This window comes from Tenrec ecaudatus, chromosome 9, assembly GCF_050624435.1.
Source record: "Tenrec ecaudatus isolate mTenEca1 chromosome 9, mTenEca1.hap1, whole genome shotgun sequence".
NCBI lineage: Eukaryota > Metazoa > Chordata > Mammalia > Afrosoricida > Tenrecidae > Tenrec > Tenrec ecaudatus.
The window spans coordinates 112,334,827-112,406,915 of NC_134538.1; the positions used below are offsets into that span (position 1 = coordinate 112,334,827).

Sequence of the window (72,089 nt, forward strand, 5' to 3'; positions counted from 1 at the left end):
GTGGGAGTAGAAACTCTGGGATCTTCATTTGCTCCTGGGGTTCAGCTCAAGGTGAGATGAAACAGCTGCAAAAGTATAATCAATAGAATTGGGAATATACAAATAACAAATGCAGGAAAATCAGAAACTGAAGATAAGAAATGATATGGATAAAGATCGATATGCTAGGTATCAATAATCTGAAATCGATTGGCATTAGCCATTTTGAATCAGAGAATCATATGGTTTACCAAGCCAGGAATCACACTATCAAGAGGTATGGGATTGTATTCATTGTCCTAAAGGACATTTCAAGATCTGTTTTGAATTTCAATGCTGTGATAGGATTATATCTATTCATTTTCAATGAAATCAACCAATACAGCTATTATTCAAAATAATGCACCAGCCACAAAAACTAGTGATGAAGAAATTTAAGAATTCTACCATCTTGGGTCAGAAATTGATCAATTATACAATCAAAATATATCACTAATTATTGGTGATTGGAATTCAAAAATTGGAAACAAAGAGAAAGGTAGAGTAGTTGGAAAATGAGGTCTTGAAGGCAGACAAAAACTGGAGATTGCATGATAGATTTTAGAGAGACCAAGGACTTGTTCATAACAAATACATTTTTCTAGTATCACAAAAGGCAAATAAATATGCACATGGACTTTTCCAGATGGAATGCACAGTAATTAAATTGATTATCTCTGTGGGGAAAGATGATCTGGAAGTTCAATATCAGTTGCTAAAAAGAGCCAGAGGCTGAATATGGAACAAAATATCAATTGCTCATAAATAAGTTCAAATTAGAGTTGAAGAAAATAAAACCAGCCCAGGAGAGCCAAGATATGACCTCAAGTCTATCCCACCTGAATTTTGAAAACGTCTTAAGAACCGCTTTGATTCATTGAGCACCAGTGACAGAAGACCTGAAGAGCTGTGGGAGGACATCAAGAACATTCATGAAGAAAGCAAAAGGTCACTAAAGAGACAAGAAAATAAGAAAAGATCAAAGTGGATGTCAGAAGAGACTCTAGAACTTGATCTCATCAAGTAGCTAAGACACAATGAAGAAATGATGAAGTGAAAGAGCTAAAGAGAAAATTTCAAAGGGCACCATGAAAGGACCAAGTAAAATATAATGAAATGTGCAAAGACCTAGAGTTAGAAAGCCAAAGAGGAAGAACATGTTCAGCATATCTTAAACTGAAGAAATTAAGAAATAAATAAAGCCTTGAATTGTAATATTGAAAGATTCTATGGGCAAAATATTTAATGATGCATGAAGCATCAAAAGAAGATGGAAATAATACATATAGTTAGTGTACCAAAAAGAACTTGTGTACATTCAGTCATTTCAAGAGGTGGCATAGGGCAAGAACCAATGGTACTGAGGGAAGAAGTTCAAATTGCACTAAAGCATTAGCCAAAACCAAGACTCCAGGATTTGACGGAAGTCAATTGAAATGTTGCTACAGGGTGATGAAACGACTAGAAGCTCTTATTCATGTATGCCAGGAAATTTGGAAGACAGCTACTTGGCCAACTGACTGGAAGAGATCCATATTTTTACCAAGTCCAAAGAAAGGTTACCCACCAGAATGTTCAAATTACAGCACAATATTATTAATGTGATAGTGCATGTGTTCATGCAACTAAAAGTTTGCTAAAACTCAACCAACAATGGTTGTAGCAGAACATTGACAGGAAGCTAGCAGAGGTTCAGGTCAGATTCAGAAAAGGCCATGGAGCATGAGATGTCATTTCTGATGTCAGATGGATCTTGGCTGAGAGCAGAGCATCCTTGAAAGATAGGTATTTGGTTTTATTAACTATGCTAAGACATTGGACTTTGTGGATTATCACAAACTATGGATGACCTGGAGAAGAATGGGGATTCAAGAACACTTCATTTTGCTCATGAGGCTTTGTACATGAATCAATGGGCAGAGCAGAACAAGGGACAGCACGTAGTTTAAAATCAGGAAAGGTACGCAACAGGGTTCTATGCTCTCACCACACTTATCTGATCTGTGTGTTGAGCAAATAATCAGAGAAGCTGGATTGTATGAAGAAGAATGTGGCATCAGGATTGGAGGAAGTCTTACTAGCAACTTGTGATGTGAGATTAAAGGACATATTGCATTGGGTAAATCTGGTGCACTGGATCTTTAGAGCATTGAAAGTTAAAGATGTTACTTTAAGGACTAAGGTATGCCCACCCTGGGCCACGGAATTTTCCGTTGCCTGCCATGCATGTGAAAGTTGGACACCGAGTAAGGAAGACTGATGAAGAAGAAATGCATTCCAAGTGTGGTGCTGGTGACGAGGAGTGAAAGTCGCAGGAACTGCCAGAAGGACAAACATATTTGTTTCGGAAGAAGTACAGCCAGAGCGCTCCTTAGAAGCAAGGATGGCAAGACTTCATCATGCATGGTTTCTTCCTACCATCAGGAGAGACCAGTCCTGGGAGGAGGACAGCATGCTTGGTGAAGGAGAGGGCAGCAGAACAAAGGAAGACCGTAAAGGAGATGGACTGACACCGTGGCTGCCACAATGTGCTCAGGCATAAGACCACCGGTGACAATGGTATGGGACATTTCATTCTGTTGCTGTTCTGCCCAAAGTCTCGGCCAGCAGGTGTTGGGATCCAGCAAAGCTGGGTTCCTCAGTGCCTGGAGACCCTCCAGTCACAAACCCGCCTCCAACCTCGAGACTTTCAGCTTTCCTTGCTCCGTGGGCCAACAGCTCAACTGCAATTATGATTGAATTATTAGACAAAAACAGAGTAATGGTTAAAAAGATTTTGATAGCAGTTATATGATGAATATAGCATTAAAAGTGCTTTAAATCTCTTAAAATATAATATGATTATGTCTTAGTACATATGCCATGGTTGCGTAGCCACGTTGATATAATTTCAATAAAATTATGTTCTTTAAAAATTTAGAATTAGTTCATTTAAGCTGTTTTTGCCTTAAAGATTCATAAAACACAAACCCCAAACAAACAACCCCAGTCAACGCTAAGAGCTTCTAGGAACGACTGGAATCCCAGGAACGTGCATGAAAGACCCTGTGATGGCAGACACAAAGCCAATGTTTGAAATGAAGACGGCCAGGTGACAGGAGTTGGCACTTAGACACACCTCTGAGGATGTATGATCATTCCACAAATGACTCAGCAAGCGATATTGTCTTTTAACGTCTAAGGATATAAATGTATTTTCTGCTAAAAGGGTATCAGAATCTATCAAAGTTTAAAAAGGACTTACTTCAGAACTATAAATTTGTTCTAGTTTTTAATATATGTTGCTTTTTATGGAGTTTTTGTTTTACTTTGTTATTGTTGTTGTTTATGTGGTGGTATTTTTCTGTATATCAAATGTAGGAAAGGTACATCTATATGGACAGTAACCAGATTAATGGTTCCTTGGGGGTGTCCCTGGGGAGATTGGAGAGAAATGCGGAGCTAATAACTATGAGTTCAAGAACCAAGTAAATGATTGTGATAATTATTGTAAAACTGTCTTGGTGTGATTGAACTGTTGAATTGTATGATATGTAAATTGTATGCCAGTAAAACTGTTAAAACAAAACTGTTGTTTTATTTCAAAGTCAACGTTTAAATCATAGAATGGATATTATTTTGTGGAGAAATTCTGTAACAGCAAAGAGCCTTTTTTCTCGGAATAGGAATATAGTGTCTATGCTGTTCCACACGCCACAGATCCGACAGACTGCAGACGGAAAAGACTCAGGAATTAGAAATGCTGTTCAGTGGCCAAAGCAATCCATCAAAGGCGAAGGGGAAGTGTAAAGTGCTATTTTCATTTATATTATATTAGATATTATAAATAATTTAGCAATGATTTAAAATATACAGGGAATATCTATATGTTGTATGCAAACAGCATGCCATTTTATATAAGGGAATTGAGCAAATAGTACGCCTTCTTATATAAAGGGCTGACGCATCTGCAGACTGTGGTATGGACAGGGTCGTGGAACTAATATAGCTCCACTCCTACCACAAAACATCAGGAGGACTATTATCTTGAATGTGTATTTAGTCTTCTGAATGATTTATGATATTTAATTTGCAGATTAGTAAATTGAGGCAGAGGGGCTAGGCTCCTTTCTTGAGAGCATTCATCTGGTAAAGTAGAACTAGGATTTCAAGCCTACACCCTCCGGTTTCCTACTTGCTGTTGTAATTGCTGTACCCTGCACCTCTCCTGAGTCCAGTCACTTTTGAAAGCAGTTTGTAGTGTTTTCTCTCAAAATTTTCTTTTTTCTGGTAAAAATAGTATTGAATTTAGGCCTGCTCTTTCTTATTTTTCATTACTCAAAGACATGATAGCATCTCATTTGTGAAGCCAAAGAAAAGTTTTGGTTTCTCCGGCCCCTTCAAAAATCTAGAATCGTTATCTTCAGCTACTACGGAGATAGCACGCAGCAACAGCCAGTGCTCCCGCCTCTATCCAGTGGCTTCGTAGCGTGCATTCACCAGGCTGTGAAAGCTGTAATAGCAATTTATGATCCCCTGTGTATTTCCTTTTTCTGACCCTGAGTTTTGTTTGAAGGGATTTTTACCGTATGTAATATTAGTATTCACTTTTACACAAGTCCATTTAAAGAAAAAAAAAAAAAAAGGAGTCTCAATTTGTTCGGCTTCCCGGGCCTCCTTTTAGCGTGATTTTTCTGGCAAGAATTTGTCACAATCATTCTTTGTTTCATTATTTTCCGATTTTTAACAAATTTCCATTCCTCATTGTCATCTCAGAACATCATTCGTTTCTCTTTTATTTTATGCTACTCTCTCTAACGCGTCCCCGTTCTCCTATTCTGAAAACATCCCCCTAATTCAGTAGCGCATGGTAGATGGGTTTTCCATAATTTCTAAATGTTTAACTTTTCTCTCTCCCTCGTGCTCTCTCTGCTCGCTCTCTCATTTTACTCCTGCTTGGTTTTTCCATCTCGCTTCCTCTTTCCTTTGCTTTACCTGTTACATCTCCGTCAACATTTTATTCCTCATAACTATTCATGTCATCCTATTTCCTTTTGGCTGAATCAAGGAAAAACTACCTAGCAAATTTAATCATATCACAGCAGTATGCCTTAAGAATAAAAGACATGAAAAGTAAGCTCTTTAAAAGAAATACTTATAATTTTTATTTACATATCAGGATATTTAAAGAAAATATTTATAAGTTACTATTTACGTATTAGTATACGATTGGGAACATATTATTTGGAACTAGGATTCTTTGTATCTTACTTTCTCCGTTGCCTGAGACTTTAGGATCATCATGCCTTCCAGCAGGGGTCTTGTCTGCTGTGTGTCTGTGGGGCAAAGTCAGTGATCGCGTTTTGTTAACATAAGGATTTAATTGTTTTAACATAATGTAAAAATTCATTAGTTGTTAGTTGAGGCTGGGTCATATCTTTTAATGTGTAATGGAACTTTTGTTCTGATAACATGTGAGTGAGGACTGGTTCTCCACCGATTTTAACCCTTTCAAAGCTACCCTAAGTGCTGTGAAGGAGAAAGCCAGAGCTTTGTGTTTTTTCTTTTGTCATTAGCAATCTTTACTGCTTGGATCTCAGACACTTAATAATATGTGTACCTCATACCTTTGCATTTCCTTTACATCTACTGCATTTACTGGAAATAGAGTTGTGCTTCTTAATCATAAATAAAAACAATATAAACCTACAGTGAAATTGTCATCTTCTTTGGAAGCGTGAGAGGAGTGGGCCGAGTAGGATGCCTGCTATTTTTTAGATAGAATGTGAACCAAAAACCTAACAATAAAACTGATAACAACAACAATAATAATGATAAAACTCACATGGAATATATTTTATTAACTACATTTTGTGCTATGGACCAAATAGTAATACAATAATAGTAATAACAAAAGCTAACATGTAGCAAGTACCTACTATTAACTAGATTTTATGTTGTTTGCCTCTATTAACTTTTAGAAAAATCTTATGGTGTTTATGTGAAAAAAATTACTTACAGCTAAATAATTTGACTAAATACACATACCAATATAAATATACAGAGCAGGTATTTGAGCTAAATTTTATACTCAGGCCTATTATATTCCAGGTGCTAAATTCCTTAACAATATTTTGTAAACATTATTGCAATCTACATGTTAAACATTTTTAGATAGCTTCTTCTTTTCCTAAGAGTGTGGGGTGTAAGGAATCTCAACTTTCCCAGGAGTCTCATCATTGCACAAGACAACTCTATGGCTCATACGAGGGAAAAGGAAACTGAATATTACAAATAATGAGCAAGCGGTTTAAGCAATACTCTCATTTTGCTCGCCCTCTGCAGATACGCACGGCAATTAGAGGCACCTGGTTTTTCTGTTTATTTGGAATTTAATTAATGTAGAGTACTTTTCTCTAGAAAAAGTTACCATGCTCTATCATGAGTAAGAAAGTAATTGCTATGGGTTAAAACAAGTTAGAGAATTATATAGAAGCAATGTAATGGTCCCATAGAGCATGAAGAAAACCAACAAATCAGGAAAGGATAATCAATTTTCCCTACCACGAAACGCTAATGCTATTCCAATAAGTAAGCATTTCTTTCTATTGCTTTGCATGCTGTTAGTACTCCGACTTATTTGGTATGCTTTGGTTGTTCATGCTGAAGCAGCATTGCCAAAAGAACCCGTGCTACCCAATGATGGTGTCAAGTTCATTTTTATAAAGTGATTAAAGTTCAGCACTTCTTGTTGATACCACAAGCCGAACAGTGACTAGAAGAAAAAGGCCATGAAAACAAACTTTTAATTTAAAATATTATGAAATTAGTATCTTCTGAACCAAGGGATTACTCAGGTGAAATACATGAAATTAATTATGCTTAAATAAAGGGAAACTAAGAGGCAGGATGTATTAGTCTGGGTACTTTAGGGAAACAAATCCACAGAGAGAGTTTTATATAAAGATTAAGTGCACATCAAGAAAACATTCCAACCCAGTGCTGCCCACGACCCCAAGTCCACCATTAGCCCCCATGTCCGACAGCAATCCACAGAGTCCTCCTCCATCTCACAAAGCACACGCAATGATGCCGACTGCAGGAGGATGGCCGAGTCAGTGAGTGTGTAAGCATCTCAGTGCTGGCAGGGTTCTCCACACGGCCGCTCCAGCACCCAGGGCTGCATCGGGGTAGGTCCATGTGAACCTTGCCAGCCAAAACAGGGAACTGGCTAAGGCAGCTACAACAGGCACATTTTACTAAGTTAATCTAGCTAACCGACTTTAGCGGTGTACAACTTATATGTATCAGCCTAGGAAAATGAAAAGTTCTGAAATTGTGGACTGTCTCACCTTGCTGAACACAATATAGGTACAGTGAATGTGGGCCAAAAATGTACAGTAAATATGACCAGTGTCTTTGAGAGTTGTTTTGATGTCTCTACATGAAATGAAAGGACAATAGGGAAAGGTAGCTACCTGGTGTATAATTTTCCATAAGAGGTATAACCTGTTTCTATGTGAATCTATAACTTTTGTCAGCTAGAAAGGCATATTCCGATGGATCTTGGGTCAGAGGCTTTGGTGAAGGCACAGCACTGGTGCATGTAGTTTGCTACATGATGAGTCTTCTATTTGCCCTTAGGATATTCCAGTGAAAGCTTGACATGGGTTGACTGAGTTCACATGGCACTTATTGGCAATTCATGAAAACTTTTATATCACTTCAAGGATGAATTTATGGAAACCAATGAATTCTTTTGTTTGCTCTGGAGTCTATTCTGGCTCATAGTGACACTATGAAGACATAGTTTAGCTGTCTTGTACATTTTCCAGGCTGCAGCTTGCTGTATCTGTCTGCCATGTAGTTGCTGGTAGGTTCAAATCATTGACATTCCGTTTGTATTTGAGTACTTAATCACTAGGCTACCAGGGTTGCTTCAAACTCTGTAAATCCACATCCCCAAAACCAAGTTCGCTGCCATCGAGTCAATGCTGACTCACAGAGACCCCTGTGGGTTTCCAAGACTGTAACTTTTTATGGGAGTAAAAAGCCCAGTCTATGTCCTGCTTAATACATAGACATACTTATATATATTCACACTGATTAAATATTTACATTGAAAGACTTACCCTAAAATTCTATGCCTCATTTAGCCTTTGGAAACTAAGTAATGTTTTATAAATTTTCTCTTGGCTAACTTCACACACATATGAAGACACACTACATAATCTTCTTTTTAAAGATACAGTGACTTAAAGAATTGCATGAGGCTACTTCTATTTTAATTACTAGCAGGTAGTGTTTGTCGATGAATTCCATTTATAAACCTCAAAGGTACATAGAATGGCGCTTTACATACACATAGAGAAATATTTTTCTGTCAAGTACTTGAGCAAGATTCTGTATATGATTGCTTGAAATACATATATTTATTTAAATTTTGTGATTTATTCAATTTCAAGACACTATTCTAAGAAGGTACTTTCATACAATTTTAAAAATTAATTTTAAGCATGTTTTTTTGTGAAGAGTTTACAAAAGTTTAAAGTAGAAAACAGGGCATAACTATTAAGGTATGCATCTCTTTCCAAGCAAAACTATTGTATGAGCTTGTTTTAAATTATTTAACTTTAAAAATTTCTTTGTAAAGAATTTACAAAGGTTTTAAGTAGAACAATGTTTTACAACTTCTAAGTGGTGTGCTTGCAAGGGCAGTGAATTATTTAATTTGATGCTTCTTGTCAAAGTCTCTATAACGGCCACCAAGTGGCCTGTTCCTGAATAGATCTGGGTAAGAAAGAAGACACTGACAGATGCACTGTGACTGCCATCCTGAGGGTAAAAAAACGAGGCCTCTGAGAAGTAGGGGGAGGGAATCTCACCACCAGCAAGGTCCAGGATAGAGCGCATCCTCTGGACCTCATAGTCCCTGCAGAAGGAACCTCCTGGATCCAGAAGAGAGCTGTGACTTCAGAAAAGGGTCTGCAGAGGCCAGAGCATGCGGCAGTGTCGTGGACTTTCCAGCCTGAGTGCTTCGGTGCAGCGGTAGAGCTGTGTTCAGGCTGAGGTTTATAAATTTGGGGAGCTGGGTTTGCTAATCCATAGAATTTGAGCTGAATGCCTTCTGGTTGGGGAGTATAGAGCAATGGAATGCCCACTGGGGACTCATTAACAAGCCTGCAGGAACTCTGTCATGTGACTGAACTTTATACCCTGAGCATTTCTCACCTGCATTGGAACCCATTCACTTCTTTTAATAATCTCTTTAATCAAGTTTATTGTCTCTGTTTGGTGTGCCCATTGCAAAGGATTATAAAACCTAGATATAAATGTAGAGAGTGTTGTGAGAGAGAGAACACAATGCATTTTCTGGGAAGCCTATAGATAAACCCAGGGAAATGAAAGTTTTAGTTAACTATATATAGAGAAATGAATGTGTCCGATGTAATCATTCAATCTCACAAAGGCATAGCTTCTTTAATATTTTCTTGCTGTAGCCAGGATTTCCTTTTTATTTCTGCTCAGTGGCTCAAATAGTTTTGAAGACATGTGATGTTCAGCTTTATTCTTTTGAGAAGGGTGAGAGGAGAGAGGTACTGATAGACTTATGGAGTAAACGGCCCAGAGGACACACCTTCTCTCCTCCCTCTTCACATCTGACTCTGCATCAACCCAAGGTCAGTTGCCGCAAAGCCGAGGTTATACATGCCGCCACCTTCCATCGTTCTTTGATCCTATTGGATACCAACATTCCTCCCACAACACTCTCTTTGTGTGCTGTGTTCGATAGTGCTTTGCGATGGCCACACAGAACTCACAGGCAATCTCGCTATGTAGGGGGTATGGAGTGGTTATTAGGGAATTTAATAGGTTGCCACAAGCCAGGTTCAGAGAACATTAAGGATTTGGCCCGTGGCACAGCTGCACCTCTCCTCAGCCAGCAGCCAAGGGTCTCAGCCGCTAGTCTGGGTCCTTGGGCCATGAAGCCCCCTGCCTCGTTTCACAGTCTTGGCTCTGCTTTTCTGCTGTCTCCTGACTCCTTGCATTGGCCTCTGGTCTTCACCTGGCATGGATTTGGTGTCTCTGTTCTCAGCCACTGCTCCTTTAGATGGAGACTTGGATTGTGCCCCATGAATTGTTCTCTCTTACGGCCCTGAGATCTCTCTTTCGCTCTCTGATTCTCAGCTGGCTCTTATATACCTAGGAATGGCTTTGATGAAGAGGTGGTTTCTGTCTTTCTGCAGACCATAGTCCTAAGGAAACATAGAGTGGTGAGAGTGGGGACTTGGTTCAGACCCTCTAGTAAGGTGGAAAGTTAGAATATATCCCACCTAATTCCTGTCCATTAGCATAGCTGAGAACACCTTTCAAAATGGAACTAGAACTACAGCCAAGGGGCTGGAATTTATAATACAAGACATAAGGAATGATTTCTAGAAAGGCCATATTAAATAACTGATCATTTCCCACTTACTTATAATAAAGACCAAAATGTACTATATCAAACCATTAAGAGTAGTTTTGAGTTGAAAAAATAAGAAAGCATAATTTAAATGTTTCCAATTTTTCTTTCCTGGATTTTTCTAAAATTTCTACAATGAATGTGATTTAAAAAAAAAAACTTACTAAAACCAAAGCTTTTTGAAACTTAGAGTTATATTTAAATCATCCTTTATCTGGAGATTAAGGTAAGTTATAAACCAGAAATTATCTCCAAAAATATGAGATGCACATATAATTTTACATTTTCTAGTAGCCACATTGAAAAAGTAAATAGGAACAGGCCAAATGACTTTTAAGAATATGACTTATTCAACCTGATGTATTCCAATTTTAATATCAAATTTATAATTAATATAGAACTATTAATAAGATATTTTACATTTCTTTATAGGTCTTTGCAATCTAATACAAATTTCACACAGGTAGCAAGCATATATAAATTCAAATAGTATATTTTCATCAGAAACATACATTTTATTTCATAAGTTTTAAAATTGAAAAGGTAGATTATCCTGCCCAAGTTTTTCAAAATATATTTTAAAGTTTGCATAAAACTGAATCAAGTACCAAAATAGTTTTACTTTAATATTCATATTCATATTAACAATACTGATTCATCATCTTTAGAGTTGATTTGACTTTGAAGAAAAAGCATGTTACTAAAAAAGTGTATCTTTCCAACTTAGTTATACTTACTTTTGTGTTAACTCAGAATTACTACTTCAAAAAGTATTGCATAATTTTACATGGTAACTCTAAATTTATCAATATCAACAAAACTTTTTTCAGATTTTTCTTACAATTTTTTAATGGATAATGCTATAGATTACCATGGAAAGTTCTGAACAGTGATTCATGTTAGAAAACTAGGCAAAATAATTATTTATATTATAGGAATTTTCCCTTTTAAGATAAACTGTGTCATTCTCTCAGCTACAAATAAATTTGGAACTTCAAATTTAATTTTATTTGCAGTGTATTATCTATGAGAAAATTATATTATACTTTAATTTTGGGGGGCTTTTTACACTGTAACTTTTGTTTTCCATGATTAAATATCTGGTAAACATTCTTTGTTTTATGAAATCTTGACTTAAAATTAACAAAGGGATAAATCTTTGTAAATCCCAACCCAAAGTCAACCAAGTGCATTATATTCTATACCTTTTCTGTATATACAGTTATTTATAGTACTTGAACACATACACATACTGAATGACTTTACCAACTGTATCAGAACTTTTTTTTAATGGAATTTTCATTAGCTAAGTGAGCACAAATATTTCCAGTAGTCATCGTGGAGTAGCATAAAGCAACATGAAATCATTAGTTTTTTGTTTTGGAATTCTAATAAATTTAGATTTGTCCTAAGAGATACTAACATTTTCCTATTAGCTATTATTTTTCTTTGACAGATCTTAAAATAAATTAACTGTGATGGCTGAAGTACAGCCAACGTGCTCCTTGGAAGTCTGCTATATGCTGGGTCTGATGTCAGGATAAAGCAGTCTCTGTAATAGAATATTATGTAGAAGGTAAAATGAGGTCAGCGAATAAGAGGAAGTCTCTCAATGAGATACAAAAGGACTTCAACATGGGCTGAAACATAACGACACCCATGAGGCTGGCCCAGGAACAGTGTATCTTTCTGCTGGATACGGTGTCACCATGAGTTAGTGGCTGGAGCCCTCGTGGCATAGCTCATTACAAGTTGCACTGCTAACTGCAAGGTCAGCATTTGGGAACCACCAGCCACTCCTTGGGAAAGATGAGTCTTTCTACTCCTGTAAAGGTTTGCAGGCTCAGACATCCACAGGAGCAGTTCTTCCCTGCCTTACAGGGATGCCATGACTTAGAATTGACCCCATGGCACTTAGCGAATGGTGGGTTGGGACCAACCGAGTGGCACATAACAAGAACCATATAGGCGGTGGAGGATGACTTTTCCCCCCATTGTAAACCCTCTTTTATCCTTTGAGATAACCTCTCCTAAATGATGAATCAGACAGTGTATCTTATATTGCATGTCTCATCTGAAACAAATAAAATACTTATGATTTTTGTATTTTATGTAAATTGATCTAAAAGATAATGATCTGGTGACTAAATTGAATATAATTTACTTTTATAAAATACATTAGTTAGCTTTAAAATGTTCTTTAAAATAATTTATTGTATCAGTGAATATTATTGAAATGAAATTAATCTATTGACACCAATTAACTCAGTGATGAGGGGGGAACACATGTTTCCATCATGGAACCAGAATACAACAGTAATCTTCTCCAAAACACCAAACTCACTGCCCTGGAATCAATAAGGACTCATAGTGACACCCTGCCTCTGAGTTCCTGTGACTGTACTTGTTAAGGGGAGTAGAAAGCCTCATATTTCTCCTAATGTTCTCGCTACAGTGATAGGATCTCCTAACAAAATACTTTGGTGTTTCATATTATTTTTTAGAAAATTCAACAGCCACATATAATTAGTGGCTCTGTTTATAATTTAATTTTCCCCCCAAACTGAGGTTTATTTATTTAAATGTTTTAATTCATAAATTTAAATGTATTGCACAGAAGCCTACCTTCTTCACTCTTTTATATATGCATGTATATGTGTATGTATATATGTATATGTACTGTGTCTATGCCATTGTGCACACAATCATTTCGTATTATATTGTCAAAGTATGTGGGTTAAGTTTATTCTTTGTTTTATGCGAATTCAAGTAACCATTTGGTTTAGGATGTATTTTCCATCTATTAAATGGGGATTACAATATTAATATCTGTCTCATTGAGTAAGATGACATAAAACCTCCTAGAATTGTGCCTAACCCATAGGAAATATCACATGAACACTTAAATTTCAGTTGCTATTATCATTATTAATTTTTAGCACCCCAAAGTGCTTAATGTCATTAATTTTTAGTGTAATTATATCTAATAAAAACTTTTGTTCTATCTTCTGTTTCTATTTTTCTGAAGAAGTATAAACAATCTTCATGTAATTACTATCTATAAGTAATATTATATAACTGAGCTAAATTTCTAGATTTGTTTTATGATTAAATAACATGCTTAGAAAAATGTTTGGCTCATCATTCAGTTTTAAATATCTTTTCACATATCTGAGGTTACTTGATAATTGACTTTTAGATAGGTAATAATTCTGGTATTCAAGCATAGTTAATTAATGGAATGTTTTCTATTCAAGAATATTCACATGCTTGTCATATATAAAATTAGAAGCATCTAAAACATCCAATGAAAGAATTGATTAAATAAATACCAATGCAACTAATGCATAAAGTTCACCTACTGAGGTACCCAGAGGGAATTAATATGCTTTAGATTTATATTTGTTGACAGAAGATGTACACGATATATTATTTGGTGAAAGAAGCAGATTAAAAATAATATATACAGTATGATCTAATTTGTAATGTAGATATATTATATGTGAGGAAATTCAGAAAGGCTATCTACCAAAGTGTCAGCAGTAGTTATTTCTGGATTATGGAATTAGAGATGATTTTTCTTATTTCTAATTTTCATTCAATAGCCATATATTGCTTGTGTAACGACATAATACATTATTGAAGAGGATATCTACAGAAAAAAGTTAAAAAATTCTCTTTGTTTTTTCTTACCTTCTAGAGTTTTCCTTTAGAGTTAGATCACCTAAAAATGATGTAGCACTAATTCAGAATGTAAATTAAAATTCAGGAGAATATTTTTTTTGAGACTTGAACAACACCAGGTCAATAATGCCTTGTATGTGTAGGCAGTTTAGATTTGTATTTGGAGCGATTTTTCTTTTTTAAGTGCAAAGGTATTACTATTGTTGACCTTTTATTTTATTGGGTCACATATTCAATTTTAGGGTTTTTTTCTGGATTAATACACTCAAGCAAATTTGCTCTTAATGCTAGTAGATATAAAAAATGCAGTTTGAGAAAATTCCCACAAGGCTTAAAAAATACAGAGCAATGGCTTTTTAAAATGTTAAATATCATTTCCAAGATGAATCTTTATTTAAATATATGAGATGACTAGCTGCTAATGGATGTCATTTCAAGCTTCCTGAATGGTTCTCTGCCCCCCAGATTTTCTGGGCGATGCTTTCCCTTCAGCAGAGAGCAGAGCATTTCATGCCAACTTAAAAGTTTTCAAATTAAGCTTAAACTAAGTGGCAAACACCTGACAGTGGACTTTTCTAAGAGCAGGTTTTAACTGCAGAGAGGATAGAGAAACGTATTCAACGTGGCAACACTCGGGCCCAGAGGAAGGTTTGGTGGTGGCAGGTAGGAGGCTGCCAAAGCTAAAAGCACTTCATCCCTCACGTCCCTTTGGAGGGTCCATGGTTTTTCCCATCTGGGCCAAAAAAAAGAGGTCTCAGGACAATGACCCACTGTAGTTTTTCATTAACCTTCCGTTTTGGCATAAAGGTTAGCAAACTAAGAACTATTTTCCTACAAACGCTACATAATGCCCTTGGTAAGTGCTTGTAGTTGAGTATTTGTAAGTAGAGAACAGGTTTGTTCTACATCTCTAGGGCATACTCCATATTGAAGTCTTGGTGTATCATGGTAAATCAGTTTTTCTGACTTCCTTTGCTATGTGTAATTTTGAGTAATAAAAATATTTTTGATCGGGAATAGTAAAACACTCTTGGGAAGTGTCGAGATTGAGGTGTGGTAAAATGTGGACTAAATGGGTCGTTTGGGAAATGGAATGTACCAGTCTACGACTTTGAATGGAGCCCTGAGGGTAGGCTTCCTGGAGGCGTGGCAGTTATGCTTTGGGCTGTCAACCTCAAGGTAGACAGTTTGAAACCACCAGCTGCACCGCAGGGGAAAGACAAGGCTTTCTACTCCCTGGGAGAAAGACAGAGTGCGGTTCAGAAACCTACAGGGGCAGTTCTCCCTGTTCTGTAGGATCGCTATGACTTGGCATCAGTTTGATGAGAGTAAATTTGGTTTGGGTTTGGAGTGGTATAAGGAGACTAGGTGGCATAGTGGTTACACGTTGAGCTGCTAACGGGAAGGTCACAGTCGGTCCAAGGAGAAAGGGGAGGCTTTATACTCCCTTAAAATCTGAGTTACACTGAGAAACCCAGGTGGCAGCTGTAGTCTGTCCTGTAGTCTTGCTATGAGCTGACTTCAACTCCACGGCAGGGAGTGAGAGTGAATGGTGTAGGCGGTGTAGTTAAGCATCAGGCTGGATAGTTCAACCCCCACAGCAGCTCCATGAAGAAACTAGGAGGCTGTCTGCTCCCTTCACGTTCTCGGGGCTCACTGTGTTGGAACTGACTAGACATCAACAAACAGCAGCAGCCATGACCGAAAGGCATGAGCTATACATTGAGCACTGTTAGATAACAATTTTATAATGTTTTTCTTGCCAAGAATGTTCTCATTTAAAATCGAACGCTGTATTGCTACATAACTGTATCGTTGGTATCCTCTCGTTCCGAGCAAAATAAGTGTGAAGCCAGGCCTCTGGTTGGGGACTTCAAGTTGGGTGAAACTTGAGAATGAAACACGCTTACTTCAGGCAGCAATGCCTGGCTTTGAGGCAGAGATGGGGAACATGCTTCTATGGAATCTGCAGTCCAAGATGAGGCCAACCTGCTGGCCAAGAAAGGCATAAATCCAAAGAGCTACGCAGTATGGTCAAAAGGAGAGAAGTGGAGACAAAACACTGCAGGGAAGAGGTAGGGAAAAGGAAATGTATCTTTTGGGCAGACATTTTCTGGGTTTTGAAACCTAGGCAAAAAAAAAAGTATGTTTATAGTTGACCTATGTCTTCTGTGTGGCCAACAGACTTGCAATTATGGGTCTTATTAATCCTTTTTAGATAACTTGTCCTTCTGTTCAGCTACACTCTCTTTCTCTGCAGCCTTTTCGGATTGTCTTCCTCACCTTCCCCATCACCACCATTTCTTTGCTTGGACTAATTTTTGTTTGTGTGAATTTCATTTTCCAGTTTGCTTACAGATGGATCTTTTCTGTGGGGATTTTTGATTCTATGGTCAGATGTTAGTTTCTATTTATTCATTGTATTGCCAAATCATGTTTGAGCATTATTGCTTCGTGGGAGTAATCCGAAGTGGAGGTGGTGGTTGTGAGAAGGAAACGCGGCAAAGGAAACAAAGGCTGGGCAAGAATCAGGAGCAGAGAGAGTTCCCGGCGCATTTGGAAACCTGAGCTGAGTTCACTATCTATTATTGGAACTTAATTGGTGAAGGGGTGGAGGTGAAGTTGGTGAGAAAATGAGACTGGTGAGGTTAATAAGGGTCATTTAATAATGGTCTATAAATATCTGCTGAAGAAAGAATGAATCATAAAGGGCCTTATTTAGACATACTATGCGATTTTTTTCTGAACCACAGTCAGTTAATGGAAGAGTCAGTATTCAAATTTAGTTTACGTATTATTTCAAAGTCCAAGTTATTTATCTCTATGTGATTTGGCATCTTGAAATAATCTCTTAGTTGGAATGAGGAAAAGGTATTGTCTTTGTTATACACTGGGTAAAACAAAAGCAAAAAAATGGAGAAAGTGAGGGAGGGACAAAGGGAAGGAGGGAGGTAGGGAAAAGGAGAAGGAGAGACAGAAGGTGATGGGGGGGGGGGAGAGAGACAGAGACAGAGACAGAGAGAGAGAGAGAGAGAGACAGAGAGACAGAGAGAGAATGAATATGCATTGTTAAAGAATGGGTGTGCTTTCAGTTTTTCAACTAGAGTGCATTTGGCCAGGGAAACTTCTTTAGAAATGCAGTTTGATTGAAATTATAACTAAATGAGAAGTTTGAACAATTACAGTTGGAGAAAATGAGAATAGTCTGTAATATTTGTTAAAATTCCAAATGGAAGAAGATGACATTTGCAAGAGTCTTGAATAAGGAGGAAGGCAAAAACGCAGCAAACCAGATGAGGCAGGACAGTACTTATCCTTAAAACGAGAACCAGTAAGTAGGTAGCAGACAAGTTGGGAAAATTTCATGGACAAATGAAGTTGTCTAGAAAAGGAACATGATTAAGAGCTGGACTAAGAGGATAATGTGCATTTTGATAAGAAAAGGGAAGCTAATTGTTTAGTACAATGGCAATAGGTCTTAAACTTCTGGGTAGATCGTTTGGGTCGCTTTCCCTTAATCCCAAAGAACCTCCTCTGATTATGCGAATGGGGACTATCAGACCCACATGGCAGAAACTGCCAAGCTGTACGAAAGCCCTGTCCCAGGCCCCTCTGTGGTGCTGTCCCCTTTTCACCGGCCTGCACAGACCATAAAAGGGAAGCAGCAACAGCAGTACTTCCCAAATTAACCAATGTTCAATGGGTCTCAAGGTTATCTTCAGCCGATGGAGACAGAATCTGCTTGGGCCATTGTGCCAATCTGCATTTTAAACACATATTCCTTTCTCACCTGACACCCAGGGCTCCCAGTGACTTGTCAAAATCCAAATCCAAACTCACTGCCATTAAGTCAATTCTGACTCATAGTGACCCCAAATTCCAAAGTAAAAAAAGACAAACAAGCAAATGAACGAACCAAACGTGTTGCCAGTCAGTTGATTTCCACGCTTGGAGACGCCATGTGTGCCAGCACAACTGTGCCCCACTGCGTTTTCAAAGATTGATTTGCTAGGTCATAACTTGCCAAGACTTATTCCTGGCTCTGGCCTACTGAAACCTCAAACTTTTATTGTTAGCAGCTGGCTGCTTAGTCATTTAAGCTAGAAATCTTGTTATCTAGAGAACCATATACAAGTAAAGGAAGGAAGATGAATTGGAGTTAGAGCAGAACATTATGATGTTTCCATAGTTCATGTGATCTAACAGGTTCTTTATCTTGCAAAACAGTTTTCCCTTTCTCAATGATCTGGCAATTTATTTCATAATAAACACAAAATGAGCAGGTGATCTCTTACATGATTAGTTTTGGTCCCAGGTTCTGATTATCATAAGCAAAGGGCAACTCTTAATGGCCTTGAAATCGGCGCTTAAGGCGGCATGAACAATACACGGTAAGGCTTTTTGGAACAAGAGTGACAGCTAAGTGAATTAGCTTTGAGAGCCCCTACATATCCAGACAGCATTTTACATCTTTCTGGTTCTGTGTAAATTTCGTAGTTTCCTGTAAAGATGAGAGAGCTTGATTGTTTGCCTTGGACTTAGTGGTGTGGGCATGAGTTGCAAAGTGTACCCTCCAGTTCTACTATGAATTAAATCTACCAACCAAAGCTTAAGTCAATAATGTTTTACAAATGCAACTACAGTGAAAATAATGCAATTTTGTGAGTATCAAGAAGACCCAGAATTTTTGATATTAGTGCAAGTGGGTGTGTGTTAGAAGAAAGAGGCACTTTCTTTTTAAAAGAAACCATAGTTTCAAATTCTTTGATCATTTTTTCATATGATCGACATATTTTTCCATTGCTATTGAACTTTCTTCACCTAAAGAGCTCTTTGGGCATTCACCTATGTTCATCATGCTTGTCAACCATTACCCTTCCCCAAAGCTCCTCCCTCACACCAAATCTACTGCCACTGAGCTGGCTCTGGCTTCCAGCAGTCTTAAATCGAGTCCGAGAAGCTAAAACAGGAGCAGAGAGCCTTATTTGTCTCCCCCTGGTCATTCGTTGTTGCGAACACCCATCTTGGGGTAACAGTGCAGTGCCTAGCCCACAGTGGCACCAAGACTCCATAGGGAAAGGCCACTGCCCCTGAACATTGAGTGCCCCTTCCTCTTCCTTCTTGCTTGTCTCTGGTCTGACTGTCATCTAGAGCATTCGGACTCGTCGCCACCCAATAGGACAGTGCAGAACTGCGCCTGTGGATTTCTGAGACTGTAACTCTTTACGGGACCAGAAACCTCAACTTGTTACCTTGCAGTGACTGAAAGGTAACCTTGCTCAATGCATAACTCACTACTACTGCACCAGGGCTAGTTCCTAATAAATTTTGGTCTCTGTAAACTTGTGTATTCTAGGTATTTTACACAAGTGAGACTCAGATGATATTTTCACTTTTATAACTCAGCACAGTGCTTCAAAGGTCCATCCTTGCTGCAGCATGTAGTTCCTTTTGGCAGCGATTAGACATGCTGGTTATGCCATGGGACTGGGGCCTTGTTTAGCTCTTACTTTCTACTCTCTAGACGATGCTTTTTAAAGTTTGTGCTGCATAAGCTATAACAAATAGCCAGTCAGTCAAGGGCTATTTTCTAAGAACCTCTCCAGGGTGTCTAAACCTGAATTATAGAAAATTAATAGCATTAGACCTTCAAGCTTTTATGCTGGCTCTGAAATACAGAGATACTTGACACCTATTTTCTCGAGGAATATTTGTGCCTCTTTTAAATGTGTATTAGTTGAAGAAGAAAAAAATGACCTGCTTATTAACAAGTGTTCAATGTCTGATGCATTTTTTGAAGTCAGATCTATTGAGGTATAATTTACATATTGTAATATTCTATGTGTACAATGTAATGTACTCTAATAAATATATATAATCATGTTACCGCACTACAAGGTATAAAATAGTTTCATCACTCCAAACATCCATCCTTTTGTAGACAACCCTGTCCCTCGCACCCAGCACTTGATATCCTATAATTTGGCCCTAATATAAATGAAGCAGGCATTATATAGCTTTTAAGATAGCTTCTCTTAGTTAATACATTTGTAATTGTATAATGTGAATCAATAGTTTTGTTTCTTTAAATTATTGAACAATATTTTTATTGAACAATATCTTTCATCATTTTAAAGATATTTGGTGTTTCCAATTTTTGTATTTTGAATAAAACCCAAAAGAAGAAGATTAGGTGGTCTGCTGTAGTTTAGATTTACACAGCTTCAGAAACTGTACATATGGGTTTTATGAGCCAAAATTGACTCCAGACTAGTGGGTTTTGGAAGTACTGGTTGGGCTGTTAACAACTAGGTGAGCAGTTCAAAACCACCAACCACTCCAAGGAAGAAAGATGAGGCATTCTACTCCTGAAATCAGTTGCAGTCTCAGAAACCCAGAGGGTAAATTCTATTCTGCCTTCTAGGGTAGCTATGAATTAGAATCTACTCAATGGCAGTGAATAGTTCTAGTTATAATGATGCTTAGCACATTTTAATAAGTTTGCTACCTATATTTCTTTCTAGATGCATATTCACATTTGTCCAGTTAGTTTTACTGTTTTAAATCTTACTATTCAGTTATAAAATTAAAAAGATAAATATTCTGGATACAAGCCCTTCATCAGATAAAACATGACTAAGACTTGTATCTTCATTTTCTGAGAAGAACTTTTTGAAGAGTTTAAAAATTTTTTAATTGTGTATAAATAAAGTTTTGTTTATGCTCACTCGTTTTTTGCCCTGTCTAAAAATATTTGTCTAATCCAAGGCAAAAAAATCTACATGTTGTATATTTTTTGACTTTACATTAAATACTACAACCCTTTTCAAATTGATTATTTTTAGAGAAAAAAATTTAATGTTTTTTTATTTATTTAATACTTGATGGATTTATTTTTTCTTTTTAAAATAATTTTATTGGTGGCTCATAAAACTCTTATAATCCATATATAGATCAATTGTATAAAGCACATTTGTACTCGTTTCTACAGCCTTAAACTGCCGCTTGCAGTCAGCATCGACTCAATGAAAGTGCGTCATGGATGAAATAACAGAGAATCAGTTCCCTAACTTCATTCAATCTCTAGATTGTTTTGACCAGTCCAGTTCTGTTGCTTGTACATGTAATTTTAATATAAACATCAATGTCAACATAGCCTTTTGTTGGATATTTGATTAGACTTGTCTTGAATCTATAGATCAAGTTGAGGAGAAGAAGCATCTTAACAATTTTGAGAGCTCCAATACCTTATATTTTAATATATAAATATCATTTAGTTTCTCTCATTAATATTTTCTAGTTTACAACAGAAGAAATCAACTTATTCTTATATTTATATTTAAGCAGTTTATTTCTGATACTCTGGAAATCGTACTATTTAAAATATAAAATGTCCTGTTGTTTCTTGCTAATAGATAAGAATGTAATTGAATTGTTATGTTAACCTTGCTCTCTTCAGCCTGGCTTGCATCACTCATTAGCTATCATAACCATTGTAGATTAATGGGGATTTTCAATGTAGACAGTTGTGTCCTCTGAGAATAATGACAGTTTTATTGCTTCTTTATTAATGTGATTTTTTTTTGCTCTGACTTTTTCCACTGCTTTGAAATTCCAGTATTATGATATAATTGGTGGGACTAGATATCCATATTTTGGTTTTGATCTTAGTATAAAAAATTCAGGGTTTTTCTAATTAGGAACTCTGAGTTATTTATTAGTTGTGAATTTTCTTTAGGTGCCCATTATCAGGCTGAAAGGAAGCCTTTCTAGTCTTTGTTTGGCACAATATTTTATCATGAATGTATGTTACATTTTGTCAAGTACTTCTGTAATGTTATTGAGATATTATGAATTTTTAAAAAAATTATTGCATGCAAATTCATAATCTTACTTCCTGGGTAAATTCTACTTAGTTATGATACATTACTTTTTTTAGATATAATGTTGAATTCAACTTGCTTGAGTTTTTTGTGTCTAGGTTTATAAGGAATTTCATCTTAATTTCCTTTCATTGCCCTTTTGTTATGAAGGAAATATTAGGTCTACAAATTTTGGCAGTTTGCAAAGCTTTCAAATTCTGTTTCTTTAATTGCTATATTATTACTCAACATACCTATTTTTTCTAAGGTGAGATTTGATTGTTTTTTTCAAGAAATTTGTTCATTCAAATATGTTATCAGCTTTATGGATATGAAATGTAATATTTTTAAAGTTTTAAGATAAAAAGTGATGAACCTTACTTTTTTCCCATCATTGATAATTTGTGTCTTCCATCTTTTTCCTTGAACACTCTGGCTAGAGGTCAGTCAATTATTCTGGTAATTTCAAAGGCACATCCTTGAATTTCATTGAACTTATTTTCAGTGATTAGTAGAATAAAGAGGACACCTAAGAGCAGGAGAAGGAAATGGTTTGCAAGTCTCACTCCCTCCACGCACGACTGTCTGATTTGTCCTGAGACGAGATGAAATTAATAGTGTTTACTGAATACCAGTTACAGGTTGTTTGGTCAAAGACCTCTGAGATGAATTCTGATCAGAACGACATAAAATTAACATGGAAATGATTGGATCTCTTGAAATTACAGGATCACCCAAATCCATTTTCCTGAAATAATATTTCATTCTTAAATCAAAACTGTCTCCGGAACTATCTCTAAATTAAAAAACGGCTTATCTTAATTAATAAAGAATGTTGGCATTGAACATTTTACTTAATATACAAGTTGACAATAGTAACTGTAAGGTAATTTTGGTGTCAGAAAGAAAGAAAAAGCACAAAGGCAGAAAAGAGTTCTAAAGGTTTATTTCCGAATTCCCGGGAGAGATCCACGGGCCCCTAGTTGGGGCCTGACAAGTGAAGAGTTCATAGCCCACCTCTTGGGGAGGGGACAGACTGCTGGGGAATTTTCCATTGTGATTTGGCTGCCTGCAAAGCCGGGACTAAGCACTATGTTCAATGTTATCTGCAACGTTAGCTTCCTGTATCTGTGTTTGGAAGGTCACCGAAGGGGGGGGGTAAGGGGGGAAGGAGCTTGCTTTTTTTTTTTTTGCTTCGTCCTTGGAGTGTTTTTTACTTGCCCAGGGCGTTTTCTGCTTACTTGCCCCATCAAGTCCCATTTCTGACTAACAGTAACTATGAAGCACAACTGAGAACTTTTAGGAGAGTGAAGAGTAAAACGAAGTGGTGAAACAATGCAGCTAGAGATACTGAGCAGGGGGATACCATGTCAAGTATGTAAACAATAGCATTGATCTGTGCATGTAGAAATCATTGTGCAGGCATGTGTCTTGTTGTGTATATTAAACATATATAAAAATCCATAAATAATTAGAGAAATAGTCATGTTGATTAGCCGTACTGTTGGAAAGAAACTAGATGAGAAAATTCATACATAATAAACAGATAAAATATATTATTACTTAAAAGGGATGTATTGTTTAATTTCCCAAACTTGGAAAATTTCTATATTTTTCTATTTTTTTCTTATTTTCAGTTTCACTTCATGATTTTCATAGAATAATCTTTACATGGCAGTTTTTACATATTTTATCTGCATATTTTTCAATTTGTTAAGATTTTGCTAATGATCAAAAATGGCCCATGTTGTGCAGAATAATTCTACACAATAATTTGCTAACTATTTTAAAATTTGGCTGATTTCTTCTAATCCACTTTTATAGCCATCCCTCTGTGTTTTGGTTTGCCAAGGGTCAGGTAGTTGTTCTCGTGTGCCCCATCTTTCCTCAGAGGGACTTACAACTTTCTAGAGTCATTCTACTTAGTTTGTTTGCAACCTTAGCTGTCTTGTCATATGTTCAAGAAATGTCATTGTTGTGCCAATTGTACTTTTCCTCATTATTAAGATGGGAGAAATGTGTCTTTTGCTGCATCCTACGTGGAAATGAAACACCATACAGACCTTATAATTTTGTGATAAAAATCTTGAACAGAAACCTGGTTATAAGAATCCTATTAAGGATAATCAAAATTTCTTCAAGGGTCAACTTATTAACAGTTGTCAGCTAAGCTAGTTGACAATTGAAGCTAAGCTAGTTGACAATGATAGCAACATGATAAATTGTGCCACAAATCGATTTGAAATTTGAACTAGCTGTGTTTTTAGTTAGAAATTTGGCAGGGAAATGTAGGAGTGGGGAAAATGAGAGCGAGAGAGAGAGCAAACCCTTCTTTCTACAATTGTGGTCTCTTCTCATATTGAGGTATTACATTTGTAAAATTCTAATCTAGGGTAATGTCAACACAATGAAATGGTTTAAATATATCAAAAAGAGCTGTCCAGTGATCACCATCATTAATTTTAGAACATTGTTTTCATTCTTGAACCCATTATTATTAGCTTCCCATTTCTTCCCGATTTCCTCTGCTTCAACCCTAAGGAATCTAGGTACTGATTTCATGTTAAAAAAAATCATATGAAAAAACCTCAAGAATGACAACAAAACAAAACAGAAAAATTATAATTCAAAATATATCACAAGATAGTACAAATCAGAACAAATTAAAAATGAGTCAAAGGGGGAAACAAATGGTATGTTAAATTTTAACTACCTATGTTTGCAGTAACCTACAATACACTGTCTGAAGGCAAGACTATTTACATCCTTAGTCAACAGTTTGAGGAATTTCAATGGAGGTTTAATCAGAGTCAGGGTCTGCAAATGGATTTTGGGGTTTCAGTGTCATCCATAGCCTTCTGCAAACCAAGTGATCAGAATTTAAGCTCTATTAATTCCCTCCTTTGAGCTTGGATTTTATTATTTAAGATCCTCGGATACATGGGTTGCTGTGCTCCTTCCTTGTTGGCATGCCTCTGAGTTGGCAGCTCATTTTAAGACAAGCTTTCAAGATGATAAATCAATTTAATTTACCAGATAAATGTATACAAAGAACCTACAACAAAGAGGATTTGGGACATAAAGAGAGATAAAATATATGTCTGACCTTCGAGTGACTTATAGCTTCTTAAAGAGGTAGAACATAAGCTAATAAATTAAGAAAGTTCTAAGATCTACCCTAGAAGAATCCTTTTCCCAGTCAGTACTCAAAAGTAGGAATAGACCCATCGTGCTTGGGCAACGTGGGTTCAGAGGAGACCTTATAGTGGACCTAATGTTTGATTTGGGCCCTAAAGAGGAACCTGTCTGTGCTCAATAGTCTGCAAAGCCGGCGATAAGGAAGAACAAGGTTCTTCCAAGGAAATTCTCAGTGTGAGTGAAAACATGGAAGTAAAGTTTACTCTACGGATGGCTTAGAGCAGATTAGTTTGTTAGCATAGGTCTCATGCCCTGAGGAAATGGGAGGCGAGGCAGAGTTGCTTTTGATGCCCTATAGCGCGCAGTGAGATAGAACAGATGTCTCTGACATTGTGCATGGAAAAGAACCCTTCATTGAGCAAAATAATTTTGAGTAAAGGTGAAAATATGAGAGCAAATTTTCTGGTGAGTCTTATAAAATACTGAAAGTACTAATTTAATTGTGGAAATGGCACATTCACCTGAATGAGTGGTCACTGTGAGGATCATTAAGGAGCCCTGGTGGGGCTGTCCGACAGGCTGCGGGCTCCTAACTACAGGCCTGGCCGTCCAAACCCATCAACTGCTCCACAGGAGGAGCTAAGACTTGTGCTCAGGTAGAGTCAGAACTCTGGAAACCCTAGGTAGGACTGCTAAGAGTTGCAGTATGCTCTGTGGGGGTGTGAGTGTGTATGTTTGGTAGACATAGATCATTATAGTCAAATGTTATGGCATTAGTACATCACACTAAGAAATGTGATTTATAAGGCAGATGGTTTAACATTTCCACGGAAGAGTTCATAAAGTTAATTTGGTTAGGAGGAGCAGAACATTAACATAAGAAATATAAAGTTCTTCACCTAACATGTTATCGAGCAGGAAGATTAAAGTAGTGTTGGACAACTACCTTGAATAGTGATTCTCACATTTGGTTGCACATTAGAAACACTTGTGCAATTTTAAAGGAACCCAAATATCAAGTTTCACTGGTAGGTATTAGTAGAGAATCTCTGACAGGTGCTAGTTAGGCATAGTTTAAAAGATTCTCAGGAATTCAACATGCAGTAAATTTTTGATACCAGTAGTCTAGCATTAACATTTCCTTCCTATTATTCATCTGAGTTAGTGTTACATAGGAAAATGATACAGTCAAAAGAAATAATGTAGAAAGAATGCTTTTCAGAATTGGTCATGATTATTATTGTTCTAATACAAAAAACTGAATGCTTGATGGAATTTTAGAAGCTTTGAGTTTTTTAACCACTATTGAAAACAAAACAAAGCAAAACACTAATGCTATCTTGTCTGTCTTCACATATCTAAAATAAGATGAGTTTTCTTCAAATAAGAACTACTAGTTCATTACTATGTTCTGAGAAGCAAAGGATGGCTACCTTCCCCAGAAAACCTAGTCAATGAGGAAAACATTACTGTAAATTCTCATTTGGTCTGAGCTTGCCACTCCTTTTGTCAAAGGGAAAACTGAAGTTCAAGAAAATGAAGGTAGAATCTAAATTGATTGATTTTCATGCTCATTTTGTTTCTAAGGCTCTGCAAGGCCCAGCACACCAGGTCCATGCTGAGTGTTCACATGACTAACCTGGAGGCCAGAAGTACTATTTTTAGGGCAAAAAAATAGCAAGTTGAAAATTTTGCTTGGAAATCAATGTGTTCATCTCAAAGGTATCATATTTCTAATGAAACTATCAGCGAGCAAAGTATGGTCTTTGAAGAAGCAACACTTAAAATATGGGCTGAAGAATAATGATAATCATTTCCCAGGATAATTCGAAGTATATCAATGTGCATAGAAAGCATGAAGTATCTACTGCACATCTGCAATGTCCTGAAGGTTGACTAAGCACCATGGTGCATATGCGCATTTGATAGGCTTATTTATTTGTTTATAATAAGGATCTTAAAATATATTGGTAAACTAAGAGTACAGATGAGGAGTCCTGGTGGGTGATATATTGGCCTACTGTGTTAGTCTGTGTTGAATAAAGGAACAAATCTAGCGATACGTATATGTGTGTAAGAGAGAACTTTATATCAAAGAGCCATTGTACATTAAGAAAACACCCCGGCCCAGTCCAGAGCAAGTCCACAAGTCCGATATTACCTCATATGTCGACACTAGTCCATAAATTCCTCTTTAGACTCACACACCCATGCAATGATGCCAAATGCAAGATCACAGCCCAGTGAGTGGAAAGTCTCGTGGATCCAGTGGTGGTGGAAGCATCTCAGTGCTGGCGTTGGGTCTCCACATGGCTCCTCCAGGACCAGGGCTCAGCTCTGTCAGCATAGCTCCATGTGTCTTGTCAATAGGAATGTCTCACAGGGAGAGTATGTCTGCCCTCCAATGAGTTATCTCTGTTGTGCCTCCAGATGAGGTCATCAAGCTGCGACCTGATTGACAGGCCTAATTCCACCCCTTCCTCTGATACCGTCTCAAGTTGACACCAGATTATGTAACTACCACACATACTGACCACAAGGTCAGCAATTCAAAACCATTGGCCACTCTGTGGGACAAATACTAGGCTTTCTACTCCTGTAAAGTGTCACAGAAACCCACAAGGAAAGTTCTACTCTCTCCTACAAGGTCACTATGAGTCAGAATTGACTGAAAAGTAGTGAGTTTGGCTGTTGGAAGACAGCACTTGCTGAAACCACCAGATAGAAGGGGACCTTCAAAAAGTTCATGGAAAAAAGGAATTAAAAATAATGGAATTTTCCCCTAAACGATTCGCCTTCTAAAATGATAAACTGTATAATATGATTTGGCAACAATCACAAGAGAAACTTGAATTTGTTCCATAGTAACATGAGAAGTACCACTTTTCTTTTTTAATGTCTCGACTACAATAGCAAAAGAAGTTAAGAAAGTACACATTAAGGAAGTCTGAGAATATTTGATGAGATCAATATAATAAACTATTTTTAATTTGCTTGAATGAAAAGAGAGGCTATGGAGGAAAGGAAAACTCCACAAATAAAGAATAAAGTCCTGGATATCAAATTAATTCAGTTATATAAGTTGCCTTTTTTCAATTAATAGTGGTCGAGGAGACTTTTTAGATCATAATATATCTTTAACTAGAAAATTCCTCCATTAGATTGGCAGGTCCTCCATCAGACTATGAGTTCCTTGTGAAGGATAATGTGTTATTCTTTCTACCTCCTCTCACAGATGAAATACCAAATATATAAAAAGAGTGTGATGCTAACAAAGTTTTTCTAGATTCATTCATTTAGTATATATTTTTCTCCTCAAATCCTCAGGTCATTGACAGTTGGCTATCTTGAAAGTGGTTTTTTTTTTCATTCTGACATTAAAGTTTAATTATTTTACTTATCATTTGTGTGCTTTGACATTGGAGAGATATCGCTGTGTTAGCTTACTTTGATAAATGATGGGCTAAAAATTTGCGATAACATACTATGGTCTTAACAACTATGACTTAAATCTTTAGCACAAGGATGCATTGACTTCAGAAAAACAAATGACCCTCTTATGTCCCAATAGCATACCATCAAGTCTGAAATAAAGTAGTCTTTTCTCCCTATTTAATATGCAATTTTCTTTGCCTGTCTTTTGAGAACTATAAATGTATAAAAGTATTTTTAGTGCTGCATTTCTTTTAACTTCTTAGAATTGACAAGGCCTGCAGAATAAGAGGGAAAGGATGAGGCTTTCTACTCCTGCTCACAGTCAGAGTCTCAGAAACTCACCAGGGCAGTTCTGTCGTATCCTATAGGGTCTCTATCAATCAGCATTGACCTGACAGCAGTGAGCGTGGTTTTGCTGTGTGTTATGGTGTAATGGACATGTGGTATGCTGCTAACTCTAAGTTCTGCAGTTTGAACTCACCAGCCACTTCACGGGAAAAAAGATGAGGATTTCCACCCCTGTTAAGATTAACAACCTAGGAAACCCACAGGGGCGGTTCTACTTCATCCCACAGGGTCGCTCTCAGTTGGAAGTGAATCAATGGTAGTGAGTTTAGCTTTGAGTTTCTGTCTTTAATGGAAAATCATCGTGCCTTTAGTTTCATTAATCTTCCCTATGGACTCCCCTGGAGGGGAATGTGCACTAGTGTGATACACATCAGTATGTTCTTAAGTACAGAGGGAATGTCTTGGACATCTTTGCAGGGCCAAGGCATGAGCATCAATGCTCCTCTTCCTGAAGCAGCTCTTTAGGCTCTGAGCTTCCTATGCCCCTGATCTCTCGATTTTGCTGATATCCCAACTTTATTGATTACATAGTCATTTGAATTGTTTTCTGGTGGATGAAATTCTGTTATCTGTATTAATAAATACATATGGTCATTTCAGAGCTGCTTACATGTGTTCTAAATGTCAGAACATTTATGTATGAATTTCAGTTTACAACTTGAGAACAAATGAAAAAACAACTTAATTGCCCTGGTGATGCAACGGGTCAGGTGCTAAACCAAAGGTCGGTGGTTGAGATTCACCAAAACTTTTTAGGAGAAAGACATGATGGTCTGTCCTTGAAGATTATCAACCTTGGAAGCCCTAGGGGACAGTTCCACTTTGTTCTGTAGGGTCACTATGAAGTCCAGTCACTATGAGGGCAGTAGGATTGGATTTATTAGTTCATGTTGTTGTGTTTGCAATATAGTAATCTGTTCACTGTGCGTGTGATGTCTAATAGGATAGGCAGTCTTTCTGGAAAAAAAGTAAACTTTTTTTGTACTTAGTTTAAGATTGCTAACTAGATTCCAAGAGTAGACTTCAAAAAATATCTAACAGTGAGGAAAGATATTCATTATATTTTGGTATCTATAAGATCTAGTTATTTTTCAGGATGAAGATTCAAGTTTACCTAAATATGGATGTCAATTTGTGATCTAATTTCAACACTTGCTTATTTTTTCTTCTAATTGGCAATACCCACGTTCCTTCGGTTACCACATATGAAAAATCATAACAGAGGTTCAGTTCTCACTGGAAGTATACTGCTTCATATTGCATGGCTTACAGGGAAGGGAAATATTCATTGTACATGAATTTGGGAGAACTTTCATGGGGAGAGAAAAGATAAGGATTGTATACATGAAAGGAGGTAGAGATTTAAAGAAAGCTGAAAAAAAGAACCACAGTATTTCTGGACTGGCTTACTGATAGGAGGAGCTGAGTCACACACTTTTCCACTTTTGTTCTAGAAACAACCACGTGTTAGTTTGTTTTGTCCTGTAGTCCCTTGCAGTACTTTGGACACGCTCTCAGGAGACACGTACCTCTGTAGTCTGGGCATGTTATAAGGAGACAGCAGCCCTGAAGAAGGACATCATGTCTGGTAAAGAGGAAGGGCAAGGACAAGGAGGAAGGCCATCGGCAAGATAATTGACAGTGGCTCGACCATGGGCTCAAACACAGGAAGAAACAGTGAGGACGGCACAGGGAAAGGTAGCGTTTCCTTCGCTTGTACGTAGGGGTCACTGAGCTGGAACTGACTCAACGGCTCCTGAAAACAGCATGTAAGAGAAGGGAGTAAAACGTACACCAGGCCCTTTATGTTATTTTATTATATTCTTTCGGCAACAGACTAAGGAGATAGATACCATACACTGTGAGAGACCAAAAAACTGAAGGTCAGGAGAAAACAGTGACTTCCCCAGTGAATGGAAGAACGAATAGTACAATTCAACAACTTTCCTTTCCCTTCTGTCACCCACACCACAAGCAGAAAGATATAGTTTAATGTTTTCTAATTGATTTTCATTTTTCTTTGTCTGTAACTCCCTCCATCCTTGCCTTCTCAACACGGCTAGCTTCCTCTTTGTATATCCATTTCCCCTTGGCTTTGGCTTTGGCTATCCTGAAATGATGGTAGATGGAGCGCCTCAATGATTTATCATGCCAGAATCATACAGCTTTTCTTTTCTGTTCTCCGTTGGTTGGGAATCCTGTTGATGCTTACTCTGAAATATCTATGTCAAGACTCTTCCCTATGTCTGCTAAAATAGTGCTGCCCCTTGGATCTAAACCACCATAGGCTCTTCTTGTAACTACGTCAATAGCCTCTTGCTCCTAGTCCCTGCTTCTGCATCCTTTTATCAAGATAGTATTTTGTGAGATTGTTTTAACATAGGATGGATGATGTCAATTATTTTTCTCAATGACTCCTATCATTTGAGACCAGGTGTCACAGTCCTATATGCCTACAGGGTCTTTTATGCTAGTAGTCCCTGCTTCTGCATCCTTTTATCAAGATAGTATTTTGTGAAATTGTTTTAAACATAGGATGGATGATGTCAATTATTTTTCTCAATGACTCCTATCATTTGAGACCAGGTGTCACAGTCCTATATGCCTACAGGGTCTTTTATGACTTGATTGATCATTTTAGCCCTTTGTCATTCTTGCTTATTCAAGCCCAAGGCTCTCACTTTATCTTCAAATAGCATCCTAGCTTTCTTCTTGTCTCCAGGTCTCTTGACCTGGCCATACCAGGTAGACTGGCCTTACCTCTCTTTGGCAGATTATTTCTCAAGTATTTAGATGGGTAAATGCTGCAGCTCCTTTTAGAGTCACAGACATGTCTTCTTTCAACCAGGTAGATCCTGACCATTATACTTAACATTGGAACCAAAGCTTCCGATCTTCTTTATTCTTCTTGTTTTCCAGCCCCAGTTTTCTATCCATAGTACTTACTAATATATAATTTAATTTAATTATTATCTGTTGTACTCCTTTACCTGTATACTCCCTTATTTCCAATCACCTCTGAAAGAGGAGAGGTCTCTATTTCACTGATATCTCCAACATCCATGGGACATAGTAAATACGCAAGCAATACTTACTAAGAAATCTCACCATGAGTCAGAATTGGCTCAGTGGCAATGAGTTTGGTTTCACATAACAGAGGCAAAATGAGTTTTTTTAAAAAAAATCATTTTACCTGATGCAAAGTGCTTAAGTGGAGAGCAAATGCTTTGAAAATGATTAGGGCAAAGAATGTACAGATATGCTTTATACAATTGATTTATGTATATGCATGGATTGCGATGAGTTGTATGAGCCCCTAATAAAATGTTAAAAAATCATTTTATTGGGGGATCATACAATTCTTATCACTATCCATATATCCATCCATTGTGTCAAGCACATATATACATTTCTTGCCATTATCATTCTCAAAACATTTTCCTTCCACTTGAGCCCTTAATGTCAGCTGCTCATTTACCCCCTCTCTCCCCTTCACAATTCATAAATTGTTATTATTTTTCCATATGCTACACTGTTCAGCATCTCCCCCTGCCCTCTTCTCTGCTGTCCATCCCCCTGTGAGGAGGTTATACATAGATTCTTGTAATCAGTTCCCCCTTTCTATCCCACATTCCCTCCACCCTTCAGGCATCGCCACTCTCACCACTGGTCCTGGAGGAGTCATTGGTCCTGGATCTCCTGTATTTCCGGTCTCTATCTGTACCAGTGTACATCCTCTGGTCTAGCCAGATTTGTAAGGTAGAATTGGGATCATGATAGCGGGCAGGGGGAGGAAGTATTTAAGAACTAGAGGATCCCAGAAGCAAAAAAGCCCACATGGAAGTAGCACACCAGCATGTGTGATCATGAAGGGCCGAGGGGACCAGGTTTCAAACAACAAAGACAGGGGGAAAAATCACATCACCGTGAATGAGGGGAGTGCGTGATGCGGACCCAATGCTCATCTGTAGACAGTTGGACTTCCCTTGCAATGAGGTAGTGGGGAGGAGATGAGTCACTCAGGATTCAACAATGAAACTCAAAACCTTCCTCTAGTTCTTGAACACTTCCTCCCCCCCAATTATCATGATCCCAATTCTGCCTTGTGGACCTGGTTAGACTAGAGGATGCACAGCGGTGCAGTAGGGATCTGGAAACACAGGGAATCTAGGACAGATGAACCCCTCAGGACCAGCAGTGAGAGAGGAGACACCGGAAGGGAACGGGGTGTAGAAAGGGAGAACCGATCTTGGGGATCTATGTGTAACCTCCTCTCTGGGGGGTGGGCAACAGGAAGGTGAGTGAGGGGAGATGCCGGGCAGTGTAAGATAAGATAAAATAATAATTTATAAACTATTATGGGTTCATGGGGAGGGGGGAGCGAGGATGGAGGGGGAGGGAAAAAAAGGAAAGCAAGCTGAATCCAGGAACCCAAGTGGAAGGAAAATTTTGAGAATGACGAGGGCAACGAATGTATAAGGGTGCTTTAGTCAATTGATGTATATATGGATTGTGATAAGAGTTGTATGAGCCTCAATAAAATGATTTATTAAATTAAAAAAAAAAGAACTAGAGGAAAGTTATATGTTTCTTCATTGCTACCCTGCACCCTGACTGACTCATCTCCTCCCCACAACCCTTCAGTAAGGGATATCCGGTTGGTTGCTAATGGGCTTTGAGTCTCCACTCTGCACTCACACATTTACAATGATATGATTTTTTGTTCCTTGATGCTTGATACCTGGTCCCTTCAACAGCTTGTGGTCACACAGGCTAGTGTGTTTCTTCCATGTGGGCTTTGTTGCTTGTGAACTAGATGGCCACTTGTTTATCTTTGAGCCTCCAAGACCCCAGACACTATATCTTTTCATAGCCAGGAACCATTAGCTTTCTTCACCACATTTGCTTATGCACATGTTTGTCTTCAGTAATCATATCAGGAAGGTGGGCACCCACTGATATGATTTTTAGTTCTTTGATGTCTGATAACTGGTCCCTTCTACACCTCGTAGTCAGACAGGCTGGTGTGCTTCTTCCATGTGGAGCTTCAGTGGCACTGTGAGTTAATTGTTGGACTGCTAACCACAAGGTTGGTAGTTCAAACTCACCAACCACTCCCTGGAGAACTGCTGAGGCTCTCTGCTTGCATAGCAATGCATACTCTTGGAAACTCCATTTGGTAATCATTATGAGTTATAATAATAGACTCTCTGGCAATGGGTTTGGTTTGGGGTTTATAAAAAAGGAAGATATAAGATTTGGGACTGTGGGAAGTTGTTGAGGAGTAGGTGTGAGATGGGACTAGAAGCAGCGCAGAGTGGGAGGATGTAGCTGTAAGTCCTGAACTAGGTGACATAGTCCTAAAATATGTCTGTGTAATTGAGGTTGGAAAGGATGTGCATATAACTGCTGAAATTTCTAGGCCCTCATAGGTCCTGAAAATAATACTGGTCTTAAAGGAGAGCTTCTTTTTTAGATGATCAGATAAATATTAGGTTTAAAAAAGCTTAAGTTGCCTGGCCTTTATTGAACCAGCAGAAGGAAGGAATGAAATCCTGGAAAATGTCCTGATGCTAAGCTGGGATTATGGCTGACAGCACATCTTATTTCCTAGAGACTTTACTTTGCTATTTAAAAAAAGAAAGAGAGAGAGAAAAGAAAAATAAAAGCTTTCTTTATGGGATTTAGAAGTGTTTTGTCATTTTAGTGAGTTTGAATGATAAGGCAGGAGGAACACAGGCACTCTTCCGGCAACCAAATAGACTTTGTGGGGGAAAGAAAACACATACAAATAAAACAATGTATTCCACACTATCGCAAAATGTATCACAAGATGCAGTTTTGGAGAAGCATCTGGGATCAAGAGGTCAAGAACATATTCCTGGAGGCAAGTTGGTATTACTTTATGTTCCTGGGAAATAGCTATTCAACAAGGCAGAACTGTCACTTAGAGAATCAACAGGGGAAGAAAAGCTGTGTATCTTTCCCTTTTTAATTCAAAATGTGCCCTTTTTGAAAAGAAATGTTTAGTGAAAACACATTAAATTGAATGACTCAGAAGTGGCCATTTTATAGCACAGGCTTTGAATCAGCTATCAAGATAATTTTTTAACAGTGTAGAGGTTGGTGCTGGCTCAATGAGAAAAATGAAGATACTAATGACTTTATAATAATTGCAGAAAAATCAAGTGCAATATTATACACATTGCCTTTTCAATAACGTTCATTATAAAATTTTTAAAAGCTGTGACAGCATTCCTCTTACTTCCAATGGATGTTTTGTTAGGTGCCGCAGAATCAGTTCTGATTCACAGTGATCCTCTGTGCAACACCACCTGGTTCTGTGCCAGCTTCACCATGTTTGAGCACGTCATGGCAGGCCCTGTGCCAGTCCATCTCCTGGAGAAGCTACCTCTTTCCCCTGACCTTCTACTGTACCAAGTCCGATGTCTTTATCCAGGGACAGATGCCTCCTGATAACACACCCCAATTACATGCAACAAAGCCTTGGCCTCCTCACTGCTCTGGAATGTTCTGGTGGCACTTCTTCCAACATACATTTGCTTGTTATTCAGGCAGCCCATGCTACTTTTCATTTTATTCACTAACACCATCATTTAAATGCATCTATTTCTCTGTGGTGTTCTTTATTCCTTGTCCAACCATCAAATGCATCTGAGGCAGCTGAAATGACAACGGCCAGGCTCTGGCTTAGTCTTCAAAGTGACACCCTTACTCCTCGACACTTTAAGGAGGTCTTGGACAGCAGACTTGCCTATTTCAATATTCCATTTTATTTCTTTACTGTTGCTTCCATGAGAATGGCTTGCAGATGCCAGTAAAATGCAATTCTTTGAAAGCTTTTCTCCATTTATCATGATGTTTTCTACTGGTCCATTTGTGAGGATTTTAGTTTTCTTTACAATGAATTGACATTACTGAAGTCTGTAGTCTTCAATTTTCATGAGCAAATGCTTCAGCAAGCAAACTCATGTCATCTGCATTTTGCTGTTTGTTAATAAGCCTCCCTCAAACCCTCAAATATGAATCTCTTCTAGTCAGTTGGCCGGGGAACTTTGTTCCAATTTTCTTTGAGTCGACTATGTGTTAGTCTGGGTACTTCAGAGAAACAAATCCACAGAAACTCATGTATAAGAGAGAGTTTTGTATAAAGGTTAAGTGCACATCAAGGAAACATTCCAACCCAGTGCTGCCCAAGCCCACAAGTCCAACATTAGCCCATATGTCCGGCACCCATCTACAAAGTCCTCCTCCATCTCATAAAACACACACTATGACACCAACTGCAGGAGGAAAGCCGAATCAGTGAACGTGTAAGCATCTCAGTGCTGGCAGGGGACTCCACATGGCTGCTCCAGCATCCACAGTTGCACCGGTGTAGGTCCATGTGGCTTCTCCTTGGAGATGTCTTGCAGGAAGTGAACCTTGCCAGTGGAAGCAGGGAACTGGCAAATGCATCTGTATCCTGGTCCGACCCTCAGAAAGCAAGAGACCCGAGAACTAGAAAGGCGAGGCTTACTGAGCCATTTATTTCTCTGCCTTCAATTAACCACACATGTGTTTATCAGCCAGGTTGGCAAAATAAACTTTAACCAACTCAGACTACTTGTTAATGCACTCAGTGCTCCATCCACTTGTTGGAGCATTTCGATTGGATTGGTATTCACTTAACAGACATAGCTTTGTTTTTTTCTAATGCTTTCAGGTCGACTTGGACTTCTTTCAGTACAATTGGTACTGGATTATGTTACCTCTTGAAATAGTTAATCACCAATCAACTCTTTCTGATACAGTGACTCTATTTCCTATATCTTCTTTCGATGTTTCCTACACGGTTCAGCTGTAGAATGCTTCAATATTTCAACTCAAAGTTGGAAGATTTTCTTCAATTCTTTCAACTGGAGATAGGCTAATTGTATTCTTATTGGCATTCAACTCCAGGTTTTTAAAATGTCAGGGAACATGTGGATATTTATTATTCCAGTTGTATATATTTGAATTTGTACTCATGAATAGGAATTATTCCTTGAATTCCAATGTGGGAAAATGTTACTCTTTGAGTTTTCATACTTTGAGATTACTCGCAGGTGAAATATTTTCACCTTGCATCTTAGTTTTACAGAATTTCAAAGATAAAAAATGTATAAACTTCTGCATCTCTCAACCCTGTTCATTGTATGCACTGATTTTCTTACTTGAATGTGAATGAGACTTTATATCCAACGTTGTCTTAACATTGACTGAAAAGGTAACTGTGCTTATAAAGTTTTTCTCATTTGGGGCATGATAGCCCTATCCCTAAATGAATAAATTATGCTCACCAATTCTGTCTTTTCTTGCCATATATATATCTGTTAGGCATGGCTTCAAAAACAGTCTATTGGATGATTTGTTATTGTCAGTTTCCATAAATAAATCCTTCCTGTATGGATTCAATCACATGGTGCAGTGGGGTCAGTGGGGTCAGTACTGGGCTGTGTGGGTACAGAATGCACCAGGTGACACTGTCAGAGAAAGTGACAAAGTGACTGTCTATAGATGTTTCATGTAGTGATTCATCAGAAATTAACAGTTTTATAAATAAATCTTCCTGTTGTTAGTTTTACTAATGGAAATATTTTTCTAAGCCCAGGTTCCATCAATATACCTACAAGGCTCAAAACCTTTTGCTAACTTTGCTATATTAAAATTTTTTTTTTAGTATGAATGAGACAAAGCATCCCTAGGCTGCTCCAAGAGACTAGCAAACAGGCATAGATAAGGAACAGCTTTACTCTGAGCAGGGGGAACGACAAAATAGCACTAAAGAGCTATATTGTAGTCTAAATCCTGCTGTTAGATTTTTAAACTTTTCTACAGCATTCTTGTCTGAGCTGTATGACTGAAACACAATGACCTCGAGTCTGCACATTCTGTAAGTATGTGGTTCTTCTGAACACTCTACACTTTTCGTTCTGTTGGTTTTGTTGCTGCTCGCATTTTTATTATCCGGTGAGCTGTGATCACCGGGTCAGGCACTTGAAGCCGCCAGGTTGCAGCTCAAGGTGAAACTGTGCTCACGCAGACTCCTCACACTTGCAGGGTTTGCGGTCCTGGGTCATTGGGAACGTGGATGATGACAACAGAGTAATCAACCAGGGGATGATTGACAATGTTGGGTGTCTTTGTTTGTAAGAGTTATTGCATTCCTGCTTGTAGTTTGCTTGTGGGTGATTCTTTCTTCTTTCCCCCCTTTTCTTTTTGGGTGTGTGTGCATGTGTGCTCTGGTTGTTTAGTTGCTGATTTTGGCTCATGGCTGTTTTTGATGCATTTGTGCTTTTGACATATGATGACCACCAATGTAAAACTGAGACATGCACAGCAGATGGAGTCTGCGCTCCTACTTAACTCTAGTCCCAATTCAAGAACACTTAGTCCTAACAACATGTCCCTGCTCCATACTCACCTTCATGAAAGGATCACTGAAGATACAGGTTCTACAGCAAAGTGGGTGAAGAAAGTAGATGGTGCCTGGCTATCAATCAGAATAATGTCTGGGGTCTTAAAGGCTTGTATTCAGACAAGTAGCCATCTAAGCAAGGAGTCAACTAAGTGTACATGAAAGAAGCACGCCAGTTTGTGTGATCCAAAGATGACATTTAAAAAATTCAAATATGGTGGAGAGAAAAAGTATCAGAGCTAAAATTATAAACACCCAATTTGCAGCAGGCTATTGAAGGCAGTGGGCGCCCCAAACCCGTCTGCAGAGTATCTGGTCAGACGGAGCCTCTCTAGCCACAGGCAAGAGTCTGGAACAGTCTTGCTGTCGGGCAGAGACCACTGCAATCTTGAATATGCTGAAGTGAGCGCCATACTTGGCCAGATGAACGCCCTACAGACCCGACCTGAGGTGATTCCATGTATAAGAAGCTCTTACTTGTTCCATGACAGAAATTTCTTCCCTGACTTTTGGAATGTTAATAAGGGTCTTTTCTCTCTTACTCATTGTTTGTATTTTGGTCTTTAAATTATTGTTATTTTATCCTTACCACCTTATTTTGAATTTGGTTGGTATTGTTTCTGTTGGGTTTCCCAGCTTGTGACCCACAGGGGGAGTGGACGCACAGTGAGACTAAGGGGACCAGGGGCTGGTAGTGGGTGCCGGGGTGAAAGGCGGGTGATAGGGAGGGGAGGGACTTTGCGTGGGGTGGGAAATGAAGACGTGAGCAGACAGGGAGTGCTAGAACCGACTGTGATTGCTCAACTCATTTCAAAGGCAACTTCAACATGGGTGGCGGGGGTGTTCTAAAATTAATTTGGCAATTATTGTGCAAATCTCCTTAATATGATTGAACTATTGAAATGTATGCTATGCGAATTATGTGCCAATAAAACTGTTAAAAAAAAGAGTTGCAGCTTCTGAAACTCAGAAGAGCAGTCCCACTTTGTCCCACAGGGCCTATCTGAGTTGGCATCTACTCTATAACAAGGCACACTTTTGGGTGAGAATTTTATAGTCTCTAATTTTGTCAATTTTTTTGGTGCTTTAGCTGCAAGATTGATAAGTAGAATGTAGGAACCAATACCAACAACTGTTTTGAGAGCAAAGTAGTAACTAAAATAAGAGGATAACAATTTGTTAAAGATTCATTTTCATTTGCTAATTGTGTTGTAATTCAACACAGAACACTGTTACAAAGCAATTATGTCTTAGTATTTGTATACACTAAGAAACGTTTTATTTAAGCAACGTACAATTGTCTTTATCACGTATTAATGCATGCTTAACATGAATAGCCGTGTTAAGGATTCTATGTGGTCTGTTATAGGAGGTGATCCTCGGGAGCGGAGTGACACCAACCGTGACGGCACTGAGTGGACTGGAAAAGATAATGGATAATTTCCAGTAGAAACAGGGTGTTCCTTCCTCTTATCACCAAGAATGCCTGCTGTTTAAGCAAAGCAAAGAGAACAAGGATAAGAAATGGTGAGTGCTAAACATGACACTACCTAGATTTGAGTAGAAATGACATCCATCAGTTTCCAATATCAATTCCTGAACATGTCGTGAGAGGGAAAGTACATTTAAATTGCCAAAACAGCATGATTAAAACTGGAGCCTCTTTTACCTATAACTGGAATGTTTCAGGAATACTCCAAATTTTCACAGCTCGGTAGATAAAATATATACAGTAAATTGCACAAACTTTTGTTAAATAACAGGTTTTAAAACAGAATTTTATGCAATTTATTTAGCGCTCAGTACATCATATAAAATAAGCTCTTGTGTTTGTGTAGTTAAGTACTTGACAGGTAATTAAAAGGTCAGTGCTTTTAACCCACCAGCCATTCTGCTGGAGAAAGACGTGGGCTCGGTTTCCGTATACTTACTGCCTTGGAGGCTCACTAGGGCAGTTCTTTATTGTCCTATAGGTTCAGCATGAGTTAAAACTGAATTGGTGATAGTAATGTCCTATATGGTAACTAAGGCCTATTTTGTTATTATAGGATAAAATATTGAGATAGAACTTCGGATCAGCTTGTTAATAAAATTTCTAATATTTTATTATTCCTATTAACAATCCTCAAAACTTGTGCTAGCTGCCAGACTGTTGAGTTATCAAGTACAGATGTCTTTTCTTCTCATTAAATATAAACAATTAATATAATGTTCTAACATTATAAAATTAAACTTCCTGCATCAATGTTTGATTGCGACTGCTATATATATATTCATCATATAAGTCCTTGGCTATCTTTGTTCTTCTATAGGTAAGGCGTTTCCTCCCTGCCCCCCAACAACTTGTAATCTTTTGAAATGTGTTTTCATCGTTGGCATTTTGCAGCTGGATACGGCGTGCTTCGTTCCCACGCCCAGCCCAGAGTTTACTTTTGCTTATTCTGCTTCATGTTCTCCAAGACTTGTGGGCTTTGAACGCTCTCTGAACTTTGCAACTTGGAACTCATTAATTTAGAAAATATTCAAATATTTCTTCTCTCTTCTTTCAAAATATAAAACTCCAGGAAAATGTTAACCAATAGAAATATTTCAACAAGTTGGTGAAACATTGAAAGCACTCTCCATCTGTGCCAGGACATTTGGAAGACAACTACTTGGTGCAGCTACTGGAACGGACCCTTCTTTGTGTTCATTCCAAAGAAAGCTGGCCCAGAATAATGCCGAAATTATGGACCAATGTCCTTAACATCAAATTCAAGTAAAATTTTGCTGAAGATAATTCAGCAGTACACTGACAGGGAGCTGTCAGAAATTCAGAAGAGTACCTTGGTGATGTCAGATGGATCTTCACCTAATGCAGAGAATGCCATAAATTTGTTTACTTTTGTTTTATTGATTATTAAAAGTCATATGACTCTAGGGATCATAGTAAACTATGGATAGCATTGAGAAGAATATGACTTCTAGCAAACTTCCTTGTGTTCATGTGGAACCTGTTTATGGACCAAAGGCAATCATTTGAAGGTAACTCGGTAACGCTGGTAAAGTTGTGTGTCAGGGTTGCACCTTTTGACCATACTTACTCAATCTGTATGCTTAACAAAAAAGCTGGAGTATATGAAGGAGAAAGTGGAATCAGGATTGGAGGAAGGCTTATTAGCTACCTGAGATACGTAGGGAACACAACCTTGTTTGCTGAAAGTAAGATTTTGAAGCACTTGATGACAAACATCAAGAGCTACAGCTTTCACTATGGTTTATACTAGGAGTTACAACTCAGTGTAACCAAAACAAAAATCCTCACAACTGGACCGATAGATAAAATCATGATCAATGGAGCAAAGATTGAAGTTGTCAAGAAGTTCATCTGGCTTGGATCCACAATCATTGCTTGTGCTGGAGGCTTATCTGACCTTTCCCTCATGGGTGTCATCCTTGGACATATGTAGACTGGGGTTCTCCTTCCCTGTTGTGAAGCCATTTTGAAACACAAAAAGTTTATCCTGAAGTAATAGACACAAAGCTCAGAAATGTGATTCTTCAGAATTAGAAGAAAGTGATGGTGATAGCATATATTATCTAGATAATTTAAAACCTTTTAAACAGTAATTACAACTTAATTCTATTGGAGAGACACAGTAAATGTATAAAAGAACATATTTCTGAGAAGGGCATGCCAAATAAATACAACTTTGATTAAGACTTCAACCTGTGGTTGGGGCAGTAGAAATGTAACGGCTATTTCCCACACTTGGGATCATTGTTAAGATCTTGAATGGATATTAGCTGCTTAAGCATGGACCGGGCCAGATTATTCATATGCTAAATATTAGTATTCATAGCAGAAGACTAGGGATATTACCAGTTGGAACAGCGAACCCTTTAATAATGTATTCCACAGGACAGGCGGAGCTCTGGGTTTTCTGGTCAAGCGTATTGCCTTGAACAAGCATTAAACCCCTTTAGATACATTGGGATCCTTGGCAGAAAATGAGAAACACATAAAAGCAAACAGATAGTAACCCCTGGATAGTCACAAGAACTATGTAGTCAAGCACACAGGAAATGTTCAACGAAGATTCTTAGAAGATTCTTAATAGTTGTTTTTAAAAGAGGAGTTAAAAGTTCTCCCAGGGTGACCGGGCATTATGTAACCCAAGGATTATTGGCAGGGTGGCAAGATCAGGGGGACAAATATGGTGCAAGGAAAATACTAGTGGCCCACATTCCTTTCACTTCCCCTCATATTTTAAAATTCAAATTGTGTCAGTCGGGGTTGACGATGTCTTTTTGGATTATTTAAGGCTTGTAATTTCATTGCTCTTTACTAGGTTTTCCCTTATTACAAACAATGCTGTAGATTGTGAGACAGGCCCACACGTCGTTCATGTATTTTACAATAGAATTTAGTTAAGGAGCCAAATACCTCTACGGCTAGATTTCTCCTCGGTGACTCAGTCTGCACAGCTCTCTGGAAGTTGTCTGCTATCTTTTAAATGTAGAGACATCTCTACATTTCCTCAGAAAGCACTATTTCAGAATTTGTATGAGGCAAAATATAGGAAATTTGAGCTTTAATTTTTTACCATTGGATTCACAATTTTCTGCAATAGTAGATGAATAGATATATTGGATCTAATTTATCCATTTGTTATATTATACATTATATAATCTGATGACTGATATGCAAAAAGAATTGAACTCAGGAAAACAGATGTTTCTTGTTCATCGAAGACTCTTGTTACACTTAAATATGAAGAAAGACAATTGATGCAAACGTTTTTATAATGATGATTTGAGTCCTACCGGGTTGATGTATTCTAAGCAACTCTGATGTAAACATGGCCAAATTACCTTCTCATTTGCCTCTTTGTTAGAAAATGATTATTACAAAAACAACGAAGAGGCAAATGGAGACCCTGTAATACATCTGGAGGAAGATAATTAACCACATTAAAGTTAGACTTTTACATTAAGGTGCACCTTTAACGAATGTTCAGCTTATAAAATCTTAATGTTAATGACATCCTTAATCAGAGAGTGTTGAAACCTACCAGGGGCACTAACTGTATTTGTTTCACCTTTATCAAGTAGATTCATTTATATTTTTGGAACCATTTGAACCTTCTAACAATATTTTCTGCTTATGTTGAAAAATTCACTAGTACAATTGATTGCAGTGTCATCGATTCAATCTTTGAAAAGGTCAATTTGTTTTGCTTAGATGAAAATGTTCTCCCTGGCCACAGGCTGCACCCTAAATTCCCAAAGCTTTTCGCCCTTGTTCCTTTCATTAAAATGCCTTTCCCTTAATCTTCAAGAGGTTCACTCCTTTTTGTCATTCATGTCTCCCCTCATGTGCCATTTCTTTTGAAAGGCCAGAAATCCGCCATCTAAAGTAACCTCTTTAGTCACTCTATTACAGTCTTGGTTTCCTTCATTTCACTAACTCCTACTTAGTTATTCAAAATCATTTTGAGTACCCCCAGTAGCGTGTGCACCATTGAAGTACTTGAAAATGAGGCGATGGTTAAATCAGTAAATCTCCAGTCTCTTGGAGTTTATATTTCTGAAATCATCTTTAGTTTGGTTACTTGTTACTATATTCCCATAAAAATATAAGCTCCCCAATAAAAGGAAACTTCTCTTTCTAACTCACCATGGGATGGCCATTTTCTAATACTAGGCTGATGATTAATAATAAAGCCGTGGTGTTTTCAATTGCATCAGGTATTTTTTGAGAGCTGAACAATGAGACAGGAAGACCATGGAAGACTGGATGCAGTGGGTCATAATATTGAAAGTCCTGTGGACCGTCAGAAGAAGACACAGATCCATCATGGATTAAGTACAACCAAATTGCTCTATTGAGTGGAGTATGGTGAGACCTGGTCTCACGCACTTTGGACATGTCATCAGGAAAGAACTGTTCCCGCAAAAGGACATCATGTTTGGGAAAGTAGAAGGTCAGTGAGAAAGAGGAAGACAATTAAGAGGTAGATCGACACTGTGGCTGCACCAGCAGGCTCAAATATGACAATGATTATGCGTTAGTCCGGTGGACTAGAGAAACAAATTCATAGCCACTCACAGGTGTTTGAGAAAGAGCTTTCTATACAAGAACAATTGTATATTAAGAAAACATCCCAGCTAGGTCCAGATCAAGCCCATAAGTCTGATATTAGCCCATACGTCTGATAGCAATATATAAATTCCTCTTCAGACTCACAAAATACATGTAATGGTGCCGAAAGCAGGAAGATTACAGGCCAGTGGGTGGAAAGTCTCCTGTATCCAGTGGCAATGGAAGCATCTCAATGCTGGTAGGAGTCTTCACATGGCTCCTTCAGCTTCAGGGCTCTAGCGTAGCTCCATGTAGCTTGTCAGAAGGATGACAAAGCTGAGAGTGTCTTGCAGGGAGTGTATCTGTGTTCCACCTCCACCACGCTATTTATCTCCTTAGTGCCTCCAAATGAGGTCATCAAGCTGCAACCTGATTGAGGGGCTAAACACCATTCCTCACTCTGAAGTCTCAAATTGACTACAGATTATGTATTTACCACAGATGATGAGACTGGCACAGCACTGGGCAATGTTTCCTTTTATTGAACATAGGATCACTATGCCTCAGAGGTATTTTGAAGGCCCCAAACAACAACCACAATACACTGTTGAATAAGTGAGTCTATTTTCATAAAACTATTTAGCTTTAACTATGCCTCTATTTCTCTGACTAACCAGAATTCCATGCTTTCCATTTTCAGTGTAAAAATACTGAATGAGAATGCTTCCTGAATGTACCATGATAGCTGATTATTCGCTGTGCTTCTTGTTAGTCTATTTCACAAGTTGAGATTATCTGGGATTAGGTTAGATTCTTCTCAAACTTCATTATGCCAAAACATTATTTTTTTTTAAACTGCTACAAATAAATCACCTTAAAGTGACTTCAAGGAACATACATTTATTATCTTAAAACTTCTTTGGGACTGAAGTTTCAACACAGGGTAGCCTGTTTATTCCTTCAGAATCTCTCAGTGAATTGCACGCTCGGCCCTCCAACAGGTCTGAGGGACAGTGAACTGGCCCCCTGTTTAAAAAGTTTGAGGACCCCTGTATCTAAACCAGTGGTTCTCAACCTTCCTAATGCTGCGACCCTTTCATACAGTTCCTCATGTTGTGGTGACCCCCAACCATAACATGATTTTCAGCTGCTACTTCATCACTGTAATGTTGCTACTGTAATGAATTGGGTGACCTCTGTGAAAGGATCATTCGACCCCCCCAAAGGGTCGCGACCCACAAGTTGAGAACTGCTGACACATGTGATGTGCTTCTTGCCCAAATCCAGGTTCTTGGTATTTCTGAATGTACTGTGTCAGATCCATGCTTGATTTCGACAGGGGCCACCTTTAGTTCTTACCATTCTGGCCTCTGGTCCATGGTGGCTTGCCTTGTCAAAGTAGGTAAGTTGGGAAGGCCATGAAGTCAGATAGGAAGAGAGAAGTCAGGATCGTAGACGTGATTGCCCGTCTCCCTGCCATCGTTTACTCCTAACAAGCAAGTCACCCACTAGACTACATTCCAGGGGAAAGTGTTGGACAAAGAGGTGTGAACTTTAAGTGGCTGAGATCACCGGGGGCATCTTAGAAGCAGCCTGCCACCACAATTGCACGTGTTATTTTAATGATATGGCTTAATTAGTACTGAAAACTAATGGTTTACGAGAGTGAAGAGTTGGCATAAGAGTGGTTATGTGTGTCATGAAGAGAGGATACAAGGTAATATGCTAAATAAACCATGAATTATGTGTGAATTAGAACAGTGCAAAAAAGAGGCCATCTATAATTCTGCATGCACACATAATCCCGAGTGTCTAATGTTTTGCCTTACTTCAAAGCAATGCAAATTGAACGTATAAATTATAACTGATTTGTGTGGGTACAGTTTATGCAACACAGATGAGATAGAAATTTCATCAGCCATCCTCCAAAAATGAGCCCTCGTGGTGTAGCGGCTGATCAGTTGCATTGCGAACCACAGAGTCATTTGAAGCCACCAACCAATCAGTGAGAAAATGAGAGTTTAGACCCGTAAACAGTCACCGCCTCGCAGGCCCCCAGGGGCAGTTCTAGGCTGCGCTACAGGGTTGCTGTAGCAGAATTGACTCAGGGCAGCGGGTTTGATTTTATCCTCAAAAGCTCCTGCCATTGGATACAAAATATGGGTAACCCAAACGTTTTGATTAATTTAGTTTGGTGTGAATTTTGAGGGGAAAAAAGTCCTGGGATTTACATATTGAATATCAAGTGCAAGAAATTGAATGCTAATAGGTATACTTCTCAGAAATTTATAGAAGAGTGAATCATTTATCAACAGAGAGTCATTTATCAAGATCAGGTTTGAGAGAAACGCTACAAAATTGAAGAACACAGTCCACGTGCCACCCTGCCACAGTCACTGCGGATCTAATGGCCGAGAAATCAGAGCGTACAGCACGTTCATTCAGGAGCCAATCACTGCCGCACTGTGTCACAATGTCGCTTATATACAAACTTGCTGTTTTTAAAATTAGCAATTTCTAGAGCTTGGCAAACAAATCTTTTCATCTAGTTTAATGCACGCACAGACCAGCATGCATGGATCCTGAATTATTTAGATAAACATAAAGGAGGAAAGAAAAAACTGAATTGAAAAGTAAAATTCCACTTTCACACCTCAATGTAAGAAACTGAACAGAAGGCACCGTGGGCTCGGTTCAGTTTCTCTTAAGGGGAAACTCTGGGCGATTTCGCTGTCAGATTCCCTAGAGTGGACTGTGCCCCAAGCAACGCTGTGAATGACAGGATGGAAATGGTCTTGTGCCATCTTCAAAATTCTCCTTATATTTCAGCCGATTGTTGTACCCAATGTGTTCATTCATCTTATCTAGGGCCTTCCTCTTTTTCCCTGGCCCTCCACCTTCCAAGCATGATGTCCTTCTCCAGAACTGGTCTCCCTCGATACCATGTCCAGAGGCTCTGGGATGAATTAAGTCCTATCATCCTTGGCTCTGCGAAGCATCCTGCCTGTGCTTCTCTGTAGAGTTATAGAACACTTAACAAAGATAGGAAAAACATGTCCCTGCTTTGAAGATACAGGTTAAGAATTCAGGTCATGTAGGATCCTGATGATTCTTAGTCAGAGACTTTTCCAGTGTGGCATTGATATGGATGGGCAAGTGATGGGAGGGCAGGTCTGACCTCTGGCTGCACAGGGTGAAGGAGAATCCGTCTCCACACCGGCCCAAGGCCGATGGCCGCACGGCAAAGGTCAGAGAGGCCTCCATCCTCCGTCTTCCTTTAGCCTGGTCTCCTAGCAGCCGTCCCTCCTTTGCCACTCTGCATCTCGGTTGGGTTTGAAAATCGGTTGCAATGACGACACAGATCTCACAGACCATACTCACGATTATGGGTTTTTTAGGAAGGTTATCAGATTGTCACAGTCAGAATTCCAAACAAACAACAAACAAACAAACAAAAATAACGTGAAGGATATTGCCCTTTGTCTGCAGCAGTCCCTTTTCTCAGCCATGCTAGCAGACACGTCTTTCTCAGGACTTTAGTTTTCTACTCACGCAGTCCCCTGGGCATCTTCCCTACTCCAGAAAGTATTTAAAAAAACTTCCTTTGGGTGGATCAATGTCCACAGGGCACCCCTCTCTGGAAGTCAGCCTCCTTTCCTGGACTGGGAGTGCCATCCCTCTGCCTCACAGGCCCCGTGCCCTGCTGTGGTTTGTGCTCCGTCCCATGGTTCCTGCGCCACTTCCACCACCTCAGGCAGGGCCCTGCACCCCCTCTGCTAGTGGTTGTCTTGTCTTGATGCTCTTGGGACTCTTCGGTTCTTGCTGCTGCCATGGTTCACGTGTACCCAGTGGAATGGTAAAACTGACCAATCACCGAGTTAGTCCTCCAGACCACATTTGCAGGATCCCACCCACTCCTTCGATGGGTGTTATAAACGCTATGGGTAGGAGAGTCATCTAAAATAATTTCACTTCACTACAATGGAATAAAACTCTGACTTCGGTTTTTTGCTGAATATATGCCATACATTTAGCAGAGACTGACGTTATTGTTGTCAGGTCTCTGAAGCTGGTTCTGACTCATAGCAACCCTATGTGTATAACAGAACAACACACTGCCCAGTCCTGCTCTATCCTTACGCTTGTTCTTGTGGGTGAGCTCCTTGTTGCTCTTCTGGTGTCAATCCATCTGTCAGGGTCCTCCTTTTGGCTGACACCCCTCCAAGCATGTTGTTCTTCGCCAGGGACTAGTCTCTCCTGACTCTCTGTCCAATGTGCACGACGTGAAGTGTCGCCATCCTTGCTTGTAAGGAGCATTCTGACTGTACTCCTCCCGAGAGAGATCTGTTGTTCTTTTGGCAGTCCGTGGTATTTTCAGTCTTCTTCCCCAGCACCACAGTTCAAAGGCATCGATTCTTCTTCAGTCTTCCTTATTCAATGTCCTACTTTCACATATGTATGTAGTGATTGAAAACATCAAGACTTTAGTCAAGGGCACCTAACATACTTTCCCCCAACACTCTAAAGATGTGCAGCATATTTACCCAACGCAACGCCTTTTTAAAAAAAATCTCTTGACTGCTGCTTCCATGAGCATTGATTGTGAATCCAAGGAAGATGAAATCCTTGACAAAGTCACCCTTTTCCTGGTTTATAATAATGATACCTACTGATCCAGTTTAAGGATTTGGGTTGTCTATACATTAAGTTGTAATCATCTTGAAGGCTGCGATCCTTGATCTTCATCAGCAATTACTTCAAATCTTCTTAACTTTCAGCAAGCCATAGTGTATCCTCTCCATATTGTGGCTGTCAATCAGCCTTTCTCCAGTCTCCAGACTGGGTTCTTCTTTAAAAAAATGAAAGACATTGCAAACGAGTCACTTCCAGCTATGACAAGTCCATGTGACACAGAGTAGAAGTATTCCAGGGTGTCTGGTCAGTTGTAATTTTAACCAAAGCAAATCGCCTGGCCTTTCTTTCTTGTTGTCACTGGGTAGCAATCAATTACACACTGCAGGTGCCACCCAGCCATGCCTTCAGCGCCACAATGAACCCTAATGAAACGCACTGGGAGAGTCTGATAATGTCACTCTGTACGGGAGTAGAAACCTCTATCTTTCTCCAGAGGGGCTGCTGGTGGTTTCCAACAATAAACCCATAAATTACAAAATATAATTAAGGCTGTAGCGAGTCAGGCTGAGAATGATACATACATAGACCATTCTGAAGCAGAGTAAATGGAAGAAAAATCACGTGCTAAAAATACCTTAGAGTGTTTCAGTTAAAAGGACCAAGGCATTGTATGTTCTGTCCCTTCTTACTCCCCAAAGAAATTATCCTTGTATGTGTAAAGTATGAAAGTTTCAGGATACTCATAGAACAAATGTAGGATTGAAGACAATGAAGTGGAGTTGGTAAGCCTTCTAACCGCCAGCACTCAGAGATTCACACTGGTCTTTCAAGATGAGCCAGTGTCTGCCACAGGAGTGGAGATGGTTGCACAGGTGAACATCCTCACCCACGAGCACCTGAAAACGCCAATGCTGCCAGACGCATGCTGTGGTGTTGCTGCTGGTTATGAGAAGATGTTTTCGCCTTAAAACCAGCACGTCTACATTCTAATGCTATTTTCCTCTCCACCCTGATCATCTTTGGCTAAAGACATTAAGTATTTATGAGATATACATATAACTGAGGATTATTAGTGATTGACCACAAACATAACCCATAAAATATTCATTATATATCTTTGAATTATTGATTGAGATTACAAATGTTCAGACACAATATGCAAATTAAGGTTGAACATTTTTTCCTTTGTCAAGGATTAAACAGAAATGTTTTATCCACATTCATTATGGAAAGCTGACAATGACAGTAAACTGTGTGTTTTAAATTTATTTTGTTAATGTCCTGGCATAGATCGAGACTACTGGATAAAATTGATGGGTCGGTGAAATGACATTAATAACAAAAGTCGTCGAAATGGTAACCTAGAGCTGAAGTGGCATGTGTTATGAGCCAGACCCTATCCCAACACTTTCTATAGGTCATATACTCCATCGATATGGAGCTAGACTCATATAGCTCATATGCTCGCTAGGACAACTGTTATTATCACTACTTCACGTCTGAAAAATTTAAATACAGGGAATCAAGTCACTGGTCCAAGATAACAAGGTTTGAAGTAGCAGATCTTGGATTTGAACCCAGAAAGTCTGACATCAGAATCCATGCTGTGAAGTACTAAATCAAATTGCCTACTCTAGGCATTACTCAACCCAAAACCGAACCAAGTGCCATCGAGTTGATGCCTACTCAAAGCAACCCTGTAGGATGGGTTGGAACTGCCTCTCTGGATTTCTGAGACCACAATGCTTTACAGGAGCAGAAAGCATTGTCTTTCTCCCATGGAGTGGCTGGTGGTTTCAAACTACTGACCTTGAGATTTAGCTGCCCAGTGTGTAAATCACTAATGCCACTAGGGCTTGACTCTGAGTAAACTCCATGGTAGTGAGTTTGAGTTTGTTTCTGGACATATCTTGCAGGAGCCCTGGTGGTGTTGTGGTTCCACGTTGGGCTGAAAGCGTCAAGGTCAGTAGTTCGAAATCATCAGCAACTCTGCTGGAGCAAGGTGGAGCTTTCCACTCCAGTAAAGAGTTAGAGCCTCTGAAACTGACACGGGCCATTCTACCCTGTCCTGCAGGCTTACTTTGAGTTGGAACCAACACGATGGCAGTGAGTTTGGTTTGGGTTTGTGTGTGTAACGTCTACTAGTAAGCAATTTGACATAGTAGTTAAGAGCATGGATGTTGAAGTCCAACTTTCTGGGTTCAAATCTTGGTTCTGCTACTTTACTACATATACTCAAAAAATAAATAAAACAAAACAAGAAACTCAAACTCACTGCCATTGAATCGATTCCGACTCAAGCCATGGTGGCACAGTGGGTTATGTATTGGGTTGCTAACCACAAGGTTAATAGTTTGAAACCACTCGGTGCTTCACAGGAGAAATATGAGGCCTTCTACTCTTATAACAAGTTATTGTCTCGGAATCCCCGTCAGCAGTGCTACCTTTTCCCCTCAAATCGTTATGAGTTACTAGATGTACAAGAACAGAAGCCTACACAAGGCTGTTCTGTTTGAGGACTGATCCAAAGGCATTTTGTAACGAAAAACAGAACTGTCTAATTGTAAATCGGTCCCCCTGGGGAAGGCAGTCTTTCCTTCTGAAGGAAAGGAGAAACAAGGCTCTCTATATTACAGCTTCATGTAAAAAGGTTCTGAGCAAGTGGTGGCTGATTACAATGACAACTGAGGATACATACAATTACCCCTTCACGCTGGGAGAGACTCTGATTTCAATTTCACTCAATGATTGGAACACCCGTTACAGGTTTAAAATACTGTAGCTAATTTTCATTGCCTAACCACTTGGCATTTCAGACAAGTGACAGGACGCGGGAGGGGGTGGGGATCGTGGGGTACATGCACATTGGACAGCTCCTTAAAAAATTTGCAGTTTGGGGAACGCCGAGGAGCAATTTTACCTTGACCTATAGGGTATTTGGGGGTACAAATGGGCTCATTTGCATCGGGTTTTGGTTTTCAAAGGTGAATAAGGTTTTGTGACCCAGAGGGAAGGAGATGGCCTTGTGCCAAGAGCAAATCAGGAAGAATCTGTTGTTGAATTCCTTCTGATGGGACAGCAAGCGAAAGTTTGAAAATACGCGACCAAGTAACTTCCAAATTTATAACAGAAGAGAAGGTGATTTTAGGAATATTCAGATGTGGGTAAAGTTTACGTGGCAATAAGCATGCTCCACAATGTTTGCCCTAAGGGATGTGAGACACGGTTGGAAATAATGTCCATGAGAATGCAGATGGAAGATGCATGCAAAGACATTGATTGAGCTTCTTGATTTCAAGATTTCCCTCCAGAGCCCTGGTCAGTATGTCCATCTGCCTGTGAGCCTGAGTGAAGCACTGGGCTTCTAAGCACAGATCTGTAGGCCAGACCTGCAGGAAATGGGAAAAAATGAAGCTGTCGGCTCCTAAAAAGGTTTTTCAGAACCTCTCAGGTGCCGTTCTTCTCCATAGTGCAGGGTCGTTAAGAGTCAGGACAAACTGGGTATTTGTATTGTGATTAGGACCTCTCAAGCCGGCTCGGACCCTGTGCACAGCAGAACAAGGCACCGCCGTCCCTGTGCCACCTTCACCCTTGGGTGCTGTGCCAGCCTCGCTCTTTGAGCGGCTCGCTCTTTTACTTGATAAATCACAATGTCTCTTTCAAGGAACGAGGCTCTCTCGGTAAGATGTCTAAAGTAAATGAGACTGAGTTCTTCCAGTGATAAGAAGCTTTGCTTTCACAGATGCTTACATGCAAAATTGTGTTTTTGAGAGAGTAACATGGAGCTTTCTTTTGCAATTCAGAAAATAGGCAAAATGAACAAAATTATTAAGAGCATTAATAGTATTTTTAATTTATCTTATTTACCTGAAACATATCTGTGCAACATTTAAAATAAACCTGGTACACTTCTCACTAGCATTTTCAATTAGCCTATAATATAATTACAGAATTATATGTTTGTTAGTAGCTCTTCCTTATTAACATTGGTGGGTCATCCAATAAGCAAGATAAATAAGACCTTCTTCTGTTTATTTACTAGTCTGTCATGAACAATTTCAATTTTTAAAAATCACATCAAAGTCTCTGCTTCTAAGGTCTGCCTGGCATCTGTCTTGCTAGCAACCCCCATGCACCTCCCACCTCCACAGTACCTGTAAAATTAAAGCTTTTGTTTCAAGTTTATAACACCGATAGAGAGGGAGCATACTCAGTAAGCAAATTAGCACGAATACACCCGTGCTTATCCAGTTTACTGAGAACCTCACTTTTGCTTACTGATAGAAACAACCCAGAATGTAAACGATTTTCTTTTCATGTGTAGAAAAACTCTATCAATACACACAAATACACAGAGCGCACACACACATATTTACTGCTTGTAACACAGACTATTGACCTCATGGTCTTAGCTGCTTAAATCTATGTCAATCAAAAGTAAATAATTTAGGATTCAGTTTTATGTTCTAACAAGGAGCCTGGGTAGTATAGTGGATACGCATTGGCTGTGATCCCTATGGTCGGCAGTTTGAAACCACCGGCAGCTCTGCAGGAGAAAGACCAAGTATCTACTCCCATAAACAGTCTTGCAAACTCACAGGGGGTCACTATGAGTCAGCATTGACTAGATGGCAGGGATTTTGGTTTTAGAGTTTTGTATCCTAGAATTCTTTTTAAATTTTATATTTGTATCTTACAAAAATGATATCTACTTCAAATTTGCAAATAGCAGACAGAAGTAATATCAAATAATTAAATATCTTTTTATGGTATTAAATTTGATTAAATCAACCAGCTATTTAAAATGGAGTTGATTTAAATAGAATCCTTTCTTAAATCAAGATAATAAAATCACGCCAAGTTGATTCTAAATTCCTTCTGAGAAATACTGGTAAATCCCTCCATAATTAACTTATCTACAGAAAGTTCAGAAGTCAATTTGCTTTCTGGTTATTCTGTGACTGCCAAGAAAAATAGTTCCAAATCTGATTAGGCAAATACTGTTTGCTGAAGTTTGTACCGAGCCTCTCCATAGCGTGATCTGCAGATATTTAGTTGTTGTATTTGGGTACCACTGATTTGGTTTGAAAACACCATCCTCAGAATGGTGATGGGTCTGCCTTCTTGTACTTCGCCCTCTGCCCGTCACGACGTCCTGCCCTGGAGAATGCTTCAACTGATTATAGATCTAAAGTACACGGGGGAATATCTCACCATCTTCCCTTCTGTTTCCAACCCGGATTTGGCTTGGGAAGGCTGAGTAAGAACAGAGACTGGATGAAAATGAAAGAGGAAAGCTTTATTTTGGTTGACCTATGAAGGAGAACCTGGGATTAGAGTTGTGAAGGCAAGCTCTTGAGCAAAGTGGGTTTACAGTTTGATATGGGCATACCATGAAGTAAATTGAGAGGATTAGAATCTAATATATATTTCACAGAAACCATCATGAATAAGTGTTAGGGTCATGTTAGGAATCTTGGCAGGATATGGCTTAACTGACCTGTTGCTTATAAATGTGTTCTGTTTTAATTTGATAACAACATTTCATGATTTTTTTGTTTTGTTCCTTGACTGTAGACTTTTGTTCTGAGGTCACCTGAAGGTTATGATTGGTCTTTCTGCTCAGGTGTCATGCTTCAGATCTGGTCATAACCAATACTTGGTTTCCATGGCTAGATACTTTGCTGGGAGGAAAAAAAGCTCAAAAGAAGTTATCAGGCTATTGTGAACTGTGCCGCAATGAACATTGGAGCACAGATGTCTGGTCTTGGTTTGTTTCTTGCCTCTTCTGGGTATATGCCCCATAGGGGGATTGCTGGGTCATATGGTAACTCTATTTCCATCTGTTTTAGGTATCGCCAGATTGATTTCCATAGTGGCTGTACGGGTGCATATGGGGGCTGGAGGGACAGGGAATCCAGGGTGGATGATACCTTCAGGACCAAGGGTATGAGGGGTGATGCTGGGAGAGTGGAGGGTGAGTGGGTTGGAAAGGGGGAACCGATTACAAGGATCCACATGTGACCTCTTCCCTGGGAGAGGGACGACAGAGAAGGGGGGTAAAGGAGACTCCGGATAGGACAAGATATGACAAAATAACAATGTACAAATTACCAAGGGCACATGAGGGAGGAGGAGCGGGGAGGGAGGGGGAGGAAAAAAGAGGACCTGATGCAAAGGGCTTAAGTGGAGAGCAAATGCTTTGAGAATGATTGGGGCAGGGAATGTGTGGATGTGCTTTACACAATTGATGTATGTATATGAATGGATTGTGATAAGAGTTGTATGAGCCCCTAATAAAATGTAAAAAAAGAAAAGGGGAAAAAAAAGAAAATGATTAGGGCAAAGAATGTACAGATGTGCTTTATACAATTGATGTATGTATATGTTTGGATTGTGATAAGAGTTGTAAGAGCCCCTAATAAAATGTTTTAAAAAAAAGTCATCAGGAAAGAAAGAACAGGTTGTTATCAATATATGAGATGTAGTCTAATATTCTGTGTGATTTCATATTCTTGAATAAGTTATGGAATATACAACATTTAACAAGGCGAATCAGTTTCAGGAATGGTCTCGCTTCTCTAGGGCATTCTGGCTATCCTTATTCGAAGACAGGCTTATTCATTTTTCTGGTATATAGTCTATGGTATATTCAATATTATCTATCAACATCCTGCTTCAAAGATATCAGTTCTTTATTCACTGTTCACATGCATAAGAGGTGATTGAAAACACAGGCTTGGGCCAGGCCACACATTAGTTCTAAGAGTAATATTCTTGGGTTTATTTTATATTTTAAAAATTTGGGTTTTTTTTTCCCTCCAAGAGATTTGATCAATGTGAAGTGTGTGTCATTTGATTTCTTGACTGCTTCCCACCATGGACCTTGATTATTGATTCTTACAAAATGAAATCCTAGATAATTTCAAACTTTTATGCATTTATGATGATGTTATTATTCCAGTTTTGAGGAATTTTTTCCTTTACATTAAGGCTACTACTTTTCTTTACAACGGAAGGTTGTAGCCTTTGATCTTCATTAATAAGCGCTTCAAATCTTCTTAGCGTTTAGAAAGCGAGGTCGTGTCATCTGCACATGACAAATTGTTAATGGGCTGTCATCCAATAGTGATGGTGCATTCTTCTTCAGAGAGTCCGGTTTCTCAGATTATTTGCTCAGCATACAGATTGAATTTATATGGTGAAAGGAGACAATAGTTACGCACATCTTTCCTGGTTCTAAACCATGACTGCTTCTTGTCACATTCTGCATGAGCACAATCAAGTGTTTGGGAACCTATCATTTGCAATATTTCCCATACTCTTGATTACTCACAGAGTGCAAGGTCTTTGGATGGTTGGTAAAACACAGACTACCATCTTTTGGGTAATCTTTGATTTTAGCTGAGCTGCATCTGACATCAACCCTCTTTCCAGGTCCTCTTCTGCATCTGATTGGAATTTCTGATAATCCTCTGGTGCTGTACTTCTGCAATCCTATTTAGTTATCTCTAGCAATATTTTACTTGCATGTAATATCAATTGTATCCCTTGATTATTTTCACATTATGTTGGGTTAATTTCCTTTGGGACAAACCCAAATATGGAACTCTTCTAGTTGGTTAGCTAGGTAGGTCTTTTTCAAATTTCTTGGAACAAACCTGTGAAATATCTCAGTTGGTATTCCATTAATTCCTGGTGCCTTGCTTTTGGCCAGGCCCTTCAGTGCAGCTTGGGCATCTTCAATGCCATTGACCTTGGGTCATGTGCTACCTGCTGATGATTGACTGTTGACCAACCCTTTTAGGCAGAGTCACTGATTGCACTCCTCCCATCTTCTTTGGATGCTTCCTGTATTGCGCAATATTTTGTCCATCAAATCTTTCAATGTTGCTACTGGAGGCTTAATGTTTTCCCCTTATTCCATTCAATTTAAGAATGTGAAGCATATTCTTCACTTTTGGATTTCTAACTCTAGTTCTTTGCACATTTTTAATAATACTTTTGCCTTCTGTTGTGATGCTTTGGAACTTTCTGTTCCGCTCCTTTACTTAAATAATTTAGTTCTTTACTTTTATTAAATTATTTTATCCATTTACTTTAGCCACTCTGTGCTTAAAGGCAAGTTTCAGTCTTTTCTCATGTTCATTTTGGTCTTACCATTTTCCCTTAATTCCTGTCTTTTTAGTGACCTTTTGCTTTTTTCCTGCACTGTGTGTCAAATGCATTCTTTAATTGGTCTCCAGACGTTAAATGGTGTATACTCAAGGCCCTGCTGGGTCTCTCATGGATTTCTTTTCATTTTCTTCACTTGAATTTGAACTTGCATGCCAGCAATTGAGAATCTGTTCTGTAGGCAGCCCCTGGCCTTGTTTCACTGACATTTGCTTTTTCTACCATCTCATTCAGTTGAAGTAGTCAATTTGATTCCTGTGTATTACATCTGGTAAGGCTCATGCTTATCGGCACTTAGTTACTGTTTATGCTGTTTAAAGATATCCCTGGTGTCATTTCTATCACAGGGCCATATTTTCCAATTAGTGATCATTCTTTCCCCCCCTCAACTTTCTCATTCCAGTCACCAGTAATGATTAATGCATAGCTTCTAACATTATCATTGTCCTAGTTTCCAGCGTGACATTCTCATACAAGCCACTATATGATCTTAGTAGTGATTTAGTTTGCCTGATTTATGTTTTTTATATCGTCAGGATTCTAATATAGGATGCCTGGAGTTGAAGGAGTTAATGTATGTTAGATTTAGAGAGTCAGAAAAAAATAACTTAAACTTTCTCTGTGGTGTTATTTCTCAGTGAAAACGTGTAAGACTTTGTCAGGTATCTCAGGATTAAAAATAAGAATATTAAAATATCCTGGCTATACTTTTCTGTGAGGTTGACACATTTTTAAAAAAATAAGAGGATTCTGTCTTTTTGGTTAGTTCAGAAAATTTTTGAACCCAATAATTTATTGAATCTTTTTTTCAAGGAAATTTAGCATAAAATTTATACTAAAAATATAGTCATGTTCTGGGATGGCTTGTGGTAAAAAGAATGGAATGAAATAATTATTGTTTTCTTTGAGAATATATTCAGTTTAACATATGCTGAGCATATTCTGTCTAATTAATAGTAATGTAAGATGAGTGTTATATTTTGGAATTTGCGTGAGGTATGGTAAGAATCATTTAAAATATATAAACCCAGCTTGAAGTTGTCAGGAAACCTCACTAGATGAAATTATTTCTAAACTGAGCACTAAAGAATGAGATGCCATCTGTCAGTAGAGGTGCAGGGCAAGGGCACACAGGTGAGCAGACTGGTAAATTAGAAGAAGCTCAGTAGATCATCCAGCATGGATCCACTAAGTCTCCGTGGGGAAGAAATGACTGTGATTGAGTTATAAAACATATGGATCTGACTTACTGAAACCCAAGAGCATGGGATTCTGGAAGGCAGCAATCGTGTTGCATGGAAATAGTATATCTTTTCCCAACCAGCAAGCAATACATTTGCATAATAAGTTCCAAAGTGGCATATTGATGATTGCATAGGAATATGAAGGAATGAATTGCAACTCTTCAGAATGTAGAAATCACATTTTACATCTCCACAGTGTCTTACAAAGGTAGGTAATTGTGGATGCATGATTTCTATGTTTCAAGCCATAGATGTAAAACGATTGTACCTTGGAGTCATCTAGAATTTTTGTTGTTTTTTTAAAGCTACTGAGGTCACATAATCAATAAATGACATCGAACTTTTGCCAACATCTTTGCAGCATTAATAATTTTTAAAAACTTCCCAAGTGATTCCAGAAAAATGAGAACTACTCAAAATGTCTTCCATCAGCCACAATAGTGACTTATTAGAAATACAGATTATTTGACTACATTTAGTTAATACTGAATCAGAAATTCTAGGGGTGAAACTAATCTATGTTTTTAAAGAGTTACTTAGGTGATTTTGATATATTCTAAAGTTGGTGAACCACGGCATTAAAGGAATGGATGGAGCTGTGGGCAAAGCTGGTGATATATTGAAATATTAATAATACAGAATTATGTTACTATATTATGGACATAGCTGTTAAGAATGCCCCAAACTTCACCATTTGAGATTCATTTCTTTGGAGTAAAGTTTTTCCTCTCTCACTGACCTTAGTTCTAATAAAACTTTGCTGAGGGTATAACAAAACACTCACTGCAACAGAGCTGATGCCGACTCCTAATAACCCTATAGGAAAAGGTAGAACTGCCCTTGTGAGTTTCTGAAACTTTACTAGTTGATGGGAATAGAATGGGTGGTTTCAAACTGCAGACCTTTCAGATTGCAGCTCAGGTAACCACCACAGCACCCATGCTCCTGTCAGGGCATTATTGCTACCATTTTCAGATAGTAGCAATTTGATGTCAATGAAGTGACTAAGATGGATCAATTTGGATATATGAATGGGCAAAATTGGGAAAAAATAATTTCTACAACAAGATGGTGGAAGGACAATAATACAAACATTATTCTATACAGTAAGTTCCTGGGTTACAACCATCCAATTTATGGGCAACTGGTACTTAACTTTTGGTGTTAATGTTAGCTGCCTTCCAGTGGGGTCTGACTCATGATGTCCTTCATCAGATGGAATCTTGTCATCGTGATTTCTAAAGAGCATGATGGCTGTACTTCGTCCAAAATGGATTTGTTTATTCTTTTGATGGCACATAGTACTTTCAGTATCCTTCACCAGCACCACACTTAAAATGCATCAATTCTTTTTTGGTTTTCCTTATGTAATATCCAACTTTCATGTGCATATAAGGTGATTGAAAAGATTATGGTCAGGCCCACCTTAGTCCTCAAAGTAACACCTTGTTTTTCAATACTTTAAAGAGGTATTTGCAGCAGATTTAATAATTGCCGTACTTCCTATGATCTCGTTCCTACTGCTTCATGAGTATTGAATAGAGATACAAGTAAGATGAAATCCTTGACAACTTCAATCTTTTCTTCATTTACCATGATGTCACTTACTGGTGAGGAGTGGCAGCTTCTCTACATTGAATTACAATCCATACTGAAGATTGCAATCCTTGATCTTCATCAACAGTGCCCCAGACCATCTTCCTTGGCAGCAAGCAAGATTATGTCATCTGTAGATCAAAGGTTATGAATTAGCCATCCTCCAACCCTAGCTGAATTCTTCTTTATAAAATCCAGCTCCTCTGATTATTTCCTCCCTGTACCGATTGAATGAGTATGGTGAGAGGATATAACCTTGACGCAGGCCTTTCCTGATTTTTAATAGATTGCAGATTTCTTTGTTATATTCACACAATTGCCTCTGGATCCATGCATAGGTCACCCATGAACACAGTGAAGTGTTCTGGAATTCTTATTTTTCCCAAGGCTAACCAGGGCTTATTGTGATCCGAACAGTTGAAATGCCTTTGCAGAGTCAATAAAACCCAAGTAAACACCTCTTTGTTATTCTCTTACCTATTGTCTTGCTTTTGTAATCAAGAGCCATCTGATGTCAGGTGCAACTGTTGTTGGATGAGCTTAAGTGAGATTTTAAGTGCATGTCATAGTAATGATATTGTTCACTTGTTTGAGCATCTGTGGAGTTGCCTCTCTTTGGAATGGGTTTACATATGGATCTCTTCTAGTGAGCTGGCCAAGTAGCTTCTTCCCAATTTCCTTACACAGACAAGTGAAGCCCTCCAGTGTCTTATCAGCTTGTTTAAACATTTCCGTTGGTAATTTTAAAATTCCCGGAGCCTTGCTTTTGACTGGTGTTTTCTGTGGAACTTGAACTTATCCTCTCCGTAGCATACGCTGCTTCCTGAAGTGGTGGAATGTCCACGTCCTCTTTTTGGCACAGCGACTGTGCACTCTCTCCGTTTTCTTTTGATGTTTCCTGCATTGTTCTACATTTTGCCCACAGACTCTTCCAATATTGCAACTCGAGATTTGAAGTTTTTCTTGAGTTCTTTCAGTTCAACATATGCTGAGCATAGTCTTCCTTTCTGGTGTTCCCACTCTAGGTTTGTGCACATTCAGTTATTGTATTTTACTTTGTGTTCCCAAGCTGCCCTTTGTAACTTTCTGCTCAGCTCTTGCCCTTCATTATTTCTTCCAAGTATGATAGCTGTTCTGTGATTATGAGCATGTGCTAGAGTCGCTTCTGCTATCCATTTTGATCTTTTTCCTCTCCTGTGTTTTTAATGACCATTTGCTTTCTTTACGTATGATCTTGTTGATGTCATCCTGAAGCGCATTAGGTCTTCTGTCATTGACCTTGATCTTTAATAGTATGTAAAGTTGCCTTCATTGTGACCATGGGGATCAATCCCTAATTCAAACAATGTATTCATCACAAACACCTTTACTTGCTGCTTGTGGAGCTTCACGTCATTGAAAAGGCTTTGAACTTTTTCCTTGTGCAAAAATAAGGCTACAAAAGAACCAGATGCATCTGCTTTAACATATTTACAAATTTTATTTAAAGATTCAGAAATGAATCTTATATATAGCATAGTTATTTAAAATAATCATAAGTAATTCAAAAGTAATAATAAGTAAGTCATGAGATTTAGGACTTTGTGGCCCACAGAGTGAAGCCGAGGCTGAGAGGCAGAGAACTGGGGAAAGGCCTACGTGCCAGCATGGCTAGGAGAAACCTAACCACTTGGTGATCAGGTAGCTTCCTTCCTAAACCCCGTCACCCAAAGTATTGTCTGTAGTTCTGAGGAGTACATTGGTTTGCATCAGAATAGGATGAAAAAGAATGGAGAGCAGAGGCATGTTTACATTTGCCTCATAGAAATCGTCCTTGGGTAGATGTAAAATTGGATTTTTCTCCTATGGGTATATAACTGAGGAGGTCATATGTGACCCTTGTGCTTTTCCAAATGTAGTTTTCTATATTTGGGGTAGACCTGGCAGGCTAGTGGTGTAGGTATTGGGCTGCTAACTACATGGTCAGCAGTTTGAACCTTCCACCGCTGTATAGATTTACAGCCTCAGAAACACGCAAGGGGAGTTCTCCTCTGTTCACAGGGTCCCTATGAGTCAGAATTCATTTGCTGGCAGTAAGTTCAGGTTTTATTTTTCAGTTTACTCTGTAGAATATATATTTTTAAGTTAATTGTGCACCTAACTTCTTATAAACTAAGCCTGAAAATAATTAATTGCTCCCTTGTTTTGTGAAATGATAATATATGAACATTCAGTAATGAATCTGATCACACACCTCTCTTTCTTTCCCCACTCAGAAATCTAAGGCTTTCTGTTTAGATATCTTCAAGAGATTTTCATATGAAAAATATCACCTTTCCTCTTCATAGAGAAACGATTATATTTTCTTATACAAAAATCTCCTGTTTGGATTTCTTTTTCCTTCCTCTTTTTCTGAAAATAATGATACATAAGAGAAAGTGAATTCTGTACCTCAGGGACACTGCTAAAAGGCCAAGCCTGAGCAATATGCTAATTCTGGGTTAGTGGTTTTGTCAACCCAGCAGGTTCATTCAGATTTAAGAATGCAGTGTGAAAGTCTTTCCTTGTCCTGCTACACAAGCTTTCTCTTCTATAGAAAACTCAGCTTTTTTTTTATAACGGCTTAACCAGAGGCTAAATCCATATTGTCTGCTACGTGCAAGCAATATATCTTCAAAGCACGTGAATCGTATTAGTATCTTGGCTGAGAACTTAAGAAAAAATAATCTATACAAATAAAGATAATAATTTTAAAGATAGCTTTCACATTCTTTAGGATTTCCTTCGGCAAAGGACTCCAGAAATAAGGAGCTCTGTGTTGGAGAAATTGCGATTGCAGAAAGTAGACATTTCTATCTCCACTGTGTGTCCTTATATGTTCCTGACACATTGGACTGATCAAAGCGCTGCTGAGGTCTGCAACCAAGCATCAAAACTGCCAGTGGGATTTTTTAAAACAAGAAAATTTTCTCTATATCTTTCAACCCAAGTCAGATGTGTTCATAATGTTCTCTCATATTATTTTTTACATGATAAATCCACACCCTTGCTGGGGAGCAAAGCAGAACCTTAAAATATCATATTCTTCTTCTTGAAATCCTTGTTCTGATAAAGCTGTTTCCTAAAGTATAAAATTCTCTCCTCTATCTTCACATCAAAAGTCAACTTTAGTATATCTAGAGAGTTTTTTTCACTTCCCATATTTATTTTCTACTCATCTAAAATAAAATTCCTTGCTACAGTATTACAGCAATTGTATTTTTAAATCCATATTCTCTAACAATAAGTAGGATCACACTGAACTGTATTTCCTCTTTTTCCTTTGCATATCTGAATGCCTTGCTATTATTTTTTTACTCTCTTACACTTATTATAAACCACCATTGGCCTAGTACTGCCTGTTATTTGATCATAATATAGACAAATGCAGCTGCATCCATTTGCCAATGGCTCCCCCAAAGCTAATGGTAAGGTAATTTTGTTTAATAAGAAAGAAAATTATTTTATAATGAGTTGGAAGTACACAGAGTGAATGCTGAGACAATCCATATTAATTTGAAAGATCAGATCCCACATGGCCACACATAAAGAATGCAAAGAAGACACATTTAATCTCCCTCACATATAGACAACCCTATATTTCTCTCCCTTTCTTCCACTCCCCTTTCTTCCCCCTGTACATTTCATCTTAATACCTATCATTGTATAATCCAGATACTGACTCATTGTTCTTTGGTTTTAGAAAAAGTTAGTGAAGAGAGAAGTGTACTTGCTTTAAATGTTGGGATCAGTATGACAGATAAAACTCTTGCATTCAGAGCGCTTATGTTTTAGTGGTTGAGGCAGAAGATAAAAATCTAAGTAAACAGATAAATACAACATTAATGGATATACCAATGATGTATTTTAAAGATGGAACAAAATCGACTATTCGCAGTTCTCATACTGATTTACTTAAACATCCTTTTTAGATAATAGAACTATATGATACCTTCTTTTTGTTTAATCAGATATTTTGTTTGGATGATCCTTTTATTGTATAATAAATTACCTTGTAAACAAAAATTCTCTAACCTTCAATGAAATCATTTTGTTATCATCAATTAATTGCAAACAGTTACTTAATAAGAATAGTGGAAAATGGACAGTAGCAATTGAATTTAAGGGTAGCTATGCCAATATAGAGATAATAATTTTAGTTTTTTATATTATGATAGAATTGACATATCACAGTGGGAAACATGTCTTTGCATAGGTACACCTAATCATATACAAGGGGATATTCCCCAAAAGTGCAATTTTTTTCAAAGCTATGTATTTAAATGTTTTTACAAAACAATCTTATCACCTTCAAAGTACTCTCCATTATACATACCACACTGGCCGAATCTGTGATTGCATCGTAGGGACAAGTTTCCAAACTCCTCTGTCGGAATGAGTGACAGCACCACTCTTGTTTTGTTTCTTCACTTCTTCTACGTCATCAAATTGCTGTCATTTAAGGTTCATTTGCAGAAACCAAAAGAAGCTGACTGGGGTAGGTCAGGTGAGTAATGTGTGGGGCAAAAGAGACATGCTGTGTTTTACCAAAAACTGGTGCAGTGGTACTAAGATGGCTGCTTGAGCAGGTGAATTGTCGTGGTGGCCAAACCAGGCACCTATCTGCCACAGATCAGGCACTTTTTTGGTTGCACACCATTAAACAATCTTTTCAGAGCTCTTAATAGGAAACTTGATTAACAGTCTGACCTGACTGAACAAACTCCAAATGCAATGCGAGCCAACATTTTCACCCATTCAGGAAGTTGATGATGCCCAGAAGAGGTTTGTCATCAATCAGCATTTTACCTCTTTTGAGACGAGAAAATCACTCCTACATTTGAGTTTCTCCCATAACACTGTCCTTATAAGCTATGTTCAACATCATAACAGTTTCTGCAGCATTTTTCCTGAGCAGGAAAAAAAATTCACAGTCACATCCTGTTCTCTTAAATTGACCATCACAAAAAAACGAGGTTCAAGCAAAATTGCTGTCACTAAAAATTCACTGTGACCAGAATCTTACCAGGCGATGCCACTAGGTGCCCTAACTTAGAGTGAGGTGCTTGATGCTTGCCTAGTGGGAAAAGTGCACACCATGAAAGCTCTGCTTTCAGAGGTTTTTCCCCCATTTTTGTTTGTTTGTTTTTGGGGGTACCCCCTAGTACATACACTCCTAGACATATTTTATAATCACCACTTTTTCAGAAATGGAAACTTTACCACCTGTCATTCTCACAGTTCATCCAGTGCTAGATCCACCTCCATTGCCATTGAGAGTTATGCAGCTTCTAGGGAAAGTTGACTCAAACTCTAACTAATTATTCAACTTGGAGTCAATGGTATGAAAGAGGGGATCTTAGTTTTCTTGCAGTGTGGATGCTGACTGGGAATCTGGTGTAATTAACTTTCTGAGAAAACTCTCATTCGCTTCTTCCTACAGAGTTTAACCCCATTCCATCCTCGACTCTTTGGAACTTTGTATTACTTACTGAAGATCAGCAAATTGGAATTTGTGATTTCAATTTTTGACAGTCATTGAAAAAAGTACACATTGATTGCTGTTAAGTTGGTCCTGGCTCATAGAAGCCCGTAGGAGAGAGACAGCATTTCTCCTATGGTTCCTAAGGTTGTCATCTTTATGCCGAGATTGCCACATAGCGAGAGAGATCTGGAGATGGGGGTCGGGGATCAGGATACATATTTATGTCCTTTTGAAACAAAAATTTACTTGTAATTTTTTAAATATGGCACCATTTTCCAAGTGCTGAAATAAAGATTTTAATACTTTCGAGGAAAATTGAATGGGGGAAGATACACAAATATATAAATAAAAGCATGGCTGCAAAGGAAACAGTGTTAAAAAAGGATCCTGGGAAGTAGATAAGAGTACTGCCTTTGGACTCAGATAAACCTGAGTTTTATTTCTGTCTCTAATTACTATGTGCTTTTAAGCGGGTTGCTTTACCTTGCCTCTTGCACTTTGGTTACTCATCTGCATAATGTAGGTAATAATAACCAAGGCGGTCAAGGAAAAAGCAAAGCACCAATACACAGAAAGTGCCTAGTAAAGGTCATGTGAAATGTCCCCCTGACAAGATGATTTCACATTCGTAAACCTTCATTTTCCCCAGTACTCCTAATATCCCTTCTCCTGGTCTGCTTTTCTTTTAAAAAATCAACACTGTATCATCTTTTAATATATTATCAATTCATTTTATATTATTTACTGCTTATTATGTTTCTCTTAGCTGATAAAATTTCAAGTGGGGTGAGATGGTTGCTTTCCTTTTGAGGGTGCTGTAAGATCCTCAAGCAATCATCACCACAAACGACCGTATAGGGAATAGCATCATGAAGATGATAAAATTAAGAAACAGTCAGTATTGATCCTTAATTTTACTCCTCTTAAAATTCTCTTTCTGAGTGAGCTTCACCAGCCAGAGGTAAGGGGGGGAAATGGGCGCACTCTGATGGTGTAGTTGTGAAGTGCTCTTCTGCTATCCCGAGGTCTACTGTTCAAACCCACCAGCAGCTACTCAGGAGGAAGATATGGTCAAACCCTCTGCAGAAATGTAAGGTCTAGGAAACCCTATAGGAAGGTCTTGCTCTCTCTTATAGAGTCCTGAGTTGAAATCACCTCTATAAGAATAGGTTTGGTTTTGGGAAGAGGAAAACTCAAATAGGAGCTTCTCCATCTTGGCTATATATGAGAACCCCCAAGGGAGCCTCATAAATGTCAGGAAACTCAGGCCACGCCCACCATCAAGAAGAGTAGATGGGGTTGGAAGTTAGGGCTCAGTATTTGTAAACTACTGTAAAGCCCGCCGCTTATCCGCCAGTTTGTGCTACTGCGGTGGCTGGTGTGCGGCCGTGATGCCGAGGACACTGTCGCTGGTGTTTCAAATGCCGGCAGTGTCACCCAAAGCGAACAGATTTCAGCAGTGATTCCAGATGAAATATAGTCTCTGAACAAGGAATGGGCTCTCTGCCTTAGAGGAATTGGCCACTAAAACCCTACGGAGAGCATAGACGGTCAGTTACTGAAGACCCGAGGAGTCGAAGCAGAACGTTGTCAGAGGGAGTGCCAGATGATTAACCCTAACGGCACTCAAAATATGACCGGGGAAGAGCTGCTTTCTCGAGTACAGGCAACCATAATGATCGTACTAGAGTAAAGCTTATGAGTAAAACCGCTGGGACCTTCATTTGTTGATGGGGCATGATTTAAAATGAGATGTAACAGTTACATACCAGTAATAATAACTTGGAATATACAAATTATGAACTAGGAACATTGAAAGTTGTTAAAAAGGAAATGGAGCTCATAAAGATCAATGTTCTAGGCTTTCCTAGCTGAAATAGACTGCGATTGGCCTTTTGAATCAGAAAATGACCGCTTTGCTGTGCTGGGGCTGGCACAAGCAAAAGGAATGGGGCGTCAGTCTTCATACAAAAGGATATTTCAAGATCTATCCTGAAGGACAATGCTGTTTGTGAGAGGATAACATCTGTCTGTATACAAGGTAATTCAATTGCACAAATATTATTGAAATCTATTCCACAATCCCTAAGGCCAGTGATGAAGAAACTGAAGAATTCTAGCAACACCTTCAGTCAAATGGATCAAAAGTGCAATCAAGATGCATTGATATTTATTGGCAATTGGAATGCCAGAGTTGGAAAAAAAAGGAACAGCATTTGGAAAATATCATCTTGGTTTATAGAAATATAGCTGGAGGGTGCATGGTGGAATTTTGCAAGACCAAAGGCTTCTTAAAAGGAAATATATTTTTTTCAACAAGAAAAAGATAACCATACTTGTGGCCATCTCCACATGAAATATACAGAAATCAAACTAACTACATATATGGGTCAAGACAATGGAGAAGCTGAATATTAGCAACTAAAACCAGTCTAGGGACTGTATGTAAATCAGATGATCAATTGTGCATGTGTTAGTTCAAGGTGAAGTTGAAGAAAATTAAAACAAGTTCAGGAGAAGCAAAATACAACTGAGAGGTTATACCATCCACTAGGGGCAGAAGAACCAGTGAGCTATGGAACATCATCTTTGAAGAAAGTAAAATGTCCTTAAAAAGACAAGAGAGGAAGGATCATGGTGGATGTCAGAAGAGACTCTGAAAGTTCATCTTAATCATGTGCTAAGCCACATGGAAGAAATGAGGAAGTCAGAGAGTCGAACAGAACATAGCTGTTTCTAGCTTTCAAATAGAAGCTAGAAAGTCAAAATAAAAATATAATGAAATCTAAAAAGACTTAGAGCTAGAAAACCAAAAGTGAAGAATGTGCTCAGAATATATTAAACTGAAAGAACTCAAGAAAAAATCTAAGACTTGAGTTACAATCCTGAAAGATTCTATGGGCAAAATACTGAATGATGCAGAAAGCATCCGAAGAAGGTGGAATGAACACCAGGAGCACTGTGACCAAAACAGTAGGTGACCTTCCACCATATCAAGAGGGCTTTGATGCTCCTGAGCTAGATGGCCTCTTGTCTGCCTTCAAGCTTTTAAGACCCCAGATGCTATTTCTTTTTGATAGCCGGGCAGCATCAGCTTTCTTCACTACATTTGCTTATGCACACGTCTGTCTTCAGTGATCATGTCAGGAAGGTGGATATCATGGAATGACGTTTTAGCTGAGCAAGGTGCTATTGTATTGAGGGAGTGTACACGAGGAGGCCCAATGTCCATTCCTACCCTACTACTGAACCTATAAATATATGCACATAGTTCTATTTCCCCCATAATCATAAATATATTTAAATATGTACATGTTTGTATTTAGGCTGCTACGTATGCCCTTTGCCTCCTACTCCTTTCCTCTATTTCCTTATGCTTTCCTCTTGTCCCACTACCATGTTCAGCCTTCATTCTGGTTTCAGTAATTTCTCTCAGTTACCTTGCCCTTGGTCACTCCCATCCTCTCCTGGCACTGGTTTTGAACCACTTGTTGTTCCCTTGTCCCTGGGTTGGCCAACACCTCCTCCCTTCCCCTACCTCCCACACTCTCATGTCCCTCCGGGACGTTGGTCCTGTTATTTTCTTCTCACATTGTTTGTCCAGCCTATCTTATCCAGGTGGACCTGCAGATATAGTAATATGGGCATACAAATGCAGATGGCTTTGACAGCACCCAAGTGGCACATAAGAACATGGCACCAACACGCTGACAGACAAAAAAAGCCACTGACATACAAAATTTAAAAGAGAAAAAAAAACAAGACAAAAACACAGCAAAAAAATAAAAAATTCTGTTACTAGTTCGAGGTCTGTTTGTTGGCCTTTAGGAGTGTTTTCCGGATGAGTCTGATGGAGTGCCACGTCCTAGCCCCAAAGTCCATCCTTTATACTCCCTCGGCACCTCCTTGCTCTGCTTCCCTCGCTGCTCCATTGCACGTCCCCAGTGTTTGCCTCAGTGTGGTGGGGTCAGCTCAGTCGCACATCCCCCACTGTGTCTTAGGTGCTGTCCTCTGTAGGGCCATGGGTCAGTGCAGGATGTTGCATCTCGCCATGGGGCCTGCTGTATTGTCCTCTATGTACAATGGGCCCTTCCAGTCGGGCTATCGTCCTCTGAGCTTGGTTGGCCCAGATGTGCTCTGCTCCGTTCTTCCTCCTTCCTTTGCTTCAGCTTCCTCCTTGGTGTGGTGTGGTAGGTCAGTTCCTTTCCCACACCAGATGACCTCTTTTCATTTTCTGTGGTACTCCCTTCGATGGTGGGGGTCGGGCTAATTCTGGATGGGGCTGACATATGGTCCAGTCTCTTTGTGGAGTCCTCTGTACTTTACGTTGCCCTCCTGGTTTGGTGTGTCATTCTAATCAGAACAGTGGCTTCTGAGATATGTGCTGGGCTAGTTAAATTCAAGGCAGATTGAAAACTGCACTGGTGAGAAAAAAAACAATAACAACAACAAAAACTCACAGCCATTGAATTGATTCTGACTCATATTGACCCTAAAGCAAGACCCTAACTCTTTACAGGACTAAAGACTCATCTTTCTCCCAGGAATGGCTCATGGTTTCAACTGCTGACCTTGTGGTTTAAAGTTCAAAGTGTAAATCACTATGTCACCAAGGCCAGGACATTTGCATAGAGGGTTTTTATCCCCATCATGGCAATGCACTTGCTCATTCTTTTAGGGTAGCGAGGACTGTCCTATGGCAATTTTGTTGGTAAATTTTACCACATACATTTTCAAACCTTGATCTTGTCCCTTCAGATATCTTTCTGTTCTCCAAATTAAAAGAACATTTCAAAGGATCACAATTTGAATTTGTCCAGGATCCCAAAGTACTATTTTGATGTACAGCACAAAATTTGGGGGGGGGGAGAGGAAGAGAGGTGGACACATTACCTGCAAAAATAGATTGACATATATGGCAGATGGGTCAAACACAGGAACTCTGAAGATTAAGTTAAACATTAAGTTTACAGAGCACTAAAGGGAGAATAAGTTGGGTATCATATACCCAGCTGAACACTTTTGATCTAGTTTCTATTTTACCCTTGGGGACCCTGAATGTGTAGTATAGACAAGCAGACATATCCCATGCTTTGGGATCAGAAGACTCAATATTGTAAAGATGTCCATTCTACCTAAGGCACAATATAAGTTAAATGCAATTCCAATACAAATAGCAGCATCTCTTTTTCAAATAATGTAAAACTAACTACTAATATCATTTGGAAAGGGGAGAAGCCCAGAATTGGTAAAGAACTCCTCAAGAAGAAGAATAAAGTGGGAGGGCTTGCAATTACTTGACTTTAAAACTTATTATACAGCCACAGTTGTCAAAACAGCATAGTACTGGTATAAGGATAGATAACAGACCAATGGATAGGAACAGAAAGTCCAGAAATAAAATAAGCAGCATTCACACAGCTGATCTTTGATAAGGGCCCCCTAAAAATTAAATGGGAATTAAATGGTGCTGGAAGAAAAATGAAACAAGGCCCTTACCACATTCCATACACAAGAACAAATTCAAGGTGGATCACAGACCTCCAAGTAAAACCCCAAACTATCAGGATCACTAACAAGAAAATTGGGACAAACCTAAGAACCTTAGCGCTGGACATACATAGGCTATCAGAAATAATGAAGGATACACACTCAGAAGTTAAAATAGATGAGTGGGGAATCTAAAGATAAAATATATCTGCTCATTGAAGACTTCATGATAGTGGGGCAGGACAAAAGAAAACGAGGAAAGATGAAAAAGTAAAAATTATATATATATATATATATATATATATATAGAGAGAGAGAGAGAGAGAGAGACATGGATATATGTTAATATATAAATAAATATTTTTATAAATATTTTATAATATTTTATAAATATTATAAAGATAGGGGTATTTGTCTCTCCCCTCCACCTTCTCTTTTCTATATATAGACAACAGGGAAGCAAATGGATTTTGGACTTCTACTTAAATTTTACCTCAGTATAAGAATGGTTTGTTCGAATAATGGGCCATTGTATGATATTCCCGACATGAATCACTAAAGACAAAGCAGGTACATAAGCAAATGTGGTGAAGGAAGCTGATAGTGCCCAGCTATCACAAGATATAGTGTCTGGGGTCATAAAGGCTTGAAGATAAACACGCAGCCATCTAGCAGGGAAGCAAGAAAACCCACATGGAAGAAGCACACCAGCCTGTGTGATCATGAGGTATCAATGGGAATAGATATTAGAAATTCAAAAACAAGCAATAAATTTGACACAATGGAGCATGGAAAAAGTTGAGACCCAAACCCACCTGCAGGATAATTGGACAGTCCCTCGCAAGGAGCACATGGAAGGGCTGACATATCTAGAATGCGCCATAGCACTGATGAAATACAAAACTATCCTCCAGTTCTTTAATATTTCCTTCCCTTTACCACCATGGTCTTTGTTTTTACCTCATTAATCTTGTTAGACCAGCATATGTTCAT

The 72,089-nt window shown here is 38.6% G+C and overlaps 1 non-coding gene across 1 annotated transcript; it reads right to left on the reverse strand.

The window, feature by feature from the left end:
- Positions 1 to 37,652: 37,652 nt before the first annotated feature.
- Positions 37,653 to 37,785, reverse strand: LOC142457539 (small nucleolar RNA SNORA63). Its single transcript, XR_012786255.1, has one exon. It is a non-coding gene; the product is annotated as a small nucleolar RNA SNORA63 (small nucleolar RNA).
- Positions 37,786 to 72,089: the final 34,304 nt, after the last annotated feature.